At 43.8% G+C, this 72,089-nt stretch overlaps 1 protein-coding gene across 2 annotated transcripts; it reads left to right on the plus strand.

Moving 5' to 3' along the window:
* The first annotated feature begins 11,809 nt into the window (after positions 1-11,809).
* On the plus strand, positions 11,810-34,849 carry MSRB2 (methionine sulfoxide reductase B2). Of its 2 annotated transcripts, none has more exons than XM_037165503.2 (5): positions 11,810-11,959; positions 21,291-21,391; positions 25,956-26,032; positions 31,255-31,429; positions 34,097-34,849. In XM_037165503.2, the coding sequence occupies exons 1-5, from the start codon at positions 11,842-11,844 to the stop codon at positions 34,199-34,201; spliced, it is 576 nt and encodes a 191-aa protein (XP_037021398.1). In that variant the 5' UTR covers positions 11,810-11,841; the 3' UTR covers positions 34,202-34,849. The 2 variants fall into 2 exon arrangements, with proteins under 2 accessions (XP_037021398.1, XP_037021399.1); XM_037165504.2 differs by having other exon boundaries at positions 31,282-31,429.
* Positions 34,850-72,089: the final 37,240 nt, after the last annotated feature.

A 72,089-nucleotide genomic window follows, 5' to 3' on the forward strand; every position in this document is an offset into this window, starting at 1 on the left:
TATACATAAATCCCTCTCTTATGCCCCTTAAGTAAAATTCTAGTATATGTAAATTTACTAGTGTAGAAATTTTTTCCTTTATTTCCAAAAATTCAAGTTTGCATATAAGCAAACCTTGGGCACTCCTATTAAGGAGAATTTTTAAAAGAAGGAACTAGATATAAGGAAGAGAAAAAGAGAAAAAAATAAAAGAGCAGAAAGTTTTTAGTGCCACCATAGGAAAACAAATGAACAAATGAAAGTATAGCATTCCTTCCCCCAAACATGGAAGTTTGTATTTTTAAAAACTCCTGAGCTGACTTTAGTTCCTGGTCATAATGAAGTAATAAGTATCGGATTCACTCTCCCAACATAAAAATGACACGACTGGGCAGATACATGAAGCACTGTTTTCAGGCAGTAGACAGCAGCCAGTACAGGGCTGTGATCTTGGGGGAAAAGGACACAGCACATTCACTGTAGAATCTTCCTGGGGGCACTTTCCAAACTGTGGCATGGGAAAGTGGAGCCCAGACAGACAGCAGTGGTCTCACTGGGCTGAGAAAACAGAGAACGGGCTCAGGGTTGTTAAAGTGCATTAACAACCTAGAATTGGGGGAGAGAACACCGACAGAGGAGGAGCTCCAGAAACCTTGCATTCCCAGACGGTCCTCTGGAGTCTTTGCTGAAGACTAAGCTGTGTAGGTGCAAGATAAGACCCTGGTGAGCAGAGGACAGCCACTGGGGGGTCTAAGCCGGACAGAACCTCCAGAAGCCATGCAGAACTGGACAACGTTGGAGTTCCAACTAGCCAGAGTGGAGAGAGCTTGCTGAAGACCTCAGGGTCTAGAAAGGCCACATCTAAAGCAAGGCCCTCCCAACACCCGCCGTAACAAAGCCTAGAGCAAGTCTCGGCGGGTTCAAACTGATCCATCGGTAAATCAGTGGAATGCCGAAAGTAAACCCAACATCCTTTAAAGATAAACATCAAAAGTTAGCACTAAGTAACATTTCAAAGTATGTATATAGAGAGATTTTAAAAAATACTATATGTGATACAAAGCAGGAAAAAGTGAGCCATAACCAGGAGGAGAAATGTTAATAGGAACTGACATGTGTTGGAATTATTAGACAGGACTTTAAAGCATATTATAAATTTGTTCAAGGATTTAATGAAGAAATGAACTTAAAGAGTTAACAGATACAGAATTTCAGTCTAGAAAGAAAAACTGTAAAAAAGGAACCAACTGGAAGCTATAGATCTGAAAAATACAATATAAATTACGCTGTATTGGTTTAACATTGGATTGCACACGGCCCAAGAACCTGAAGACAAAGTAACAGAAACTTCAGAACAGAAGCACAGAGAGGGAGAAAGGAAAGGACTTTGTAAGTTAACATCAACAGAGCCTCAGTGCCCTGTGGGACCGCCTTTGGTAATCTATATACACATAATGAGTCACAGAGGAGGAGGAAAGAAAAAGAATGAGGCAGAAAGAAAACTGAAGATGATGACTATAATATTTCTGGTCTTGTAGAAAAATTTTAACCCACAGATTCATTCAAGAACCTCAACTAACTTCAAGTAGAAAAAAAAAAACAGTGATAACCACATCTAGGCACATCATAGTCACGATGCTGGAAACCAAGCCTTAAATTAGCAGGTGGGGGTGGCGGGAGGATCATATTACACGTAAGAGAATAGAAATGATGGTTGACTTTTCATAAGACACAGTACAAGCCAGAAGTCAATATGATGACATTTTTAATGTGCTGGTGTGTGCATGTGTGTTTCTGGGGAGAGGTGGAGTTGTCATCCTAGAATTCTATAACTAGTAGAAATATCTCTCTCAAAAATGAAGATGAAAAGGGAGATTTTTCCAAAACAAAAGTTGAGAGACCATTGCCAGAAGTTCTGCCTCTATAATAAATATTAAAGAATGCCCTTTATGCAGAAAGGAAATACTATCAGTTGGAAATTCATAGTGATGCAAAGGAATGAAGAATACCAGAAAAGGTAAATACAAAAAACTTTTTTGGTTTAATTTTTTTTTACTGTTACATTGACTGTTTAAAGAAAAATAAAGCACTATGTTGTGAGATGTACACAGGGGTAGGCGAAAGTAGATTTGTAGTTGTTTGTATGAAAAATAATACAAAATTAATAAATAATAATACAAGAATAAACTCACATACTCAGAACTGTATAGCTATGTTTGCCTGCCCCTGAGGTGTCTGTTTAAGATTTATAACAACAATAGCACAGTGACAGAGTGGTAACTGGAAGGATATAGTTTAATATTTTATATTGGAATTGGTATAGTAGACTGTGATAAATTGAGGCTATATGCGGTAATCACTAGAGCAACCATTAAAAAATAAATAAAACAAAGTGGTGCAACTTCAAAAGCCAGCAGTGGGGCCTCACAGACTGCCATTAAGGTGGCGAACAGTCCTCTAGATGAACCCGAGGTCGCCCAGCAGTTGGGCTGGAAGGAAAGATGATGAGCCAGGTGCAAATGTCCTCAATGAATGTGGGAGAGTGACCTGAAGGTTGACAGATGGCAGGATTGAGGAACAGATCACCGGTACTGTGGACATAAGTAACCCGAGCCTCAAAGTGGGCATTTGTTTATGGTAGAGAGAATTGCAGAGGGGACACGAAGAGCTTGTGTGCAAAGGAAGCCAGGGAGGAAGGAAATCCGGGCTCAGTGAGATCAGATTATGGGAGAGGATGGGTGAATAAAGGAGCCTTCATTCTCTGTTTGTTTCCTTTTGATTTAACTTTTGCATTACGTTCTTTTAAAAAATGCCATTCTGCCCAGGCTGTGCTAAGAGGAGTCCCATATATTCTTTTGCTGTTGTTTACAGGAGAACAAGAGGAGGACACGGCAGAGCTTCAAAGGGGCGGGAGACAGCCAGAGGGACAGCATTGAGACCCACGTGTGGACTCTCCCTCCCCTTTCCACAGCTCTTCTCTGCCAAAACACTTGGAGGGCTCTGGGCTTCACAACGTGGAGGCAAATTGTTCCATTAATTATTGCATCTCTTCTATTGTAACATGAACACCAGCAACAAAACCTCCACGTGCTTTGTTATGACCATCTATTAACTGTGGAATGGAAGATTTACAATGTACCCCACCTGTAGGGGGTCTCATGAAGCACAGTCATTACAAAGATTGTTATGCCATGTGTGATAACATAGAATTAAGATTGCATTTCTCCAGCTTTTAAAAACAATGTGTAGCCCTGACTAGCATGGATCAGTTGATTGGGCAGTCATACTGCAGAGCCAATGGTCACTGGTTTGATTCCTGGTTGGGGGCATATACCTGGCCTGAGAGTTCATTCCCCGGTCAGGTTGCCTACGAGAGGAAACCAATGGGTGTTCCTTGCATTGATGCTTGTCTCCCTCCTTTCCCCTTTCTCTAAAAGTAAGTGAATAAAATCTTTAAAAAAACAATGTGTAATGAACTCAACACACCACTTTACAATGACTAGTAAAATCTAATTTAAATACAAACTTTAATAATTTATAAAATTGAGAGAAATATCAAGGACTTACTAAGTTGTTTTTTACCCTAGTCAAAATAAATTAAAACCATTTCTTATTTTCTCATGACTTCTTGAAAGTCATAAAAACCAAGATATTACCTGTATCAAAAATGTTGTAAATTTATGACAGTTTACTCCAAATGTATGATCCTTTACTCTATCACTTTGGTAGTATTTCTAAAGGGGCATTATATGCAAGAGCTGCTCTCCCCTTCATGGGCTTTGTCATACTCTTTCCTTGTTTTTCTGCCGGAATTTAGACAGCTTCACTTTTTTTAACCTCACAATAGCATCACAATAATTTTTTCTGAGTGAGCACTTCCTTTTCAGTTCTGGAGTATAAACTGGGTTTTCATGACTTGCTGAAATGAAGGTAGTGTCAAAGGGGTCACAGTTTCCAATGTAGACTTGTCCCCGTAATGAACTCTGGAAACATCTTGCTTCAGATTGCCTTGGACCAGAAGCTAATCAAACAGGCAAAGGGGAGTCCAGTTATGTGATTATTTCCCAGATCCAATGTTTGGATGCTTTTGTTTTAAATGTGGCCAATTCCAAATGCCTCTGAGCTCATGAGCAAAATTAAAACAAATATACACATCGATGCAGAGCAGCAAATGCACATGCAGATGTAACACAACTCAATCAGACTCAGCTGCCTGCATGGCAAAGGGCCTAAAAGAAAGGCTTTGCACAAAGCTTTTGAGGTTGAGAACCCCAAGGCTGTGTAGAATAATTTGCTCTTACTTTCCTTTCCCCATGGTTCCATTTTTAAGTGTAGGGGATCACTTATTGTCTATAGCTCATTAATCATGGTAGCTTTTCATTATGAAAAGTGCAATCAAAAAATAATACACTGAGGACTTGGCAGAAAGGGTCTATGCCCATCCCTTAAATGTGCCAGCACACCCTGCATTCTGCCGACTATGATTACACTTGGCATTAATTGAAGATGCTGAGAGCTATAAACCTTCCTGAGTTTAGCCACCTGGAGCAGATTAAAATCTGGGTCCTGCTGGTGAGGAGGTCTGAGGGATTGGGAATACAAGGCTGTTTTAATCTTTTCCCAGTCAGGCTGTTCAGAAATATTCATACATCAAATGTTCATGGATCTCATACAATTTCCCTCTCAGGGGAGAATTCAATTACCAGTAACATGAAGTGGGATTAGCTTGTTGTGGCAAGCCATCTGGAGAGAGAAGATTCACCATCCCCTGTAAATATGTTCGGAGATTTGCCACCATGATTTTGAAGAAAGTGCTGAAGTTGCTCAAAGGCACAAATGATGTTTCCTTAGAAAGCCTTGTCCAGTTGTTCCAATGAAATTCAAATGCACCTGAAGGGAAATCTAGACCTCCTTCTGGGCAGAAATATTCCTTAGTCTGAGGAGAGTGGTATTTGGGTTTTAAGGACCGGCTTGAGTGCTTGTAAAGATGGAACAAAAAGCCAGTGGAAACTATCCTGAAACTGTATTGTACAGATAAACAGAAAGGCTCCTAAAAAGGCAAGTAATGGAGAGAGGGACTGAGAGGGAAATTACCATGTGTCAGAATCCAGCTCTCTGGATCATTCCTGAGTGTCAAATACTCCCACGAAGACCATAGGACAAATTTAGATTAGTCCCAGGAAGCAAAAGATGCAGAGGAGCACAGAAGGCAGAGAAAGCTTTAACATTTTAATGAAAAAAGATAAATTAGCATAGTCTGGGGAGAGAGAAAAAAATGGCCCAGGAGATCAAAGGTCAACCCACACTTCCCTGGGCCAACTGATGAACCTGAAATGATGGCAGACTTCAGAGAAGTAGTATGTCAGTCCTCTGGAGGGGGAAGTAAGCCTCAGTGGAAAAGTAAGTGCCAGCCATACCTATTTGGCCAGGAAATCTCTGTGATATGGGGAAAGAACCAATAAATTTATTTTATTAACTATATACCATCTTCACAATTAAAATTACTAATAAATAGACACATAGTATCTTCTTCAATTTGTAAGTAAATTATTACAAACAATAATTAAGCCATTAAAATTAAACGAAATTATTAACATATCAATTGACTTTGGAAAATATACAAAAGGCTTCTGAACTCATTGGTGAGGCTAACACAAGTTTGATATTAAGAAGGCAATGGCACCATGAGGAAGGAAAAATTGCTAAGTAAACTTAATTTTGAATATAATTGTGAACTCCTCAATAAAATATTGCATATTGTCTAAAAATATGTAAAAATATATATCATGACCATGTTGAGTTGATCTCAAGATTTCAACGATGGCTTAACATCAGTAGACAATCTATTCACATAAGACAATGAGAGACACTACATTAACATAGTAAAAGAGAAAAGTCCATCTCACTGGACACAGGAAAGCCAACAAACAGAATTCAGTACTCATTCATAACAAACTTTTAGTGAACTAGGAATTGTAGGGAACATTTACAGCCTAGTAAAGATTACTAAAAACCTACAGTGGACATCATGTGTACTGGAGAAATGTTAGAAGCATTTCCTTCAGAGTCAAGAACAGAACAGATGCCTATTATCACTACACCTATTTAATAATTTTTGGAGGTCCAAGCTAGCACAATAAGAAACTAAAGATAAAAAGATTGGAAAGAAGGAAAGATGAGGTAACAATAAGATTGTTTTCATCAAAAATTTGAGAAACTCTTCAAGACAAACTGTTGAATATAAGAGGAGAGTTCAGCAAGATTACTGGATAAAATATCAACGTACTAAAACAGCATCGAAACAGACATTGACCAAAATAACTAGAAATTAGAATATTTGAACATACAATAGCAACACAAGTTAAAGGCTTTTATGAATAAATTTAACAAGAGATAGGCAGCTCTTTTTTATTGATAACATAAAACTAAAACCTAAATAAACTGAATTCTGTTACTCTGTGTGTATGTGTGTGTAGAATCCTAATATTTTGTGGTTGGTATGTATGTATCTTAGTTTCCATGTACCTGAACCAGTCAACCTTATCATCAGTTAATTGGTAATTCCTCTTATTACATCCATTGTCTGAAATCCTTTCTCTTCCAGAATGAATAAAGGATTGTTTATTTTTATGTGTATACACACACGTGTGTATATAGCTATATTTAACTAAAAAAATTAATTATTTTGGTTGAAGGGAGTTTTCAATCTAAACATTGGACTCTAAGGTTATTGTTTTCACACTAAGTCACTTTCCCCCCAAACATATGTATTAAATAATTTTATATTTCTTTGTTTATAATAGATTAAATTTACCTTAGTTTAGATAATCCTTGTTTTATCTCCTTGGCCTAGTTTTTCGTTAGACCATTTTGATAACTACTGTTCCTTAATAAGGCATTTTCATGTGGGGCAAGGCCACTTCTCCAGTATTACCTTCATTACAAAAGAATACTTTTGGTCTCCAGTCACGGCACAAGCAAGAGGCAACCAATGAATGTATAAATGGGCAGAACAGCAAATCGATGTTTCATCTCTCTCTCTCTGCCCCTCTCCAAAACTAATAATTCATATATATTTTTCCCATTTACTTTAGTTCTTTGTCATATTTTTAAAGTGACCCATTGGGACTATAAATGATATTGCTTAAATTCATTAATTAACTTGAACATTATTTTAATCTTTACTACTTCAACTTTTTGGTCAACAGGAGAGGATATACTTCCATTTTTCACAAAAAGCCATAGGATTACAGACTTCAGAGAGTTTAGATATCATTCAAGTTTGAGGCTTCCCTGCCCTGCACACATGCCATTTTGCAGATGATCAACCCAAGGCCAGGACAGATGGTCAGACCCAGGTGCCCAAACCTGTACCTGGTTAGAGGAACAGCTGAAAACAAAACCCAGGGCCTATCTCATTATATACTTTTTCTATGACACCATTTATTCAAGTCTTCATTCACTGCCTTTTACAATTTAAAACTCCTGTTACAGATGTCAGATATATCCTAGTTGGCTTATTTCTAGGAATTTTTTAGATTGTAGTAGGAAAAAAATGATCATTGATATTGAACTTTGAGCATATGGTTTCTTCAGTGGAGAGAAAATGTTCAGAGCTTATTCCATTACATCATACTTTCCTGAATGTTTTTTTTTTCTCTCCAAGGAAAAAAGAAAAGGAAAAGCAAATTGGCTTTTGAACCAGTCTTATTTTCTGGGTCAGTCTATCTTACGTATTAAAAGATTTTATTATGAACAATTGTTTCTTGCTCACTTTTAGTCTTCAGGGAAGTATGTTAGATACACAAAGAGATAAAAATTATAGAATCTTTCCTTTTCTGGAGAGTCTTGATATCATATTCCAGACACCTGAAATAAAGCACAACCGAAAATTCAAATAATGGTGGTTTAAAGAAAATACGATTTGTCTTTTATGTGATGGGAATTCTGAAGGTAGGCTGTCCAGGGCTATTATGTTGGTTCTACAGTGTCATCAGGCACCCAGGCCCCTTCCAGACATCTACTGTTTTAGCGTCAGAGTGTGAGTCCCATTACTGCGCATCAGAAGATTGCTAGCACCCCAGCCATCATGACTCCCAGGCACAAAGAACAAGAAGAGCCCTGGCCAGGTAACTCCATTGGTTAGACAGTCTTCCTGAAGCAACAAGGCTGGAGCACATGCAAAAATCACTCTATGAATGCATAAATAAGTGGAACAAAAAACTGATGTCTCTCTTGCCCCCCTCCCTTCCTCTTTCTCTAAAAATCAATAAATTAAAATGTAATTTTTAAAAAAGAAAGAAAGGAAAGAAGAGCAAAGGGCTGGTGCTAATTGAGTCAAGTCCTCTCTAATTTTCCTGGAGACCTGGTGACAGCTGCTTCTATCACTGCCCAGACTGTGTGAAATGACCAGCACTACCTACAAGGGAGCTCTTTAGTGGCTGTTAACATTTTAGCTAGGCACGCTGCTATCCTCAATAAAATAAAATGTTTGCTTGTAAATAAAGAGAGGAAAAGAGATACTGGACAGGCAGCCAGCACTGCCTCCTCCACTCAGTGTATGAGGTGGAAGGTATAATATAAAACTGTGTTTTGTTCAGGCTGAGATGATACAGCTGATTAGAGATTAGTACATGATCTTGATGGTTAAGTTGGATTTAGACAAAGGGTGGTGGGCAGAGGGGACATTTCAAAACTGGGAAGATGAGGCAAGAGTTCTCATAGCAGGTTCAAGGAAGAACAGCAACAGGAAGGGGGGTTATCCCTCTGCATTTAGACCGTCCTAGGAGTGTGGGGTGCAGAGAAACGCAGGCAAGAGTTGGTGATCAGTTCTGCTGACCCATCACTGTCTTCCTAATTACTTCTTCATAACAATAACTAACATTTATTAAAACCAACTATGTCAACCTGAGGGTTTGCTAGGTTTTTAAATATATATCATCTCCTATCCTTGTAAAAGCTGAATTTTAGGGATAAGGAAACTGAAGCTGGGACAGATTGAATGCTTGACCAACGTCACGCATCTTTTAAATGGAAGATATCCTGAACTGGGTCTTAGAACAATGCCACATGTTAAATTCCTTTCTTAACTTGGTGATTGCGGAGTGAAGATGGCTAGGTTAAACTTCTGCTATTCCTTTATAGTTTCTAAATTTGAAACATTCGAGTACTTTGCAAACTCTTCCACTAACTAGCAGTGTGACCATGGACATACTATTTAACTTCCCTGGATCAGAATCAGTTTCTTTATTACTCAGACATCAAACCAGACAGACGTTACAAGGAAGTTAAAAAAAGAAAAGAAAAACACCAGCAACACTATCTGTCATGATCATAGAAGCAAAAACTCTAAGCAAAATTTTAATCCAGGAAATACAACAACATATAAAATGGATAATAAAGCAGATAAAGTAGGGTTTATGACAGGAATCCTAAATTGGTTTAACATTTGAAAATCAATCAATAAAATAAAGAGAGAAAACTATGATTATCTTAACTGCTGCAGGATAAAGCATTTTTCTTTCTTTATGTCAAATTTATTGGGGTGACATTGGCTAATAAAATTATATAGCTTTCAGGTACATGGTTATATAATATATCATCTGTATGTTATGGTGTATATTTACTACCCCAAATCAAGTCTCTTTCCATTACCATTTATCTCCCCTTTAGTAGAAAAAAGCATAAAAACTCAACATCTCTTCCTAATAAAAACCTCTCAGCAGACTACAAATAGATGGAAATCTCCTTGATCTGAAAGAGTATCTGTGAAAAAACCTAGTCAACATCACACCGAATGTGAAAGACTGATTGCTCTCCCTTTAAGATCAGGATGTTCATTCTTACCATTTCTACTCAACATTGTATAGTTTCTAGCCAATGTAATAATAATAATAAAAAAAGAAATCAATGGCATCTGTATTGGAAAGGAAAACAAAAACTCTCTCTTCACAGGTAACATGGTTTCTATGCAGAAAACCTCTATGCAGAGGGTCGAACATACAAATCTAGATACAAGAAATAAGCCATCACTTGATCATAGCCGAAAGGCCAAAAAGCAATCTATATACAAGAAATAAACCACCAAAAACTGAAATTACAAAAGATGTGTAAAACCTATAAACTGAAAACTGTAAAATGCTGCTGAGAAAAATTGAAGATGACCTAAATAAATTGAGAGGCACATTTTATAAACGAGTCAGAAGATTCAATATTGTGATATCAATCCTCCCCAAATTTATGGATAGAGCCAGTGCAATCCCAATCAAAATTGTAGAAGTTAAACTGGATATGAAGTTTATGTTCAAGTACAAAAGATCTAAAATAGCCAAAACAACCTTGAGAAGTAGCAGAAAAATTCAGCACTGACGCTAGCTGATTCCAAGTGTGGTCATCAGAACATTGTGGTACTGGTGGAATGATAGAGAAACAAATTTACAGAATGGAAAAGAACACCCAGAAATAGAAGACCCACACATGGTTGGAAAAGTGACTTTTGACAAATATTCAAAGGCAGTTTAGTGGGGGAAGGGGAATCTTTTAAACAAATAGTTCTGGAACAATTGGATGTTCATGCGCAAAAGCAAAAAAAAAAACAAGAATAAAAACAAAATAAACAAAACATTTTGGCTTATGCAAAATTAACTCCAAATTATCTAAATGTAAAACAAAGAAACCCTTTAAAACTTAGAATAAAACATAGGAAAAAATCTTGAGTCAGGCAAGAATTTCTTAAATACACCGAAAAGGATGTTCTATAAAAGAAAAAATACACTGTTCTTTATAAAAATGAAAAACAACTGCTCTTCTTAAGATGCTGTTAGGACATAGAAAAACCAAGCCACAGACTGGGAAAAAAGTCTTTGGAAGGTATGTATTTGATAAAGGACTTGTATCCAGAATATACAAAGAACTCAGTAAGAAACAGCCCACTAAGAGTGGACAAAGGATATGAACAGATGCTCCACCAAAGAAAATATATCCTCTGTAGAAAAGCACATGAAAAAGATGTCCACATCATATGTCAGTAGAGAAGACAAAATAAAACCACAATAAGATTCCACCACACACTATTAGAATGGCTACAATGAAAAAGTCTGGATATTCAAGTGCTGACAAGAATGTAGAGGAACTGGAACTCTCATACCAGCTGGTGGGAATGGAAAGGGAAGGGCCATTTTGGAAAACATTTTTGTGGTCACTTAAAATGTTATACCTACCTTATGACCTAGCCATTCCATTTCTAGGTTTACCCAACAGAAAAGATAACACATGTCCACACATAGATGTGTACAGGAATGTCCCCAGCAGCTTTATTTCCAATCAGGAAAAATTGGAAACTATACAAATACATGTTTATCAACAGGTGAGTAGGTAAATTGTGGCACATCCATACTACCCATACTGAGTAGTATTCCATCCACATCCATGGAATACTACTCAGCACTAACCAGGGATGAATTGTTACACTCAAAATAATTATGCTGAGCGACAGAAGTTAGACACAATTAAGTACACATTGTTTGATTTCATGTTTATTCAACTCAAGAAAATGTGAACTGATTTACAGTTCTCTTTACATATAATTTCAGAAATGCAAACCAACTGGGACAAACCAGTGTTTGGGCTAGGAAAGAGGACAGCGGGCCTGGGTGGCGTGGGACAGGGTGAGGGGCAGAGCAGAAATGAGGAAGGGGTAGGGCGGGGCAGGAGCGGGAGTGTGTGGGAGGAGGCACCGAGAACGAAGGCCTGGAGAGCGGCGGGGCGACAGCGAAGGGGCGGGAGCGCAGGCGCGGGGCGCAAGGGCTGGAAGGGGAGGGAGCGGGGTGGTGCCGAGGGGCGGGGACTGCGGACGTTAGAGTCATGGCGCTTCTGCTCCGCAGCCCCTGGGGTCTCCGCTTCCGAGAGGCATTTCTGCAGGCTGTTCGGAGCCGATCAGTTAGCGGTGTCCTCGGCGTCAGGGCCAAACACGGGGACGCAGGTAGGACGCTGGCCTCGTAGGCCTCGCAGGCCCCACAGCCCCCCCGCAGGCCTCGCCGCCGCCTCCCGTTTTTCAGTTCTTCCAGTTTCTGTGGCCGGGACTTGAGTGCCCGAATGCCGGTCTGAACCCGGCTCGGGCACTGGGTTGCAAACTTGGAGGGACAGAAGGGGAGTCATTGAGAATTGGAGGAGAGCTATAGATCCTCTCCCGGAACGTGCACACTTTTTTTTTCCTTTTGCATAAAATTCTGGGCTCAGGAGGCCTGACGCTTATCCTGGGACTTTAGCTGGAGACCCGCAGTAGGGGAGCAACAACCGGACACCCGCGGGCTCTCCCCGGGAGGCCCTTCATCTTTTTCGTCTTTTACACTGTCCCGCTCCCGCACCCTTCGGGGAGTCGCTTCTCGAAGCAGGCAGTTCAGATCTGGAGCTCCTGTGGACTGGCTTCCTGCCCCGCTCTACTGCTGTGATGTTTCAGGACCCAGGGAAACACAGGCTAACCCTTTAAACTGATCCTTGCTTGTCAGTCGCAGAGACCGACAACGGGAAAGTGTGTACGTTTTCTGCAAAATGCCCCTGGCATCTCTGGTGGATTGGGTCACCTTTACATTTCATTCTTTAGTATGTAATCCCCTGTATTTCAGATCTATTTCAGGGTAATTTAGTGGCCCGTGTGGGTTGGCTTCCAGACCATCTCTGAATCCAGTTCTGTTCTGTGTTCTTTGAAGACATTTTAAAGATACCTAATGCTGCTGAAAATGTACCCAGTCACTTGGAACTTTTTATTCCTGGAAGTTTTCAAAATGTAGTGTTAAATAGAAGCACCAGCATTATGGAGTGATAGCTGATCCAACATGACTTCTGGTCATGGCCTTCAGAACCCCTTGGTGTCTCTAATCAGCCAATCCGGTGATATTTGTTGCCTGTCTACTGTGTGCCAAGCACTACTTTGCTAAGAACGTCGCAATTGTTAGCTGAAGTTCTCTTTCCCCTTTTATAGGGTAGTGGTTTCAGCAGAAACGTGTCCTTTACAAACATACTTGTTGCTCTGAAACAGCCTAGTGAATTGTCCTTGAATCTGAAGTTTTTCAGCAATATTAAATTTTGGCCAGACACCAGTACATAACTAGAGTGGTGTAACTTATCAGATACCTCCTCCTGGATGTAGATCCTAAGGAAGTAATTCAAAGGAACAAAGCTTATGTGCAAAGATGTTTTTAAGAGCACTACGTTTAAGAACCAGAGCCTGACTATTGTCCAATGTCCATCAGTTAAGGAATGCTTGCAGAAACCATGAAAGTTCAATTCAACAAACTATTAGTCATTCATTAAAAATGATTAAAAGGTAATTAAAGGCTTTGGTGTGGACAGTGTTACTTAATGGCTGTGTTTTGGGCACATCTTGAACTTGGTAAGTTTAAACCTGTTTTTTTTCTCTTCTATAAAATAAGGATAATGACAATAGTCTTGTACAGAATAAATGGAAAAAATAATTTAAAGTACTTTATCACAATGGTTGGCACTTAGTAAGCACACAATAAATGTTAGTTACACTTTACACTTCACATGTAAAGAAATGGAAAAGATGAAAATGGAGTCCACATTTAACCCATGTGGTGTGGACTTCAGAAGTTGGAGAAAAAAATTAGAAGATGTTGAAAGTGACAGAGGACTGTTCTCCAGCAGTGAGACTTGTGATATACAAGGACAAGACCCCTATAATTTTGTCATCTACACAGACAAAGAGCAAATTGAAAAGGAAAGTGAGAAGTATTTGGGAAAAACAATCTGTTTCAGGAAAACATTCTTTGTAGAGATGTCTGCTTGGACTTTATCTGAGCTAAAGTTTAAAACAGTCCAGTCACTGTGGTGGGAGAGGAGGTTAATTCTACAGTTAAGAGTAGGCGGGGAATCTTTTTACACCAGTTCCTATAGGTTCTTTTATTTTCAACAAGTAGTTACTGAAATGGCTTGTGTGGGACAATTGCAGCATAGCCATTGTGGCCAGAAAGGTGAGCAAAGCCAGGAGGGGGGGTGACCATATGAGTAAGAGTGTGTTTTATAAATATGAGCAAATAAAGGCCTACCTTATGGAACACATGACCGACAAGAAATGGAGCCTGTGCAAATCACAGCATAAAGAGAGAAAGGAACCCAAATGAATCTGAGTTTATCAAAGCATAGTTCAAGGTAGAGCTGTGTAGCCATCAAATGCAATAGCGGCAGCAGCCCAGACTTGATTGTGAAGATAGCAAGAGAATGTAGAGGGAATCTGAAAGACCTGAGGTCAAAGGACCCATACAAGGTGCAGGTGATATGGATTGAGGACAGAAAACATCTGCATGCACACACACACACAGTAGCGTGAGGAGACCAACCTGAATCCTGCTCTCCAGCCACTGGTGGCCAAAAGAAAGACTTAACTCATTCCCTTGCTCTATGTTGTATGTACATGCACCTAAATTGCTGTTTGGTAAAACTGCAAAGAATTTACTGATAATGCAACTTTAGTCATTTTCTAAAGCACAGTGGATTACTCTGCTTAGGCTGCCATGACAAAATACCTTAGACTGGGTGGCTGAGAAAACAGAAATATATTTCCTCACAATTCTAGAGGCTGCAAGTCCAAGATCAGTGTTGGGCAGGGTTCACACCCTGCTCCCTTCCCGCCGCCAGGCCCGTCTCTCCTTGCAGATGGCTTTTTCTTTGTGCTTTCACTTCCTTGGCGTGTCTTCCAGGGACACCAATCAGATTGGGTTAGGGCCCATCCTCATGATGTGATTTTTAACTTAATCACCTCTTTAAAAGTCCTATCTCCAAATATGATTACATTATTAGGCACTGAGAATTAGGACTTCAACATATGAATGGGCTGGGTGGGTGTGCACAGTTCAGCTCACAATACCCAGTTTAAACATCTTCAAGTGATGCAGATCATGTATATCCTGACCTGAGAGTACCAACTGACCATTTGTCATTTGGCTATCAAGGCAGACTCTGTCTCCCCTTGACACAGTCACCTAGGCCGGCAAATTGGCAACAAAATGTTTGTAATTGGTGCTTGAATTGGTGCTTCATCAACTAGTTTTAACACTGATACCCACCCATGAAACCTTTCGCACACAATAATAGTGTAAAAGGATAGGTAAGGGTTAGAAGAGCCATGACAAATGTAGTTTCTTGTATTTAGATGAAGGAGGAATTATTTTGTTTAACCATTTAAACGTGAATTTTTAACTAAAAACCATTGCAGCAGAGGGAGAAGGTGGGTGCCTGAAAACAGGTGGTCAGAAAGCCAGGCAGAGGGAGCCGGGATGCATGCCTCAGGCTCAGAGCTAAAGCATGGGCGTCCCACAGAACGCAGCCCCTCATGAACTCCCCTCTCTACCGTCCGCTGTTATATTGTGCTGCATGTTGAAAGACACTAAGGGCAATACTTTCAGGAGACAATAGGTTTTGGTTCTTTTTCTCTAATTCTATCCCATTTCCTTCCCAAAAGGAGATAGATGGGAAGATAATGGCAGCTTTATGAACTATAAATCCCAACCTTAACACCAAAAGTTGATCCTCCTCTTAGCTAGCCATAGAAATAATGCAGAAATGTAAGATCTTTGCCAAAGCCAAGAATGACATGGCAGGACAGATATCTGAAGGGTAAGGAGAGCTTTTACCATTGTGCTCCATTGCTCCTTTTGTTGCTAGTTGCCAGTAATAGCCAGGATTCAGATTTCACAAGTTTCCCTCAAGGATGGAGTTTAGGTTCTGTGAGGAGGAATCAAGGACAGTTCATTCTAACTAGAAAAACCTGTTTTTACTTATTGATACAGGGTGCAGCCAAGGGGGGTGCTGTGAGAGCTTGGAAAAGATGGGCCCTGGGACATGAGGGGATAACTGCCCAGGTGAGGAGAGGGCCTCGCGGTTTGGGGCAGAGGGAGGACCCCTGCAGCCATGTAGGGGAGAGCCACGCGGTTTCAGCAGAGTGAGGATCCCCTCTTGGCGAGGTGGAGAGGAGAGCCATGCTGTTTTGGAAGAGTGCAGACCCCTGCAGCCAGGTGAAGAAAGCCTCACACTTTTGGTCAGAGTCCTGACCCCTGCAGCTTTGATAGAAGAGGCCCACGCAGCTTTGGGGTGCCCCCTTTGGCCGAGTGGCCTGGGAAGCAGGAGAGACTTTGACTGGAACTGGGTACAAAGGACTCTTGCCAGTGGACCATGAGAGGGTACCACAGTACTTTGGATTAACTGGAGATCCTGCCTGCACGGTGATACAGCTGACGGTGCCAGTGGCCTGAAAAAGGGACGTGTGCTCTTTTCCTGATTTATGGTACCCGGAGCTGGGACAGTGGGAGAAGGGAGCGCTGTGTGGGTGCAGGTGTATACTCTAAAGGACTTTGATATTTTAGTGGAGGCGTTAGGCCTGAATAGCATTAAATAAACATTTTGTTTTCTTTTCACAAATCTCTAGCATTGAGAGATGTCTTTCCAATTGGCAGCGGACAGAAGAGCCCAGTAGATATTAGTATTTTGTCCTTGGGAGGGGCCCCTGTTCTTTAGCAGTTTTTGGCATCCCTAGGTGGGCCAAATATTGCCCCCCATTGGACCTCTTGTTCGGTAACATTACCTTCTGAATTTTCACCTTTTGGAGTGCCCTTTGTGTGACCACTCCTGGCTTAGATCATAATCTGACACATTGACACTGGCCAGCTCTTAGCATTTTGGCCTTGATTGAGGGCTTACAAAATGTACTTATACCTGTACACCCACCAGTCTTTTAGGCTGTCTAAAGTGGAATGTCTTCCACTTCCCTTAGGGTTAAGCAAATAGTTCACACCCATTAAAACTAGCTCTGATCCTAATTACTCTTAAAACAGTAATTTGATCCTAATTACTCTTAAAACAAAGTCAACAGCAACAAAAACAACACCTGATAACCAAGCCTAAAATGATTTTTTAAATGTTTCCATCATTCTTTTGGCAGTTTATCTTGCATTGTTTTGTAAACCTCCTTTATTGTTATCTTGAACAGTTACCCAAAGCTTATATGGTCAGTAAATTTTTCTCTGTTTAACTGGTTTCCATATTTGGTGTACTTTAGGTCAAGCATAGCTCCGCAGCTCTCCCCACTTCTCTCCTAAATCATCAATTTATCCTTTCCACTGGATCAGTCCCATCAACACATTAGGGTACTATGATTTCTGACATGTTAAAAAATGCTTTTGACCTCACTTTCCTTCCTAGCCACCCCCAGAACTCCTCAAGAGACTGATGCAGAGGTACTCCTGTCTCTCCCTCCTCCTTTTCTCTTTTTAAATTTATTCCGATCAGATTCACCCCCACTGTACCTAAACTGCTCTTTTTTAGGTCTGTCAGTCATCTCTTGATTTTTCAACACAGTAGATTATTCCATTTTCTTTAAAATACTTAGCTCCAGGACGGCATATTCTCTTGGTTTCCTTCCTGTTTCTCTCTGCGGCTCCCCGTAGCATCAGCCTGTATGTTTAGAGTGCCTCAAAGTCAAGCTCTTTGGCCTCTGTTTGTCTATACTCACCGAGTTGGGGATTGTCCAGTTTCATGGTTTTAAATACATCTTAATTCTGAGGAGTCCCAAATTTACATCTCTCCTGGGGCCTCTCCCTGAACTCTAAGTCCGTATTTCCAACTGCCTACCCATCCTCTCTATTTGCATATCTAATTGACATTCTTAAACTTACATACGACACCAAATTTCCAAACCTACTCCTGTCCTCTTTCCCATTGTCCAGTACCTGACCAGAGCCTTGGAATGGTGACCGTTGACCCTTTTCCTTCTCTCATGCTCCACAGCTGATCCATCAGCACACCCTCTGGCTCTGCCCCCAGGACGTGTCTAGTGTGTGACTGCTTCTAAGCGCCTCTGCTGCATCCACCCTGCCCCCATTTCTTCCATCTCTTCCATCTCTCAGCCAGATTATTTGTTTCTTTCATGTTTTCCTGGCTTTAGCCTTTGCCCAGCTTCATGTATTCATGTGTGTACATACCCTCACTTTCTAATCACCTTTGTGATTTTTTTAAAAAATCACCTAAAGATCTATATTCTTTACTTATTTAGTTAATTTTACTTCTACTCCCTAAGGCAGTGATTCTTTGTGTGTTTTCTTTACTCCTGTATTCATAACATTTAGAATATTATCTGGCACACAGTAGGTGCTCTGTAAATATTTGTTGACTGACTGAACAAAAAAATGAATATTTATTAAATGCCAAAGCACTGTAATATATAATAGTGATACATTGAACAAAGACAATTATTTCAGACTTCCAGCTTCTAGACTAATGAGACATCCAGACAAACTACCCTGCAGTCATTGTGATTAAATGGCCTATCAAGGAAATACTGCAGGGCGTATACTGCAGGCAATACTGCAGAGGAAGATCTGGCAGCTCAGATCTGAGGAAGGGGGATGGTGGTCAGGGAAGGTCTCTTGGAGAATATAACATGTAGACTGAGAACAGAGGTTGGAGACCTCCAGGTTCTGGTCCAGAATATAGGGATCTTGGAAGTCTTCACTCCATCTTAACAAGTAAAAAGCTGAGCAAAACAGGACATGTTCTGGGGAACTCAGAGGTTTGCAGTTCAGAAGGACTGGGGCATAGTGGAAGGGAGGAGTTGAAAGTGGTAACCAGAGTCAAATCACACAGGTCTTTGCAAGTCACATTGAGGAGTTTGGAATTTTACTCGAGTGTATCATGTTGTATTGAATAGTTTGGGGCAGTGAGAAAAAGGAATTGATCAGGATCTGCAAGGACTTGCGGAAGAGGAGACTTTTGTAATAATCTATGCGGGAGGTAATGGTGGCCTGACGCAGGGTGGTAGCAGAGAAATGAGAATGAACAGATCTGAGTCATTTAGGAAGTAGAACCAACAGGACTTGGTGCAAGGAAAATGGAAGAATCATGGGCAATGGCCTGGCTCTCTGGTTTGAAACATGGGATGGATGAGCCCATCCATCCCATGTGAGGAGAAACATGTGAGGAAAGGAGCAGATTTGGGTTCAGGTGGGGCAGGCACAAGAAGGCCTTTTGTGCATGTAGTTTGAGATGGGACATCCTAGTGGAGATATCGAGGTGTCGATTGTAAGGATGGGCAAATGTAGGTTCAAAGTTGTTCACATGGAAAAAGACATGCAGGCTATGATTATTACAGTAGCTTTATTAACTCAAAAAATCGTCATTCACAACTGACTTTGCCAAAAAGTGGTCAAAGTAAGCCTACTTTTGCCCACCCCTGTATATTGATCTACAATTCAGAGAGATATAGCATGGAAAGAAAAGTAGATTTGGGAGTCTCATCATATAGATGGTACTTGAAGCTACCAAATGGATAAAACCCCAAGGAGCACATGTGGAGTGATGGTAGAAGAAAGCCTGGGACAGATAGATTCCTCTGAAGCACACCACGATTCCAGGGTGGCTAGAGGAAGGGAAATTGAAGAGACTGATAGGGAGTAACTGGATGCTGCAGAGAATTTGGTGTCGTGGAAGCCAAGGGAACAAAATATACCCCCGAAAAGAGAATATCGAGTGTTAATACTGCCGAGAAGTAAATAAGGATGAAAGGATGAACTGTCCCTAGGTTTTTTACTAAGAAGTCCTCAGTGAGCCCTCTGAGAACAGATTCAGTGCATTGCAGGGGTGGAGGGTGGGGGTGAGGTTGTGTCCTCAGTGTGTCACACCCTGTGACACACTGTGTCTGTGTTGCTGATGCTAACTTCGCTTACTTGGATAAGGTGGTGATTTCTACATTTTTCCATTGTGAAGGAATATTTTCTTCCTTGTAATTAATAATCTTTGACATCATATTTTGAAAATGTTTGAATATTCCATTCTTCAACAGCTTTCACCCAAATGGTTTAGAATCCCCTGATGGTTCTTGATTGAATCAGTTATTATTTTATTGATTGCAAAAATGCTGATTTAAAAAATTTTTATCATTCCTTCTCTATTTATTACTTGGCATTCTGCCTGATAACTCTGAAAGCTACTGAGCAGTAAAAATTGTCACATAAATACATTTTGCTTTGCTCACCAAGAGATGAGTTCCTGAAAAATTGCGTGTAATTGAGCTATATTTCCATAGTAAAATAAATTCCTGTAGCTTTATAAAAACCATTTAAGAAAGGGCAACGTTCAGTATATATGACAGGCAAAAACCCTTTAATAAAATGTAAACAACTATAAGGGATCAACAGTATGTAATACCAAAATAACATACTGTACATTATTATGACCTGATGAGGAAAATATATGTATTTTCTTGCTGAAAGAGTGTTTAGGAATCTTTTGTAACCAAAATGAATTTCCAATATGAGGTTCTGACATGTTTGATTCTTGATAGTGAGATCACAGGTGTTTGACATTCCGTCTTCAATGCAATGGCCAGGTTACTCACCCTTCGGACCTCTGCTTTCTCACTGAGGTGGACAAATTACAAGATCCCATCAAATTATTAATGTTGGATGATTAAAACATTTATTATATATATTGGCTTCCTGTCCCCCTTTGGCTAAGAGAGTAGAGTGGACCCTTGAACAACAAGGGGCTTGGGGTGCAGTTGAAAATCTGCATATAACTACTAGTTGGCCCTCTGCACATGCAGATTCACAGCTTCGAATACATTGTCTGGTGCTAGTTATTTTGTTTACATTCATTGGAATAGAAGTAGTAAGATAGAGGCCAGAGAAAGTAGGAGAAAGGAAACAAATTGTGAATAAAAACTATGAAGCATTAGAATAGGTTCTGGTGGGTCTCGGTTTCCCTTTCAGGAGTATATGCTATAGGGGTCTCTTCTTTTTTTCCCCCGCACAAGAAGGGTTTTTAATAAAGACTTTCCTTGACAAACAAAATCAGAGATATCTTTATAAACCCGCAAGGGAGAGGAGTTTAATAACCCACTAGCTCAACCTTCTTTTCTTTCCAATCACTCAACTACTCCCAGCTGTATCCTGACAGGAACTAGTGCTTTGAACATAGTAATGGAAGAAGGATCAATTTCTCCCCTTAGGTACCTGAGGAGAATTTATTCTGCATTGTTTCATATTTCAGCTGCCTCTTTAGCTTCTGTGCCCCACGGGGACTAGGAAACTGGCTCTCTGCTTATTACTCATTTCTTATTAAACTAATGACTCAATTAAAGCATTTTATACTGGAGCTTTCTGGTTTCTGTGACGAATGAAGGAGTGGGAGAGAGGGGAGGGAATGACTTATTCTGCTGGGTAACGGTGTACTTTAGGAGAAAGGCTGAGGATCAAAAGGTCATTGTGCCTTTTTGTTTTAATTTTAAAAATCTTATTTAACAGGGTCCATTACAAAACATGAGCCATCTCACGCCAAGAGTGAGTGGCGAAAGAAGCTGACTCCAGAGCAATTCTATGTCACCAGAGAAAAAGGAACTGAACCGGTAAGCTAAACTGACTTACAGTCTTCTGACTAGAGGCATAGAGAGTGGGATTGGGCTAGATCTAGTTACAAAGCCTAACTGATCATCCTCCTCTCAGACCACTGACATCCACCCAGCTGTAGAAACCAGAAACCTTCCCCTGGACATGCCACTCTCTGCCCTCCATCAGCTCACCATCTATTGTGCCTCCTAAAAGTTACCTCCCAATCACTCCTCACCACGGCTCCTGCTGCCATGCTGGTCCAGGTTCCCACCATCTCTCTGATTGCACTGCAGTGGCCTCCAGTCTTCTACTCACGGCCACTCGTGCTCCTCATCTGGCCGCTCTCCACACGGCCTCCGAAGAGTTCTTTCCAAAACGCAGATCCGACCACATCACTCCCCTGCTTAAAATCTTTCAGTGGCTTTCCACTGCTTTCAAGGCAAAGAGAAAAGTGTTTAAATAGCTAATAAGGCCCTAACAGCCCTGGCCTCTACCTCCCACCTCCATTCTCAAATCCTGCCATTTTACCTCCTAATCTCTGAACTTTGGCCACACTGTCCTTTCATCTCTCAAACACCGGGGCTCCCTTCTCCCCTAGGGCCCTTGTACCCTGTGCTCTCCTTTCCCATCACCGTCTCTCCACCCCCGCTAATTCAGTCAAACCTATATTTCAGCTCTCAGCCCAAACCTCACTTCCTCAGGGAAGCCTTTCCTCGTCTCCAGAGTGGGTTTGCGTTACGGGTCCTTTTCCTTCATTGCACTTGCCATTACTGGTACATCCCTAGCACATAACATGGCATCTGGTACTCAGAAAATAAATTACCTGAATGTTAAAGACTAAGAGGCGGAAACATTATTTAGACTACATTGAAGAATCTCACCGTATTCACTTCCTGAGAGAACAGTCCTAAGTAGTTCCTCATTATAATGTCACTTTTACAGCACTGCATTTCTTAACAAGTGGCCTGTCTTAGACCCTAATTGGCCACTGGAATATAGCTATTGAACTTGGCTATTAGATGCTTTAATTTGTGAAGCAGACCCCACAGAGTGGACTACAGCACAGTGGTTTTGCAAAGTTGTAGAGTATTTATAAGTTTACTTTAGCAGTTTCTACACAGTTCAAGTAGCTGTCCATGCGCATGTGGCCTTATAATCATGGCCTTGCCCTCTACTTCTGTGCTGAAGTCATAAGACAGGCCAGCAAATTCTAATAGATTTTTGTGAAAGACTGGTATTTGCAGACTTCCTGTGGGTGGAATTTTAATAAAGCCTTTACCGGGACAGAGACTATATTTGCTGTTATTGCATGTGGCATAAGGGAGCCATACGTGATACTCGGTACATTTGTGTGCATTCCCAGACTATTCTAGGCCAGACCTGTTCTCAGGCAAAGCTTGGTGTATGTACAGGGCCTGGAGATGAGCTGCCTGACGTTTAGAAGAAAACTGTGGGATTCTCAAACAGATGGTGCGTTATACTCTCTGCTTTTGGCCATTTTACAAAATGAGCCTCATCTGTTTTAACTAGTGCTATAAATCCCTTTCACTTGATCCATTTCCACATTTAACTTTTTAAAATATTGCAGAACTATAAGCCTTTGCTATCTTCATAAGGCCAAGGAAAAAGAAGTAAAACATCTAAGCTTTTTGATAGGTGACTCCAAATTAAGATTGAGTTCCATGTGTTTTTATTGGGCAGCAGTGATGTGCTGGCCCTCCGCCAGGCATGATGAAGGGGTTTATATCCTGGTTGAGCAGTAACTGAAAGTCAGATATCGGGAGAAGGCAGGCTTTACGCTGGCCATCCTCTGTCTGCTCCTCAGATCTGCCTGCCTCTTGCTTTACCCCACTTGCAGCTCTTGGAAGAGTAGTCATCTCCCTTACCCTCTGATTACTGATTGACTTTGACCATTGGGAGATGCCAGAGAGATCAGATGGCAGGATAGAGAATTGGGGTCCAGGGTCCTGTCTAGAGCTCTGTCCTTCCAGTGCAGATTGAAGCTGTAGCAGGCAGCCCTCACCTACAGTTGCAGTGTCACGGGTTCTGGTAACTGCCCCTTCCTTTGGCCAAGAGGCCTAGCAGCGGACTTGTGTTCTGTGGTCACTGGTCCAGGGGTGCTTCACCCTCCCTTGTTGGTTTCCACTGGCCCTGTCCACACTTTTTTTTTCTTGGAGAGAGGGAAGGGAGGGAGAGAGAGAGAGAAACATCAGTGTGTGGTTGCCTCTTATGTGCCCCCTACTGGGGACCTGGCTTGCAACTCAGGCATGTGCCCTGGCTGGGAATCAAACTAGAAACCCTTTGGTTATCAGGCCAGTACTCAATCCACTGAGCCATACTAGCCAGGGCTTCCCACCTTTGTAAATGGTTCTGTATTAAATTATCTGCAAATTATCCCTTTTCAGGGTGTCATCTGTTTCTAGCGGGTTTGTTGTATTAACAAGATCACAGAAGGGAGAATTCCCATTGGTCCAGACTGTCTTAGTCATTTCCGACTGCTGTAACAGAATACTATAGACTGCAGGGCGTAGACAGCAAACATTTATTCTCACTGTTCTGCAGGCTAGAAAGTCCAAGGCGCCAGCAATTTCATGACTGCAGAGAGCTTTATTCCTGGTTTGCAGATGGCTACCTTCTTTCTGTGTCCTCATGTACTGGAGGAAGAGAACAGCTTCTCTCTCATGACTCTTCTTATAAGGGTGCCAGTCCCATTCATCAAGGCCTTACCCTCATGACCTTGTCACCTTCCAAAGGTCCCACCTCTAAGTACCATCACACGGTACTCAGGCTTCAACAAACCCTCAGTCCGTAGCAGACATTGAAAACCCCGCGGGTATCTTCAGTGTCATTCCGTCTCTCACCTGTTCTCCTCCCCATACACTCGTTTCAGTTCTGTCTTCTAAATAATTCTTTAACTCTCCCTCTTCTTTTTGTTACCAGTGCTCTTGCTACAGCTCAATCCAGGCCTGTATTAGTGGCTTTTTGGTGGTTCTTTGCCTCCAGTGTTTTCTTGCCCCTGCTCTAGCCCATTCTTCACATGGATGCCGTGTGCACACCCAGTTTAAGTTTCCACTGGACACATACCAGGTTTTCAAGTAAACACTAGTGTGAACAATTGAGGTGGAAGCTGGGTTTAGCCCTAAATAAGAGCTAGGATATATAAAGTTGTGGAGGGAAGAAGGAGACATCAGGAAATCAGGCAAAGAGGTAGCTCACAGATGTCATTTCATCAAATATGTCAGTTAGCACTTCCTTTTCATTTCAATATTTTAAAGTTGTAATACCAGTTCCTTATTACTTTCTCTGTCCAGCTGCCCCCTACAATGACAAAATTATATTTTCAATCTTATCAGGCTGTCTGGATCCTGTGACTGGGCTTTTCTAGATTAACTTCAGAACTGGGAGCCTTTGGGCATATGTATGTCATCAGCCCAGGTGGGAGGGATGTGAAACTGCCTTCTCCTGATAGATGCTCATTCCCAATGTTGGGAACGAGCATTCCAGGGGACAGGCCAAAAAATGACCCGCTCACTACTGTTCAGATCTCTCCAGCTAAGTTTAAGTTCTTTAAAGAGGGAAACATCCAAGGTGCCCGGATTGTAGGCTCAGGAGGTTATTGACATTGTCCATTATTTAGCTCACTGGAAATGTGCCGTTAATACCACCACAGGGGACTCGAATGTTTGACCTGTGAATTTGTTGAGTTGGGAAATCTAGAGTGGCTGGAAGAGTCCAGCATATTTCCTGATCAGCTCTGTGACTCGGTGAGCCATTCTGTACTTCTGCTTCTCTTCCATCCCATAAAATGGGACAGTGGGTCGTAGTTGGCTAGTGCAAGGGTTTCTTTTTCTTTAATTTTCTTTGACACAAAAAAAGAATTGGACAAAAATGGTCTTTTTTTTTAGCCAGTGACATACAATTTGCAAAATAACATTTAAAAAAATTGACTCAGCTTACTCATTGCCTCAAGTTTCCTTGTGTTCCTCTCAGAAGACCTTTACACCTGCAGACTCCGGAGCCCCAATTAATGTAGTCATTCCATCTATGCCGTCACTTAGGCACTGGGAGAATCTACCTCATTATTTAACATTTATTAAGTATGCAGTGTCCTCAACACTGTGTGAAGCATAGTAAAGGCACAACCCTGATCTCACTGAGCTCTACTTCGTATATATTCATATTCCATCTTTAATTGGAGATTTCAAAGTGTTTTTGACAGGGGACTAGATTGCCGTTGCATTGACTCTGTTGAAGTGGAGAGAAATCTTACACAATCCAGGGGACTGTTCTCTCCCCTTTTCATAGACTTTGGTGCTTCTGGATGAAAGGTGCTATGTAAATATAGGACATTATTAATGTCGTAATTTGGATATTTGGCACAATAAAGGATGGGCTATAAATAAGTCTGCAGGCTGCTTCATTGGGTGTGTGGTAATTTTCTCTCTGGTGATATTTGCACTTTGTCAAATTAGTACGAAAGTTCCTCTGTATGGATATTCCACCTTGGATTCAAATCTCCTGTTATCATCTCCTGTTAGAGTTATGAGAAACCTGAACATGATGCATCTAATTGACTTTCAGCCTTTCAGTGGGATCTACCTGAATAACAGGGAATCGGGAATGTATCACTGCGTGTGCTGTGACAGCCCACTCTTCAGGTGAGATAAAGGATAGAGAAATTCTGAAGGAGAACAGACCTCAGGTTTGCCTCATTTGATGCCTTGGATAAAAACATACCCATATTGTTTTTAATTGCCCTTCTCATCTGACATGGTTGCTATAAGGAGAGCTATTTATGTAAGATGCTTGCTTGTTTTAATTATTTCTAATATTTACAGTTAGCAAGACTTCTTAGCCTATATTCTTTCTTTTTGTGTCCCCAAGAAAAAGCAAAATAATAAAACTTGGTGGGTACCTTAAAGAAAAGCTATTAGAATTTTTTCCCTGGGAAAGTATTTAAAGAAATCTGAACCATAATAGTATTTGCTTGGCCATGTGATTAAAACTGTATCTCTCTCAGGGAAAATGGATTTATAATTCAATTTAGGAAATGTAGAATTTTATGAGGACAGATTCCCAGAATGCTCGACGGAAGTGAATACTATGCCCTCTTCTATGTAGCTGAAAGTAAATTTAATTGTCCCTTGATTTCAAAGCCTCTTTTAAGTCAATCAGGATCTGAAATCTCTCAACAAAGGCCTTTTTGTTTAGACATGCGGGGAAACAGTCTAAAAAAAAGTAGATTCAGTGGAGAAGAAAGGAAAACATCTTTGAAGTCTTGTTTTTCAGAACTTCAAAGATGTTGTTTTTTTCTTTCGCATCAACCCTAAATTGGTTTAGAATAAAATAGAAATCAAGGCAGTTCTGGGAGTCTTCCATGAGGCAGTGCTTCATTATGTCCTTCGGGCTTTGGGCAGACTGGGCTTTCCTGCGAATGTGGACTGAGTTTGGAAAGCCAGATCCCGCCTTCAAGGTTGAGGAACAATTAGAACTGATTTTTCTTCATGCTCATGGAAGGGCAGGCCTTTGCCCAGATTCATTCATTCTGTCAGTGGCCAGTGAGGAGACATCTAAGATGACAGTCAGCCAAGAGTGGCCTGGGGACAACTAAGAGACAAAGGTTAATTTTGACACAGTAAAATGTGGGATGCATGTTTTTGAGACAGTTGTGCCATGACTTTTGGTTCTATTAAAGAGAAGTAGGATCTAGAGATGGCCAACCTGCTTTAAGCCAGAGGACCATGTTGTAACAATATCAAGGACTGCCTTATTACAGTATGGTAACCAGGCAGATGTTCTGTTTCTGTCTTTGGACTGTGAAGACAAACGATTAGAAGCCATCCTTGTAAGAGCATTCTCCTACATTTTATTTTTTGGGTTTTTTTCCTTCAAAGGTGTTCCAGTTTATGCAATAGTAAAGTTGAGACCTTCTTCCTACCCAGGCACAGGATAGGAAGGCACAGATTCACAGAACGTGGGAGCAAGGAGGACCCCAGAGGCCAGGGCAGAGGACTCTGGTAGAACTCTCTGCGATGATGGAATGTTCTCTGTCTGCTCTGTGCACTGGAGACCACTAATCTCATGTGGCTATACAGCACTTTGAATGTGGCTAATGCCACTGAAAAACTGAATATTTTATCTTATTTAATTTTAATTAATTTAACTTATAAGGCTATGTGTGGCCCGGCTACTGTTGTAGCACAGTGGTAGTCCAAATGAAGGAAGTTGACTGAGCAGCCCCAGGTCCCTAAGGTGGTGAAGCAGCCAGACCAACAGGAGAGCTAGCTGATTCTCCAAAGCCTGTGCACCAAGTGGCCAGTTTACTGAACTGCCAGTTCACCAACCTTATTTGTTTCTTTTCAGTCACTTAGTTTTAGTTGAATAGTTTTCATTTTCTTTTTTAAAGAATTTTTGAGTTTCTGTTCTATTTTGCTGCTGGTGGTGCAGTGAAGACTAAGAGAAATAAGAATATATTCGTGAGAATCATTTAGGTCCCAGAATATTCTCTTTTTGAAGATATTTGTTATAGTGTAACAGTGGTTAAGGCTGCCTAGAAGTACACCCTTGCTCCATGGCCCTGTGGTCTTTGGCAAATTTCTTAATCTTTCCGTGCCTCAGTTGGGTCACCTGTGAAATGAGCATGACAGTAGTACTGAATTTATAAGGTCATTGACAGGACTAACCTAGTTACGAGTTAACACAATATAAGAACGTCAGAGAAATGCTTGGCAGAGGCCACGCACTCAATACTAGCAGTGTTACCAATGATAATCTTTCTCGGAGCTAAATATATGAATGTATCTTCGATAATGAGGATTTCTTGAGAATATATTCTAATTAATGAAAACTTATACATGAAGGCTATATTACTGAGCATACTTGTCATTCAAGAGGCTAGTCTTGGGAATATATTTTTGTTTTGCCTCTCATTTCCTCCCTCACTGTGTCCCCAGTTTCCAGGCTTAATTATAGGGGGCAGGGATAGAGAAAAATAAACGTTTCTTCAAACGCTTCTATGAAGTCAAAAGGAGGTGAAAAGCCAGTCAACCAAAACTACATCGCTGAAGAGTCGAGTGGATGTGGGACCACTGCCTCTTGGCGGATGGGCTCACAGCTGCCCACAGAGTTGGCTTCACGTGGAACCGCTGTGGTGTGTGTTCAGGGAGAGCTCCTGACTCTCCAAATCAGAGACCTTTAAGTCAGGGTTTCCAGGGTCTAGGACGCTCAGGATGTTATTGATTCCCTGAGGGCTCCAGACTGTCACTTTGTGACTTTGCCCCCTTCTTCCTCTCTCCACCTTCCTTCTCCCTCCCTTCAGATACCGATTCTGGAAGTGTTTATGAAAATCTGGGTCATGTATTTCCTGGTCATAAATCTTAGAAAAAAACAAAGAGTCTGATATTAGTTCCCTTTTTGTGTAACATCTAATGTCCTACATGTTACTGGTAACTAACATTGTTTAAGACCCTTTTTTGAGCTGCGATTCCTTCAATGAACAGAAATTCTTCTAAGATACTAGGGTTGCAAGTTATCACCAGGGGCCATCAGTTAGGGGGGCTGTAGAATTTCCAGAAATAAATCATAAACCAAGAGTATATGAGAATAGATGATCCAGAATGGTTGTAGTTTTTCAAGGATGGGCCTTATAATCCGTTAATCATTTCAATATGTATGTTAACATTTCTAATTGGCCTTAATATTTAGGTTCCCAGTCTTGAATGATGTATGATGGCCTTCTCATATTACTTGGCAAAATCTCCAGTTTCTGTTAATTGCATCAATAAAGGTTTATTGTTTCCCATAAAATGTTTTAAATGACTTTTTATAAATCTTAGATTCATTCATTAAGAAATTTTATTATATTCATAATTCTCCATTGAAACTCCTTTAATGATCTAGTTTATACACAATGCTGAGGGTGGACAGGATATGATTAGATGACACTTAGATGTTTGTTCCTGGGCCAAAGTGGCACAGATGAATGTTTCCGAACCCTTGGAAAATGATTGCAAAAAAATCCCACCTGAATATGCAGACACGTAATTGGATCCACAGCTATTCATATTTCATGGATATCTGTTTTTAATAATAATGATATTAAAAATAATAGCTACTTATTTATGTACCAAGTGTCTGACACTATGCTATACAGAAAGTATCTCAATTAATCCTCTCAGCAACCCTGTGAGTCAATGATGCCATTACTAATCTATTTATTAGGACGCTGAAGATTTAAAGTTAAATAACTTTCCAAGGTCACATAGAAGTAATGGGCAGAGCCTGGATTCACACCCAAGTCTTTCAGAAGTCAAAGCCTTTACTCCTCAAAGTCCTACCTGTGGTTCTCAAACCTGGTCTGAGTATCCTGAGAGTTCTGGGACCTTGAAGGGCATCTGTGAGGTCCTCTCTTTTTTAACTACATATTTGCAAGGCCCCCTCTCCTTCCGTGGGAACTACACTGCAGCAAAGTGAACGCAGAAGCACATATGAAGACTCAGTGGTCCTTACTTCAGTAGACGTTAAAGGGATTTGCAACCCTGTAAAACAGTGTGACTCTTCTCACTGTGTGCTTCATTTTGGAAAATATAACCATCTGTCAAAGGGTCATTAATTTTTTGTCTTTTTTATTTTTCTTAAAAATGTTATTTATATTATATAATGAATTTATTGTTTTTTTAAATAAGTGACTCAGAAGAAATATTAAAAATAGTATGTATATATTTTTACATTCTCAGTTTTAATTTATAATTTGTAAAATACTGATATACACAACTCATGTAAACACAAACTCTCAGCAATCCTCAATACTTCTTTAGTGTTAAAGGATCCGGAAACCAAAATGTTGGGAGAATCACTGCATTGCATTAGATGTTTCTACTAAGGTTTGTGCTCTAAACTGAGCTTCTTTCCCTGTTCATGATTATTTGCCAGGTTTTTTTCGCTACACTCAGCTTTTTTTGCAAGGTTTGTAGTTCATTTCTTCTCATTTTTCCTTAGAGCCATCTCACTGCCATTTAAAATGGAAAAATCTTATTTCCTAGTGCCATTTAAGAGAACCTTCTTTTAAAGCACTTAGTGGGTCTTTGGTGGGCAGATTGCTTGTTGCCCTCCTCCTCCTCTGGCCCTCCCAGCCTTCAGCGTCACTGGTCCCTGTGAGCCTTCCCCGGGAAGCTTCACTGCAGTGATCCACTCAGAGTGACCAGGCATTTTCATTTATAATAATAATAACTGTAGTGAACATTCATTTATAAGCATTTACCTTGTGCTCCACAGAGTAGCACTTCAAATTCTCAAAGCATATTCATAAGGTAGGTATTATCCCCATTTTACAGATGAGAAAACTGAGGCTTAGTTAGAGAGGTGAAGCAGCTCGCCCAATTTCACATTGCTAAGAACTGGCAGGGGCAGCTCTTGGATTCCTGCAGGCAGTCAGGCATCTTTGTTTAGATAAAGCCAAGTTTTTGTTGCTGAAAGTGGCTGTTTCATCAGATCTCACACTTCTCTGACACTTCATGCTCATGATGCCCTCCTTCAACCGCTGTTATTTTATTGTAATGGCCCCCCTTTTTCTACATTTAGGACACATGGATCCAATCTGTGTTTCTTAATATGCAATACAGTTCATAAAACTTCTAGTGTTTTTAAGTCCTCATTGAACTTTGAGAGGGAAGCCTTTAGGAACAAAGGAACAAGAAATCCTTTCATTGCAATGGGACGATGTTTTTTAATAGTGAAGGTGCAGTAGGCAAAATTTCTGTAGCATTGATTGTCACATAGCTGGCCCTGGGATGTGGCAGAGGAGGGAGGGAATCAGATCTGCTCGGTAGAAAAATTGGTTGGGACTTAACTGCTATTTCTGTGTTAATAACGGTCTTAGCAGCTGTGGCTTTGGGAATGTCTTCCTTAGTTCTGAGAAGAAGTACTGCTCTGGCACCGGATGGCCCTCGTTTTCTGAGGCCCATGGAACATCCGGCTCTGATGAAAGTAACACAGGAATCCTGAGACGTGCGGACACCTCGTTAGGATCAGTTCGCACAGAGGTTGTCTGCAAGCAAGTGAGTTTCTTTGTTTTATCTGTTTGGTTTTCCCTGATGCTCCCCCAAGTGCCACAAAGAGCCCTCTTGTCCTTATCACATCTAGTTGTCACTGAAACCCATTGGGTTTCTACTCATGCTGCTTCGATCTCTCCCCCATCATTCTGGGTGGGTTAGAGAAAGAACCTTCCTGAGCCACTGAGTAGCCTCGCCTGCTTCTAGCCTTCCAGAGCTGGAGGCTGAGTGAGAATATGAAAGAAAGAGTTGGCCCTTCACATCCTTTTTTATTTATTGGGGTGACATTGGTTCACAAAATCATACACGTTTCAATTGTATGACTCAATGAAACATCATCTGCACACTGTATCATAACCCATCGCCCAAAGCAAAGTCTCTTTCCATCCCCATTTATCCCCCCTTTGCCCACTTTCACCTCTTCTACCCTCATTTCCCTCTGGCTATCACCACGCTATTCTCTGTAGTTTTTAAATACATATTTGTTTCAGGTGCACAGCATAGTGGTTAGACAATTCTGTAGCTTATGAAGTGATCTCCCTGATAATTGTAATACCCACCTGTACTTTACATTCCTGTGACTGTTTTGTAACTTTTTAATCCCTTCACCTTTAAAAAAATTTATTGTTGAAACTATTACAGATGCTTTCCATTCCCGTCCCTTTGCCCACTTCCACCCAGCCCCTAACCCCCCCTTCGTGTAGCCTTTACACTATTGTCTTTGTCCATGGGCTAAGCATATGTATTCTTTAGCTAATAATCTCTTTACCTTCTTATATCCGGTTCCTTCCATCCACACCCCTCTGACATTTGTCAGTCTATTCCATGTACCCATGTCTTCATTTCTATTTTGTTGTCAGTTTCTTTGTTTTTTAAATTAGATTCCACATATAAATGAGATCATATAGTATTTATCTTTCTCTGACTGGCTTGTTTCACTTAGCATAATAATCTCCAGGTCCATCCATGCTGCCAGAAAAAACAAGATTTTTTCTTTTTTATGGTCAAGTAATATTCCATTGTGTAAATGTTCCACACATTTTTATATGCTCATTTACTGATGAGCACTTAGGCTGTTTCCAGATCTTGACAATTATAAATAACACTGCAGTAAACATAGGGATGCATATATGAGGTCTGTCCAGAAGGTATCCAGCCATAAAATATGAAAAATAGAGACATTTATTGAAGAAGATACAAGAATCATTGTACACAGGACAATCGTGCCTCAGTCCCCTTTAAAGTAGGCACCTTTGGACTTCGTACAGTTCTCCCAATCACTGTCAGCTGCACCTGAATCTCATTGATGGTCTGAAATCTCTTCCCTTCCAAAGATGATTTAAGTTTTGGGGAAAGCAAGAAGTCACAGGGCAGTGAATCTGGGCTGTATGGGGCCTGAGACACCTGGGTGATTTGATGGTTTCGCAAAAAGACTGTGCATGAGACATGATGCATGAGTGGGTACATTGTCGTGAAGAAGCTGCCAATCACCAGTTGCCCATGTCTGTGGCCTTCTAAATCACATGAATAGTTTCTGCGGAGGAATGTTCAAGCTTAACGTAAAATGTGATGCAGATTCGTTGCTCTACTCACTTATTTTGCATGCTAGAACCACACAGTACACATGCTCATTCCGTGTCGTTTACTGCCCCCACTGACTAATACAATGAAGCTGTCACTGTTCACTCATGAACGTTTCAGTCCACTCACCTTGGATGCCAGATTACAGCAGTGTGTGCAAACTATTCTTGTTATATTAACAATGGCTGGATTTTTTCCGGACGGACCATTTTTTTTTTTTAATTAGTGTTCAGGGTTTCTTCGGATATATTACCAGAAGTGGGATTGCTAGGTCGAAAAGCAGTTTCATCTTTACTTTTTTAAGGTATCTCCATACTGCTTTCCACAGTGGCTGTACCAGTCTGCACTCCCACCAACAGTGCACAAGGGTTCCCTTTCCTCCACATCCTCACCAACGCTTGTTTGTGACTTTATTGATGATAGCCATTCTGGCAGGTGTGAAGTGATATCTCATGGCCCTTCACATTCTTTTGAACAGGGACAGGCAGCAAAGGCCTAGTGTGGTTGGCATCTCTTCATCTTCCTCCCCAGTCCGCAGTGTGTCAGTGACAATCTGAGTGACACTGCAGGTGACAGCAGCATACTGTTCCCTCTGTGAGCTAGGTAGAAGAGAGCGCTTAAATCTGGACAACAGATTTATGTTGATATCCTGTGTGTTCAAACGTTCTGGTTTTGCAAAACACCAAGGCAAGCAGATAAACACGTAATCTTATCTTCAATTAAAAATAATACACTGGCTACAGCAACATTATTGAGTAATTACCCAGGAACTGTGAAAATGCTTTCTATGCATTATATCAGTTCATCGTCATGCAATTCCATTAAATAGCTACAATTATTATTATCCCTATTTTATGGATGAGTTAACCAAGGCCTAAGCTCAATAACATGCTCACATTCTTGCTGATAAAACAGAGAGCTATTTACTACTGCTGAGTTCTACGTTCTTTCATTTCTTAAACAAATTCCATAGACTTTTTCCCCACGTCAATATCAAACACTGGGTGGCCACATGGGGTTTGTCTGTCTACTTTTACAATGTAAAGAGCTTTTCCTCATTGGAGAAATGACAGAGGCCTCTCTTCTTTGCAGTGTGAAGCTCACCTTGGCCATGTGTTTCCTGATGGACCTGGGCCCACTGGTCAGAGGTTCTGCATCAACAGTGTGGCGCTGAAATTCAAACCAGGGAAACCCTGACTCCCTCTGAGAGTCCCGTTCCCTTGCCACTCCTTGGTTTTCACCCTCAATTTTCAAAATTCACCTGACTGACTTGTTCATTTAATCCCAAACTGGACTAAATTTGCTGCTGGCACAAAGCAAGTCACAGCTTCTCTAATAATGTATTCATCTGGAATGAACTTGACCCTGACTCTGGCTCTGACTGTGGAATCTCACAATGTGGCAGAGGGACAGCCATTTCCAGCCAATTGGCTCCTGTAGGCTCTGCCTGGGACCTGAGGGCATGACTCTTTGGGGAATATCAGGAGGCTGATAAGCAAAAAAATGTCTACAAAACTACCCTGAAGTTTCCATTGCAGTTAAGTCCTCATGGGCTTATATAGATGCAAAAGAAGAAGGGAAATAGGGGATTGATCAGCAGTCCAGCAATGAAAGAAGCGCCGAGGGGTAGGATTGTGGAAGAGCTCTGCTTTGGGAGGCACATGTGGTGGGGGATGGGATGCATGACTCTTTCTCAAAATTTAGAACGTCTGGAACATTCTAGGTCCAACCTTGTGGCCCCCAAATAAGTTCCGGTGGGAGTGTGTTAGGTTGTAGCAACAGTGAGTAAAAATGCCTACAAAGTTAGACTTCAAAGTGTTCAAATAAAATGTTTACTAAAATTTATGTTTGCTTTTTATCTAAGTCTGTGAATTTGTTCTTTTATAAAAAAAGACTAAATCAAATGCCAAAAAATAAATAGATCACATGGTTGGTTGTAGGCATTTGTTTATTGCTAATACCAATGGCAACTGAAGTGTTCTATAAACTGAGACTCTTGAATAATTTGCTATTGAAAGTGTTTGAATAATTTTATTTGGGATTTATGGGCAGAAAGAAAACTTAATTATTCCATTTTTCTCTTGATTCACTTGTAATACATGATTTACTTCTTCTTTTAGTGACTGCCTTGGAAATCACAACGTGCATTCTTAACTTTTTATGGCCATATGAAAATTATTACTTTCCTATTTACTTCTCCAAGAATTCTAATGTTAGAACACTTTAAATTCCAGTACCACCTTCCTATGTTTCATGTTACCATTGTCATGTGTTTAATTTTGCACACACACGTAACCCCACACACTGTCACTGTGTGTGCCAACATCATGTGCAGTTACCTGAACATTTGCAACTTTCTGTTGCTCTTCATTTCTTCCTGAAATTCCATGTTTTCCTGTGCGATTATTTTTCTTCTGCCTGAAGGACTCCTTTTACTGTTTCTTTTAGTTCATGATTCTTAGTGGTAAATCTCAGTTTTCGTTGTTGAGAAATGTATTTATTCTCCTTTAATTTTTAAAGCTTTATTAAGGAAAAATTTATATACAAAAAAATACACATATTTAGTAAATTTTTGCGGGTTTGGTCTCCTTTCATTTTTGAGGAGTTGTTTTCCTTGGATATTGAATTCCAATCTGGAGAAATTTTATTTTGGTATTTTAAAGTTTTGGGTGTTTTAAAGTTCCATTGTCTTGTGGCTTCTGTTGTTCCTTCTGAGAAATCATTGGTGTTATTGTTGATCCATTGGAAGTAATGTGTTTCCCTCCCTCCCCAGCTGTTCTTTATTTCTGTTTTTATTTGGTTTTCAGCAGTTTGTGATGTACCTTGGTGTGGTTATCTTTGTATTTCTTGCACGTAAGACTCATAGACTCTGTGAATCTTAGGTTGATATTTTCATTAGTTATGGAAAATTCTGTTATTATCTCTTCTCTATTGCTTTTTCCCTACTCTCCTTTCCTTCTGCAGCTTGACACAAATTTTAGACCATTTATTATTGCATTCCGTATATCTCTTAGGCTTTTTTTCTGTATTTTCTTATTCTTTCACATTTTTGTACTTCAGTTTGGAAATTTTCTGTCAATGTGCTCTCTAATTTACCAGTTTCTTCCTTTTGCATGTCTAGTCTGCTCTTAGACACATCCTTTGAGTTCTTAATTTTAATTGTTGTATTTCTTTTAGTCCTAAAAATAACCATTTGATTCTCTTTTGTAGATTCCAGTTCTCTGCTGAAGTTTACCATAGGTGTATTTTTCCTTCACATTTTTTTTCCTTAAACATATTAAGCATAGTTTGAAAAGGCTTTGCCAACTAAACTTTGCTGTCTGGATCAACTATGGGTATATTTTGTCATTTGATTTTAATCATGTATTCTTGCCATTTGGAAAGTGTAGGAGTTTTTAAATTGAATTTCAATATTATGTCTTTTTAAAATATTACACTCCCATCCCTGGCCTGTGTGGCTCAGTTGGTTGGAGCATTGTCCTGTAAACCACAAGGTTGTGGGTTCAATTCCCAGTGAGGGCACATACTTAGGTTGCATGTTCGGTCCCTGGTTGGGGTATGTGCTAAAGGTAACACTTGATTGATGTTGCTCTCTCACATCCACATTCCTCTCCCTGTCTCTCTCCCTCTCTTCCCTGCTCTCTGAAATCAATGAGCATGTCCTCAGGTGAGGATAAAAAATGCATATATTGCACTCTTCTCTGATATTACCTTCCTCTAGAGAGGGTACGCTTTTCTCTGTGATGAGTAGATGGAGTGGTGGCCACTGTTTTAATTCAATTGGACAAGAATTTAATTCAATTCAATGTGTTAAATTGCATATCCAGAAGCTGGTTGTACACCTGATAAAGCTCAGTGTACCTCTGTTTTACCCCTGACCTTCCAGACTGAAGGTCAACTGAGAGCCTGTGTATTCTGTGAGGCCCTTCATCCTAAAGCAGCTTGAACTTTTCATCTCTGCTCACAAAACTGATGAAAAGCAATGCTCTGCATTTCAGAGGCTTTCCACTTAGGGTTTTAGCCACCTAACCCACGCAGGCCCCACCCACAGTCAGCAAACGTGCTAAGAGGAGAACTAGCCGTTTTCCTGGGGGCTCCAAGCCTGCTTAACGCTCTGCTCATCTCTGTGTCCCCTGGGAGATGCCCTTTGTGGGCACAAAGTCCAGACTCTTGTCAGAATTCATGACTGGTTAATGATCCCAGGATAGGAGTGGCCTCTGGGGTTCTTCTCTCCCTGGAGTTGTGCTGGGCAGAACAATTGTTCCCCAAAGATACCCAAATCCGAGTCCTCAGACCTGTAAAAGGATCTCTGCAGATGTGAATACGTTAAGGACCTTGACACAGGGAGACACAGATTATCCTGGATTATCTGGGTAGGTCTGTTCTAATCACATGAATCCTTAAAGTGGAGAACTGTCTGGGCTGAGGATGGAGAAAGCTGTGCTGGTGGAAGGATGATCAGAGAGATGCTATACTGCTGCCTTTGACGGTGGAGAAAGAGAGCCACAAACCAAGGGATGTCAGAAAAGGCAAAAATGTGGATTCTCTGCTAGGGCCTCCAGAAATCTATTTGATCCCACTGAGACTCTGTTCTCACAGTTGTGTGAGATGAATGTTTTTAAGATGCTGCATGTGGTTATTTGATATAACAGCAATAGAAAACGAATATAGGAATCTTTACTGCAGAAGATTTCTGCTGCCTACAAAGAGATACTTTTCATATTTTATCTAGTTCTGGTAGCGTTTCTGGATGAGAGTGCTGGTATACTGTTAACTATACATCGCTCCTGAGTAATAGCCTACAATTTTTAGTTGTCAGTTTTAACTTTGCCTTCACAAATATCCATGTGAGGGAGGCAAAGACAGTATGTTTATTTCTATTGTATATTTGAAACAGAAGTTCAGGAAGCTTAAATAAATTACCCAAATCAGATAATGGGTAAGAAGCCAAGTCAGGATTGCAACACAGGTCCCGAGACCCCGTGTCCAGTCCTCTTCTCATTATTCCACCTCCTACGGTCCATGATCAGAATCGAGGACTCTTCTTTTTCAAATTACTTACATATAGCAATATGTACTTATTTTAAGTGTACTGAATGTTAATAAATTGCTGAATGTTAATAATTTTATGCAATCATATAACCTCTACCACAGTTTTTCTAATCATTTCCTCCATGTGTTTCAGGCTTGATATGCTTAATACAAACATTAATTTTCTTGGCAAGAACCTTGCCCTTAACCTTGTTAGTTTACCCAGCACACTAGGGTTAGGCATGCTGGGTAACATTGTAGACGCTTCTGGTTTTGCCATTATAACATTGGTGGGGCATTCCCTTGATGTCTACGATATCTCTTTTCTTGTGCATTCACATGTATGTGGCCAAGGGAATGGCTCCATGCTTCCTAATAGGCCTAGAGAACTTGTAACAGGTTCTCCTCTTTCTCTTTGTTTCTACCCTTTTGGTGAATGATTGGAATATGGTGGTTCTGGCTGATACCCTAATAGCCTTGTTGGATTCATCCTGTGGTACTGGATAAATCAAGATGTTTTGTGCTGGAGGCTGACTATGAATACAAATTACTGTGTTCTGGCTTCCAAACTTCAGTGGGTTTTAAAGTATATTCACTGTATTATAGCCAGTTGAGATCTTGTTACAAAAACATAAATCACCATTTACAGCAGGATATCACCATATTATAAAAAATATAAATCCTTATTAAAGACTACATACTCCGTTTGCTAGCTATTATGCTGTTGGTTAAAAAAAATTCCTGGTGCCCATTTCATTTTGCCAGTCTCTTGGATTCCACTACTTCATTCTTTATCCCTCTATAATAATTTGAGGAAATGTATTTATTCTAGAAGGGAAGGAATTCCAGGAAGAATAGTTGTATATTTATCTGGTGGCCATTTTTCTTTGACATTAAATGTTGATTTCCACTTTTGTGCCATTTTTTTTCCTTTCTAGGAGGCAAACTCTAGGAGGCAAACTGGCTCTGCTTCCTCCCTTCTCTGCATCTCACCCACTTGAAACAAATTGAAGGCACCCTAATTGTCAGAAATCACATACTTCAGACTCTTGGGATCTCATAGAATCTCAAATACAGTTCCCTGGACTAAGAGGTTAGAAAAAAGAAAATTCAGAAAGCACTAACTAATCAGAAAGCTTCCTTTGCCCCATCCTGGGTCCACCTCTGTAGCACTCTTCCCCAAGGATTTCCTGGTTACAGGAGTGTTTGCCACAGCTTTCACTCTGATTACATTTTCATTTAAGGACTTTTCCCCAAAAGAGAAACACTTACTGCTGCCTCAGTCTACCCAACTTTCTGGAGGCCTCTGTTGTGTGAACCATGACTGACCGTGTGCCGCTCTCACACTGCAGTGCCGAGTAACACAGGTGGGAGAACAGCAGGAGTGTGATAGACCATCGTTTTTACCTCTGCAGGTATGGTTTTCTCCGGCCACAGAAGAGAATCGTAATCATTTTGATGGAGTAATGACTTTGAGATTAACCTCCTATTCAGGAACTTCATGCCTACCTCTTCATCATCAAATTAGTACACATATACACAGTGTAAAAAGCATGTATGTGTGTATATATGTATGTATGTATGTATGTATGTATATACTAAGAACATGAAGCCAGTGACTGGTTTGAATAACTACAGAGAGATATGGCTAAAGAAATGATCACTGAATTATGTGTTGGTGCTTGGTTACACATCTACTCTTTGTTAACAAAAAACCTGAAACACCTCGTAAGTGACTGTTTTAACTTATATCTTAAGATCTGTGAGGAATATCAAAATGTGAGCGCATTTTGAGCAGAGGATATGAATAGATGTTTCTTCAACATGATATTTTGTGGCTCACAAACCCATGAAAAAAAGGTGAACACACAGATTATCAGGAAAATGCACCCAAAACCACAATGAGAAAGCAACTCACGCATGTCAGAATGACCCCATCAGTAAATCAGTGAGTCAGCAATGAGTCAGGGAACAACAAATGTTGGCGATTATGTGCAGAAAAGGGAACCCTCGTGCACTGTTGGTGGGACTGATTGTAAACTAACGAAGCCACTATGGAAAAGATTAAAAATAGAAATGCTATATGACCCAGCAATCCCACATCTGGGTATTAACCTAAAGAAATTCAAACCACAAATTTGCGAATATATATGCCCCAGTATGTTCGCTGCAGCGTTATTTGCAATAGCCAAGATATGGAAACCACCTAGGTGTCCATCAATACATAAACAGATAAAATGCAGTGATATATGGGGTGGGCAAAAGTAGGTTTGCAGGGGTTCATGGAAAACAATACGATAATTAATAATAATATAAGGATAAACTCTGTTTTCCCCATTCTGTATACAGTGGAATATTACTTAGCCATTTAAAAGAATGAAATCTTGCCCCAGCCAGTGTGGTGCAGTTGGTTGGATCATCGTCCCATACACCAAAAGTTTGCGGGTCTGGCCCCCAGTCTGGGAGCCGACAGGAGGCCACGGACTGGTGTTTCTCTGCTACATGGATATTTCTCTTCCCCACCTCGCCCCCCACACACCCTTCCTTTTTCTCTGACAGCAATGAAACAGTGCCCTGAGGGGAGGGTTGAAAAAAGAAAAAAAGAATGAAATCTTGCCATTTGCAACACCATGGATAGACCTGGAGGTATTATGCTGAGGGAAATAAGTCAGAGAGAGACAACCACCATATGATTTCATTTCCTTGTGGAATCTAAAAAACGAAAGTAAATGAACAAATAAAACAGAAACAAAGAACAAATTGATGGTTGCCAGATGGGAGAGGGTTTAAGGGGATGAGTGAAAGAGGGTGAAGGGATTAATAAGTACAAATTTGCAGTTACAGAACAGTCATGGAGATGTAAAGTAGAGAATGTGGAATATAGCCAATAATACTGGAATACCCATGTATGGTGTCAGATGGGTACTGGATTTATCAGGGTGATCATAAGTTCTATAAATGTCTAATCACTATGCTGTACACCTGAAACTAATGTAATATTGTATGTCAACTGTAATTAGTAAGTAAATTAATTTTAAATTATTTTAAAGTTAATGAAACCTTAATAATATTATCACATAATATTAAATGTCAATGTTGAACAGCACAAATGGAATATTAAATCAATATCAACTGCGATGCTGCAGTGCAGTTCAGATACCAACTCCCAGTCAGCACCCAGTCCCCAGGTCTGGGGCACAGCCCCCAGTAACGCTGCCCTCATGTCAGGCCAGCTGCAAGTTTGGGAGACCCTAGGCTACCCGCACTTCTGACCAACCGGCTTCAAATTCAAGCACGCTCCTACCACTCCCCTCAGGTGCAATAATTCAGTGGAATGACTCACGGAACTCAGGACAATGCAGTGCTTATTATCACAGTTCTATTCTAAAGGACACAAGTCAAGACCAGTCAGTGAAGAGACACGTCGGCTGAGGTTCCAAAGCAGAGTGTCTGAGCTCTCTCCCTGTGACTCGGGATGCGTCGCCCTCCCTGCACACCGGTGTGTCACCACCCAGCGGGCTCACCCACGCCTCAGCGCAGCTTCCTCACATAGACGTGACTGACTGGGTCACTGGCCAGGGGACTGCAGTCCATCTCCATTTCCCCTTCCTTACCCAGCGGTCTGGCAGTCGGGCTGCGATTGTGTGGCTCACAGCACCTGAACCCCGGGTCTGAGTCAGGGATGGAAGGGAGGAAACCCGTCTAGAGCCTGTAGGAGACCATTTCCACCGCGTCTGTGATATTCGTAGTCTTTGGACCCTAAGCTACATTCTTCGAAGTAGTCCACACACTTGCTTTCTACATCTGTCCAATTTCCTCTTCTCATACTCTCTTATCTTTCTTTCATATTAAAAACATGCAAATTGAGCCCCGCCCCTGCCATCCAGTCTAGTTCTGGGGAGCAGAGCTGGGAGGCTGGCCTCCAGGGCAGGCCCAGTGAGCGGCTTCAGCTCATTTCATCTGAATTTGCACCTCACAAGGCTGCCCCCCCCCCCCCCCGTCCCCCCACCGCCTGTGTCAGGGAGGAAGGTTTTTGTCAAGTTATCCAAGGTGAGGTCCTGGAGTCCCAGAGCATGGATGCCCTTCATCTGACCCTTTTTCTCCTTCCCTGAGAGTTATGAACAAAAGAATAATTCCTCCTACATCGAGGTGCTGATTGATCATGGGGGAGGGGTGGTAAGAGATGAGAGTGGAGGGAATGTTCTTAGTAATCGGAGTATTTGGCTGATTGGTAACTGTTTACAGCTTATTTCTTTCCAGTACATACCCCTTGAAATAATTTTCCTTGTAAATGTTAAAAGCCATATTAAAAAACCAACCTTGATTACTCTTCTTTGTACTTCAATCAGCAGCACATCAGCCTCTGAATAAACTGTAATTCCTCCACCATGCCCATCAAGAACATTTAGGCCACATTTAAAACAAATATATTGGTAGGGGTCTCGAGAACAATTGGCAATTAAAATCATCTATTTTCTACACTTTACAACATAAACATGGCTGCTTGATTGATTTCGCAGTCTGAGGAACAGCTTCTCTCAGGGCGCCGTCTTCACCAGCCCTGCAGCACTTGGAAGCACAAGATGTCTCACGTGTTGGAAGGCAGCTCTCAGGGCTGGTGCATCTATTAACATTAGCACTGAACTTGATACCTTGCCCTAAGGACATGACCCCGAGAATAACCAGTACTCCCCTTGAGTCTCCATTGCTTGGGACCAATGTCTTCATAAATAGCTGCCTGGCCAGGGCAAGTGCTGGCAGAAGACTTGCTGCACCTGTGCTCTCCCTGGCACCCAACCACTGCCCACAAGGCTGTGAAAAACAAGGAAGTTTTATTCTTGTTTTCCTAAAGATACTATTCTTTCAGGATTATTCCCAGAGCAACAGACTCCCAGAACCATAAAATACCAGTGATGGAAAGAAGAGAATGAGAAGGCATTGGATCCAACCCCTGGGGATTTTCCAGGTGAACAAACGGAATCTCAAAGAGACTCAACTAGCTAGTGCTGGCCACAACCATACCCACTGAATCCCTAGGTCAGTCCCTCCACTAGATGGTCTTCACGAGCAGAAATTATGTGAAATGGTTTCTCTTTTGCAAAAACAAGGTGATCACTTTGCACAGCAGTTCAGGTATGATCCCGATTTCGGGCAGAAGAGTGGACTAGAGGAGTCTCTGAGAGCTGCTGAAACTGTGGGGACCTCCCTGTGAGTGAGTGGCTGTCCTGCACCACCTCACCCCCGCATAATGTCCCCAGCAGAACACTGAGGACTGGGGTGGGGACCACAGCAGGGCTGGGGCGGCTCTGAGGTGGGAGGGGCACCTGTCTGCTCCGCGGGCTCTCACTGTCAGACGCCCAGAGGCAGCTCTGCTGACGTTTTACATCCCAGACGCTTCTTTTACTGCACTGTTATTCCCAGGGATACCCCAAAGGGTGTGAGCACAGGGGATGGAAGTGATAAAGGGCACAGGGATCTGGACAGGGTATCAACACTTACATGAGTCAGCAATATGAGGGATGATAGAGAAGAACTATCCCCAGCAGAGTCAAGCCTACCACCCCTGGGCCTGGCTTTGAGTCAGGAATGGAAGGGAGGGTCCCTCGTTAGAGGCCCTGGGTGGCCGTTTCCCCCTTGTCTAGGACTTGTGTCTCTCCACCCCCGGATCCTAGGCTCAACTGTCATTCTAGGGTTGGAACAGTGATGGCAGAGGCGAGGCCCTCAGGCAATCCAAAGGCAGGGACACTGGGAAGAAGAGCTGAGGTATGGTTACTGCACAAACCCCTGCAAAATGCCGTCAGTGGCTGGTGAAACCTAAACTAAAGCTGGAAGTTTGGCGGCACTCCCAGTGCCCGAGGTAATGTTTCAGATATTGTTTTGCCTTGGATAGCAAGCAACTGGGGACCCCCGGGACCCCCCCAGTGAGCAGTCTACCCTTAACAAATAGGTTGATAGCTTATGACAGTGAATAATTGGTGATGAAAATGACAGTAAAAAATAAAGCAATAAATAGTAAAAAAAAGAAATTCTGTGAAAAAAGCCAGGTGGTGAAAGACAAATACCATATGATCTTACCTATAAGTGGAACCTACTCAACAAAACAAACAAGCAAGCAAGATAGAACCAGAGACACTGAAATGAAGAACAAACTGACAGTGACCAGAGGGTGGGGGGAGGGGATACTGTCAGGGGAAGGAAGGGTCATCTAGGAACACGTGTAAAGGACACATGGACAAAGCCAAAGTGGGGTAGGATTGAGGGTGGAAGGTGGGATGGCTGGGGTTAAGGGATTGGCGGGGGGAATGGAGACAATTGTACTCGAACAATAAAAAAGAAAGAGAGAAAAAAACTTCATTAAACCTCCCTGCCCCAAGAAAGAAATTCTGTGACTTTACTGTGCCTTTAAGCATTTTTTTCACTTACCATATTTTTTTTAATGTAAGAGTGTTTTGGCAAGAATGATGATATTTTTTAATCATAGGGGTTTTATGAATTTTTAAAAATATTGTTTCCAAATTGGGGCATATTTTCCTGATTCATTTAGATCAGTATGCTTATTCCATTTGCTTAACAATGTTTTCCATGAATTTAAAATTTTCTGCCCTAGCTGGTGTGGCTCAGTGGATTGAGCACGGGCCTGTGAACCAAAGGGTTCCTGGTTCGATTCCCAGTCAGGGCATGTGCCTGGGTTATGGGCCAGGTTCCCAGTAGGGGGCACACGAAGGCAACCACACATTGATGTTTCTCTCCTTCTCATCCTACCTTCCCCTTTAAAACTAAATAAATTAAAATAAAATAAAATTTTCTCATTAGTTCTAATAAATCTCTGAAAGAATATGGTTCCAAAAATTAATCTTTCAAGTTAGTATTGTTAATGTTTGTGCACTCTATGGTGATTGGTATTGTAATGTGTTTTCAAGTAACTTTGTCCACTTTCTCACTTATTTTGCCTTTTTAACCTGATTCAGGCTAATTTTCAATCAGCAGTTCCTGCTTTGCCGCTGTCCGTGAGAGCCAGCTCTCTGTGTCCTGTACCTGGGTGTGGGCGAGGTGCGTGGTGACGCCCACAGAGCGGGGCACTCGGGCTCACCTGGGGCCGTCAGGGCAGAGGACCCTCCTGTGCCTGCTCACACTCACCCATGGGCACGGAGCGTTTGTTTTGTAGAGAGACAGGCAGGCCTCAGTTCTCCTGGCCCCTGGGTGGGGTTTGAACCATCCCAGTAAGGAACCCTTTTCATGTAAGTCTCTATGTGGTTATGGAAAAAGATCGGAGGCCAGAAGCAGCTGAGCTCCTCAGAAGACAGTTTAGAATGGGCTCAGGTTTGGGGGAGAAGTCAGGAGGTGGTACAGCGAATGTGGCAGCCATTCTCCCAGACTCTTCAGGTGCCTTGGCACTGTCCTGTCCCCTCCAAAGACCATGGCAGCAGTGTGGGTGCATGCGTCTGTGTGTGTGTGTGTGTGTGTGTGTCCCACTGTTGCGTCACTGCAGCCAGGGACCAGCACCAGCCAGCTGCACAGCCTGCAGGAGAGCAAGGTAGCAGCCAGCTGTGGTGGCTGCAGCTCATTGCTGCCTGGTGGCCGCATTTGAGGTCCCCTTCAGAGACCCTTCAAAATGAGCGTGACACATCAGCATAGCCATGTCCCTTTTAAAGAATCTCTAGGGAACCTCAAACTATTTGAGGCAATAAGAAATTGATAATGTGCTTTGAATGTTAAAAAACCTCAATGACCACCTGTTTTAATTTTTATTTTTTGTTGCATCTCACTAACTAGCATGGGATTAGGAAGTTTTATTCTTGTTTCTGTCATTTGGAAGTTCTTACCAAACCATACAGTAGGAGCACAAGTGGTCTGAAGTGAAAGGCAATGTTAGTTTGAAGTTTGAGGAGGACCAACTTCCAAACGTTCTTTACTCAGGGTTTTAAAAGCCCATGGATAATAATGGGCAGAGTCCGAAAGCCTTTGGCTGACTTTATTTTTATTGTTCACAGTAGCACAGGTGTCCCCGCACTTTCCTCCTTTCACCCCCTCCGCCCAGCCCTCGGCACCCACTTCCCTCAGGCCATCCCCACACCGCTGTCTATGTCCATGGGCCATGTACACATGTCCTTTGGCTACTCCCTTCCCCTTCTTACACCCAGTCTCCCCCTCCTACAGCTGTCGGTCTGTTCCTTGCATCTATGCCTAGGATTCTGTTTTGCTCATTATTTTGTTCATTAGACTCCACATATAAGTGAGATCATATGGTATTTGTCTTTCTCTGGCTGGCTAATTATTTCACTTAACAGTCTCCGAGTCCATCCATGCTGTCACAAAAGATGAGTTCCTCCTTTTTTACTGCTGCCTAGTGTTCCACTGTGTAAATGTACCACAGCTTTTCTATCTGCTCCTCTACATTGGGCATTTGGGCTGTTTCCAGATCTCGGCTATAGTAAAGAACTCTGCGGTGAACATGGGGGTGCTCATATTCAGCCTTCAGGGTCCCTGGCCCAGCCTGCAGAGCAGGCGAGCTCCAGCAAGGACGATAAGGGAGAAACAAGTATTTCTTCCCTGGTTCAGATGGTTACTAAGAACACACCACCTGGCCGGAACTGTGCTGAATGTTTGACTGACATCATCTCGTTTAGCCCCTGCAACAATCCTGTGAATTGTCGAAGTGGCAAAGTTGGGATTCAAACCTGGATCTTTCTGAATCCCAAATCTATGGTTTTAGCACTATACAGTAACTGTCATAATTCCCCCCTGGAAGCTAGAGAGAGCGTATCAGAAAGAGCACGCGGGCGTGGGGCAGGGTGTCCGCCCTGCACGCTGCCCTGTGCTGTGTGCAGCCCCGGCCGGTACAAGCGCGTCCCTGTGCCACGCGCAGCTCTGCTGTGGCTCCGGAGCTGTGGGCCTCTGCGCGCCGGCCCTCGTCGGGGGTCGGGCTCCAGGAGCGGGGCAGGGCTGCCTGCCGGTGGGCTCACGCCGGCCTTCGCACAAACCTGCGCATCGCTCTGATGTGCTCTCTGCCCCCACCAAGTTATGAGTGTGGAGCCCACATCCTGAGGGACCTTCCAGTGACGACGATGGTGGAGAAAGTCCTACCGCAGAAAACAGGGCAGAGCCGGCCCTGCGGAGGCAAGAAGCCTGTTTCCGTGGGGGCCGGATTTGCCCCGTCCCACTGATCAGTGGGGCGGGACCCCCTCTGTGACTGTGCCCGGGCACAGGATTTCTAGTGCCTCTGAAAGATAAAACCCTAATACGGAGCAGCAAGAGGGAGTTTGGGACGTCAAAACCCACCAGCTCAGAGAAACGCACGGAGGGGCCCGACAGAGCTCAGCTCTGTCCCAGCCGACACGGAGACCTCGGCAGCTCCAGTCACAGGGACCCTGGCGTCGCAGAGCGGGGCCAGAGTTGGTTTGTCCCCGGGCGGCATCAGGAAGGGCTCGCTCCTCCCTGGCCCTCGTCTGTGCCCGCCGACCGCGCCGCGGCGCACGTCCCAGGAAAGCGAGGTCCACGGTCCGCTTCACTCGGAACCTCCAGAAAGCCTTTTACTGCTGTCAGATGTTCACAGTGACGCGCGGCTGTCAAGGACAGGGTGTGATTTTCCTTTTGTAAAAAAGAATTCGGAAAACAAATAAACAACCATATGGACATCCTTTCTTTATGTTCCAGCCACACTGGCGCCATTTGCATCCCTGAATGTGCCGGGTGCTCCTTCTCACTGTGAAACCCACAGGACCCTGCGGGGAACCCCCTCCGTCCCTCTTACCAGACTGAGCCCACCGTCTCTCTGAGGCCTCAGCTTCCTGTCGCTGCCTTGGGGACACCTGTGAGCCCCTAAACCAGGTCAGATCCTCCTGTTACACACCCTGGACTCGAGTCACTTACTACACTTGCAATTCATAAATCAATGTTATAAACCAACATTCTTTTTCTCTTGAAGATGGGCTGCAGTTACCCCAACACTTAGCTGCAGTCCCGTCCATGTCCTCGCTCCCGCCAACTACCCACCATGGAGGAGTCAGAGCAGGGGGCCCTGGAGTCATGTCCAGAGTCAGGGCTGGTGCCCTTGGTGGGGGGGGATGAGCCCAGAGGGGCCGCCCGAGTCTGTCGTGGTCACTGCTGTTTCCCCAGGATGTACCTAGTGCCTGCATCCCATAAGCTGCTCAGTAAACACTCCTTGCTTTACTGAATGCACGTTGGATGTTCGGCAGCCTGGGTCATGGGCTGCACAAAGTACTTCCAGGGGTCGTAGTTAGATGACCTCTGTCCTGTGTGTCAGAGTACCCCGATATTCCCAGTGGCACTTACCCTCCCCAGAATGGATGACAGTGGACTTGGACACCCCATTGCAAGTATCAGTCAACACAAATTCTTCTATTCAAATAAAAACATCTTAATAAAGAAATCAGAATCGTTTCAAGGGGTTCGTATTTTTGAACCAACTTTTACATAGTTTTTAGCAGCTAGTCTCTTAGACATGTGCTCTGAGCAAACCTGGCAGTGAAGGTGGCAGTCGTTTTTCTCTTGTCTAAAGAAAGGGGTCTGCCACCCTCCTGTCCTTTTCCCACACATTTTACAAAGTTCACTACGGACCCTAAACTCCTCTTTTGGAAGTGGCAGGGGAGAGTCCGTCTTAATTCCATTTTTTCCCCACAGCTAACCCTCAAGGGCTGGGTGGACAAACTGACCACCAGAGGGAGGGGGCAAAAGTATCTCACCCAGGGCTCTAAGTTCCTTTCTCACGTGGATTCTAGGTTCATGTGAGGTTCTAGATTCATGTGTAAATGTCTTTTCCCCTTATTATGAAAGCGATAGATATTCAGTTTCGAGAATTTAGAAGATATAGATATGCAAAAAGGAGAAAATTTAAATGACCATAATCCCAATTCCATAACCACTATGAATATTTTGAGGTCATTTCCCCCCCATGAAAATACTTACTTCTTATTTTATAAAAATGAAAGCACAGTTCACAGGAGGGGGGGCAGTGAAAACCATTTTAGTACAGAAAGTGCAGAGTAACTGAGTTATCTAACAAACACACCCCACGCCGTCCACCAGCAGCACCGCCAGGTGTGACCCTCGGGTAACTGTGTGTGTGTGCACTTGCACACCTGCGAGTGTCTGTGAGAAGGAAGTGCCCCAGGCAGGGCGGCGTCCCTTCGCTGCTCTCTGCGGTGCCCTTCCCCGTCCGCGTCTTCCAAGGGTAATCGGAGCCTGAACCCTCACTCAGGCCACAGCTGTGTATGCACAGTGTTGCCCTAGCCCGTGGTTTCTGCGGGTTCAGTTACCTGTGCTCTGAAAATACTATGTAGAAACTACGTACAAAATTCCAGAAATAAACAATTTATAAATTTTAAATTGCGCTCACTTTTGAGTATTGTGATGAAATCTTGAGCCGTCCACTTTTTCTCGCCTGGGAGGTGACTCCCCTCTTTGGCCAGCATCCCGACACCTGGTAGTGACTTAGTATATACACCTTGGTTATCAAAGAGACTACATTCCATAACTTTTTATAGTATACTGTTATAATTGTTCTATTTTATTATTCTTGTGTTAAACTCTTTCTGTGCCTAATCGATCAATTAAACTTTCTCATAGGTATGCACATATAGAAAAAAACAGCCTGTACATATGTATATGTAAGTATATGTGTCTAGTATATGTGTTTACATAACTCACATAAAAGGTAATTACTGTGCGTAATGATCTGAAACCTATTACTTCCACTCTACAGTTTTTAGATGTCTCCATGTTGGGATAGTTAGCGGTAACTGATTTATTTAAACAGCTGTATGTAGCCTGTTGTACAAATGTCACATTTAATTTATTCCTCTATTGTTAAATTTTAAGTTGTAGCTAATATTTTACTGTTACAACCATTGCTGCAAGGAAACCCCTGTACACGTTGTCCTGTGCGTGTCCTCACGGTTTCTGGGGATGTGTGTTTAGAACCGGAAGTGCCAGGGTGAAGGGTATAAATGCTTCACGATGCCAAGTTGACTTCCAACGTGGTTTTGCCAATGTGTGCTCCCTCCAGCAGTTTATAAAAGCCCCCACTTCCACGTTGGGCTACCTCATAAGCTAGAATTGTGTTTCGCTCTATTTTTCTTTGCACTTTCCATGACCGCATGTGAATTTAAGCCAACCACTGTTTTGTAACTGCTTTCTGCACTTAATGCATTTGAACACCTTCCGACATGCATAAACATCCTCCCCTGTAATTTGAGGCTATTTTGTGTGGCTGTGCCACTGTTTACGTAACGAGAGCCCTGACACCGGAACTGACACTCACGTTTCCAAGGCGTGGCTATTGTTATTAAGGGCACGTGGGAGCTGTTGCCACAGAGTGGTGAACAAGGACTTTAGATTCAGACAAAACTTGGCTCTCAGCCTGGGGCCCTCCACTTGCCACTGTGCAGCTGCAGGACAGTCCTCAGGTATGACGACCACTCTGACCCTCCAGGACCTCATGGTGCAGCCTGAGGTCAGCCCCTGCAGCCAGCTACCCGTGGAATCCTGGTTCTGCTGCTCACTAGCTGTGTGGCCTCAGGGGAGTTCCGTAAGTTCTCCACGCCTCCATCTCCTGCTGTGTAGCACTGGAGATGATCGAACAGGGCCTGCGCAGAGGGTTGTTAGAGGGAGAAGGCAAGGTAGCGGGTGGTTTTAGCACAGGCTGGCATATAATAGTAGGTAGCATTCATTATATGCCTATAATTCGAGTCTCACTGAACTAAAATAGAATGTTTGTACCAAAAAGGATCATCAGCGTCAAGTCCAATCTGCCCGGATGGAGGAAGTGCAGTTCAGGAGAATGGGTGACTGGCCCCGGTCACACAGCCGGTCGCTGCCAGTCCATCTGTGGAAACAGAATGAGAACAGCCCTCTGTGGGCTTCCTCTGGCACTTGAAGCCACGTCGTGACAAGAAAAGCTGGGATGCCCAAAACCCGTAAACCACACGTTCAATCCCTTCGGCACGCGCGTTCCCTGGGGTCCACCTGCCACCGTTCTAAGCGGGTGGCCTTGCAGTGTGTGCTGGCTCGCCAGTCGCTCCTGAGGCAGATTTGCGGCAGGCATGACAAGGTAGGTTTCAAGCCCTTGGCCGCCGAACCTGGATGCCAGCCCGGGAGAGGTGCAAAGCCCGGTGCGTCCTGCTCCCGGCTGGGAAACAGGAGAGCCGGTCCCGACTGTGGCCAGTAAGAAACCATAAGCTCTGTCTGTCAGGAAAGTCTCAGAGGGGCCTAGGGTGGGCTCGGCTAAGATGTGCAGGTGGCTCCGCAGCATGTAACCTTCGTGACCCCAGACATCGGTTGCTGTTCCTCGGATCTGTTACCTCACCTGGCTCAGCCCGGGCCACACCTGACACCAAGCACAGACAGCTGGGAGGCGGGTCCCCCGGCGGGGCTCTGCCACCAGCCAGGAACAAGGGCTTTTCTTCCACCCTGTACTTACTGTTCTACTTCAGGACAATTCCTGGGTTTCTGCCACCAAAATGGACAACACGGATGTTTCCAAAAGGCAATAAATACAGTTTTCCTCTGAGAGTAAATCACTTGGGTACCCAGGAGGTTCTCCAGACACAGAGATACGACCAATGCACTTGCTTTCTGCAGAGCCTTTTCGCCCCACATCCGTGTGCTGGGGTGTCTGGGAAAGCGTCATAGATGCCTGTAACCACCAGACAGCTTCGCCACGGTCAGCGCTCTTCTGTGTGGTTTCGGTAATGAGAGGTCCTGGATCTCACATCTGATAAATTGAAAAATGTGTCTCCCTTTCAAGACCCTTCTAGAAGAAAATGGAATTTATAGTCTATTTGATTTATAGATTCTATTATATATGTGTATACATACATATATATGTGTGTGTGTATATATATATGTGTTTATGTATGTAAGTATGTATATAAATTATTTAATTAAAAATCTCTCTTAGCCCCTTCCTTTTTCACAGGTCTTTCCCTTTTGGAATTGAGATCAGCTTTATAATTCAGAGTTGATCACTAAAAATACATTAAAAACCAAAAAATGCTTACTATGAGCACTTCGAGTTTTCAGACCTTTCTAAGGTAGCCCAGCTGAGAGGCCTGTCTGAGAGGAAGGAAGCAGCAGAGTTGGGGGGACTGAAGGCTGAGGGAGGACGGCACGTCCTGCTGGGGCAGAGAGGCTGGCCCTGGCCAGGGGGGGGGAGGGGACCGCGCGACCCCTTGTCTCGCGGGGACAGGAAGCTGAGACCATTGCCTCAAAATCTTTCCTGTAGAGATTAGGGCAGAGTCTTGGGGAACAGTGCAAACCACTCTGCCTTATGGTTGGTGAGGGGGAAAAGAAAGAAGCTTCCAGACTCGTGTGAACAGGCGTTCTTCACTACAACAAAAGTTAGTTGGTACTAAAAGCCTCCCCACGGGAGTCCATGAACCGCTGGCTGATGGGGGCGGAAGTCGGTGCCGTCACTCTGGAATAGTCCTGGGCAGTGTGATGAAACACACTGGCCGCAGCGCTCTGCTCCTGCCCCCAAGGAGGGGTGGGGTCTCCGGCTCCCCTCAGGGAGTCGAGGGGCTGGTGGAACCCGGCGGAGGTGACGCTGCCTGACTTCCGAGGCTCATCACGCCAGCCTGGTAGATTCGCCCTGGGTGCTGGCTCTGGGGGAGCCGCTGCCACCCAAGACATCGCAGCCCCTGTGAGTGCCACGCCAGAGAGGCCTCACTGAGGGTCCTGACAGGTGCGGCCTTGCCGGGCCTTGCAGCTGTCCCTGCTGAGGCACCAGATGTGTGTGTGCGTGAAGTCATCTGGGCCCCTCCGGACCACGTGGTGGCCAAACCTCAACGACCTAGTCAATGCCACAGGGAGAGACGAACCACCCTGCCGAGACTACCTGAATTTGTGGCCCAGGAAACAAATACAAAGTGATCGTTGTTTCAAACCACTGGATTTGGGGGTAGTTTGATAAGCAGCCATGTATCAGCAGAACAAGCAACATTCCCTGAAGCTGAGCATACCCCACCTGAGACCTGCCAGTTCCATTCCCGTAAACACACAACCTGATATGTGTCTATTTGCCCAAAAGAAATATACGAGGAAAGTCATGGCAGCTCCACATTCCTAACAGCCCCAAACTGGAAACCACTCCAAAAAGTCAGGTGAAAACTATCCACCTGCTAGATTGAGCTGGATGGGACCAGAAGGGAGAGGAGAGAAGGGTGGCAGAGAAGCCGGGTAGGCAGTTTGGGACCCAACAAGAGGAGTTCCCCGTGAGTTGGCCGCATGGTATTGAGGATGGCACCCGCTGTCACGGCCAAATACCCACTGGAAGGGGCAGCCCCGGGGCTGACCACCCCTGCCAGCTCCGGTCTCCCCCTGTGAGCCAGGCCCACTCGGTGCTGACATTGCAGGTGCACAGCGTGCCGGCTTGTGGCTGACGGTAAGGGGGAAAGCCAGGAGGGAGGGAGGGGGAAGGGAACAAGGGGGTCTCTCGTGTAAGAAACAGGTATGTAAGCCCTCACTGGTGTGGCTCAGTCGGTGGGAGTGTCGTCCTGTCCACCAAAAGGTGGCGGGTTTGGTCCCTGGTCAGGGCACATTCCTGGGTTGCAGGTTTGCTCCCAGTAGGGTGCACAGCAGAGGCAACCGATTGACTGATGTTTCTCTCCCTCTCTTTCTCCCTCCCTTCCTCTCTCTCTAAAAATAAGTAAAATCTTTATAAAAAAAGAAACAGTATGTAAACAAGTAATTGTAATACAACGTGGAAAGTGCTGGGTTCCAGGTTTGCACACTGCTTTTGTGTTGGTCACTCGATTTTACACACCTGTCCTCTGTTTCTCTAAGGAAGGAAATTCCTCCAGGGCAGGGACTGTGTGTTTATTGATTCCACGGCATCCAGCACAGGGTCTTGTGTGTGGAAAATACTTCAAACCTATTTTAAAAACCTGAATAGCTGAGTTAAGCCAAAGCTCATTGGGTTTATGGAATCACAGGAGAGATGACCTTGACCTGAAGTGAGCGCTCCTCTCTCTGTCTGCAGTCAGAGTACAGGCGATATGCTTGGGGCTGAGGATAGGAGAGCTTGTGAGATGCTACCTGCATCCAAGAACAAATGTCCCTTCCCTAGTGTCCTAAGACCAGGCCATCACGATAAGCTCCAGGCACAAGGGTCCCATCTAAAGATGCAGCATCATAAAATGGGGGTCAGAAACCAGCTCTGGTCAAGGCGGACAAGCCCACCCCCCAGGTAGAAGGAACACTGGGAGGTGCAGGGTGTCTCACCAGACTTGCTCAGTCCTCCAGGGGCCACGCCACACAGCTGAGCTGGGAAGGCCTTTCAGTCTCCCGCCAAGTGAAGGCAGGTAAACTTCTCTGACCCATGTCCCACAGAGCAGCTGCAGTTTAGAAGCTGTGTGTGGTTTAGAAAGTGTATCTGTGCACACACCGCACACGCATGCGCACACACAGTTCATAGAATGCCAGTTGTGCATTAACTTCGTTGACTTTTTAAAAAAATTAATGCTCACCTGAGGACATGTTTGCATTAATTTTTAGAGAGAGAGGAAGGGAGGGAGAAGGAGGAAGACAGAGAGAGAGAGAGAGAGAGATTGCTTGGCTGCCCCCATACACACTTCAACTGGGGATCAAACCTGCAACCTAGGTGTGTGCCCTGACCAGGAATTGAACCTGCAACCTTTCAGTGCATGGAACAACGTCCCAACCCAATGAGTCGTGTGGTCAGGGCTTCATTCGCTTTTTGATTAAATGTATTTTGTGAACTGATTAGAACTAATATTGTGTGGGTGTGGGTGGGGAATGGATGTCTTGGAACTCTAAAAGGCTCAGCAACATTGCTCTAGTGTATAGTGGGCCAAGAGGCTGAGGCATATTAAGTGGGCTTTTTGTTGTAAGCTAAGGCACAATGGGGGGGGGGGTTGGGGGACTGGCAGCTAGAAAATTAATATGAATAATGTCCCACATCCCTCGTTTTACACGGAGAGTAGATTTTAATCAATTTCATCTATCCTCAGTTAAGTTGACCTAAAGTCCTCAGCCAATTCCCCCAGCCTTGGCATACAGCCGAAAGTTTGGATTGAGAGACAGTTTCATTGCATTTTCCATTTTCCAAACAAGAGTGATGTTTTAAGAATGACAAAGTATAGCTGGGGGAATGAGTAATTCTGCAAAAGTCCACCAGAGGGAGCCAAATGACTGCTTTAGAACTGCTCACTCTCGGTCTGGGTTTTTTCTCCGTTGAGCTCCCCTCTGGGGAGCTCTGCCTCGTTTTTCCCTCCTTTGCTCCTCCCCACAAGACTTTTTCTTTTAAATTCAGAAGTCATCATAACACCAGAAATAAATATTCTGGATTTTCTTACTGAACAACCCAGAGACTTTAAATAAATACCACTGTAGCATCAATGTAAAGATTCTCCACTCTTTTCATAGAGAATAGAATCATTTCTTAAAAATCTTGTTTTAGGAAAAAATAACATTGTGGATGTATGATGAGGAATAAATCCAATCAAGCATATTGGTGAGCTGGGGGTGGGGTGGGGTATGGAAGGATGCTTTGCAATGGTAAACAGTTTACCCAAAAGTGAATTATCTTCTTACACTGCCACATGGGTTAGCTCTACATTAGGAATCTCCTAGACAAACACGTTTCCTGCTCCTCTCTACCTTCAGAGTTACGAGACCGGCCCTGGACAGCAGCGTTCTCCCGCTGGCACTGACTGTGGCTGGACATTCTGCAGGCCAAGAGAGCTGGGAGAAGCTGTGCTTGAATTTCAGCCAAGCCCTTAATGCCCTCCCTTGCCTTTCCAACCCACAGCAGGGCCAGTAGGTCCCTCTACTGAGATCCTGCCCATTTTGTTTGTATTATATTATAGCTCCAATTCCATTATGTAATTTTTAAATCTGATTCCTTACTAAACTGTCAGCTCCTTGAAAAAAGGATTTTCTCCTAATTTTCTACGCAGCCCCAGAACCCAGCAAAATGCATACTAAGAGTTACTCAGCATTTATGAAATAAATAATAGCCTTATAAAAAAGGTGCAAAGTAATAAGAACTAAGAGCACACATTTACTCTTGGCCTCATCTAAGCAGCAGTAGGGATGCCCTGCCTGCGGCCTAGGGTCGGCCCAGGATGGCTATGAATGTGGCCCAACACAAAACCATAAATTCACTTAAAATATGAGATTATTTTGTTGTCATTAGAGTTTGTGCATTTAATGTGTGGCCCAAGGCAACTCTTCTTCTTCCACTGTGGCCCAGAGATGCCAATAGTCTGGACACATCTGCAAAATGGTATTAACACTTAATCCTCAGAAACGCCCAATAAAATAAGTAATAGGTACGACCATTATCTACATTTTCAATCTGGGAACACTGAGGTGATTGAGGAGGAGGACTAAGCAGCCTTCCCAGGGTCCTGAGCGGCGGGGACTGAGACCTGGGTTTGAGCCCTGGTGCAGGGATGTGAGGGCGGGCACACGCAGCTGCTGGTCCCTAAAGCAGCACACTCGGGAATTAGCGGGACGGCTTCGCAGACCTGCCCCTGCTCATGACTGGGCCAAGGCAGCCGGCTGCTTCACCCCCGAGAAAACCTTGGCTAGGGTGACATGCGACTCACCTCAGGTATTGGGTATGGCAAAAGGCTAAGCCACAGGAGCAAGACATCCCCGACCCCAAAGACAGTGGCTTAAAGATAAGAAAGCCATTTATTTCTGACTCATAATGTTCTGGCGTGAACGTTCTGAGCCCGAGAGCAGCTCTGCTCCATGTGGTCATCCAGGGACCTGGGCTCTTCCATTCTGGGCCCTGCCGTTGCCAAGAGCATTGTCCTCTTTGTGGCTGGGGCCGGACCACACTATGTCCCCGTGACAACCAGAAAGAAAGTAGAAGCAAGCATGCAGGTTTCACACTTGCATCATTTAAAAATTTTTTAAGAACATGTTTATTGCTTTTAGAGAGAGAGGAGGAAAGAGAGAGAGAGAAACATTGATGTAAGAAACACAGATTGATTGCCTCCCATACATACCCTGACTGGGAATCGAACCCCCAACATTTTGTTGTACAGGACGACACTCCAACCAAGTAAACTGCCCTGGCCAGGGCCACTGTGCCTTGGCAGAGAACTTGGTCTCAGAGCCACAAGGAACTCCCAGGAAATCAGTTCTCGCTGGACGGCTGTGCACGCAGTCACACGCCCATTGCCACAGAAAAAGCGAAGGGAGATTTTGGTGGAAGGTGAGTTGTCTCCGCCACCCTCTGGACTCAAGCCTCTGCCAGTCAACGCTCTATTAATCACTTTCTTAATGATACACATCAGTTATCTGCTCATTAAATTAGGGAATGGCACCAGTATAGAAAAGAGAGAAATATTATATTGAATGATAGATGAGGATTTTCTAAAAATTCATAACCTTAGGCAATGGTTTCTTAGATATGATACCAAAAACACAAGCAAGAAAAGGAAAAATAAACTGAACATTATCAAAATTAAAAACTATATGTGTCCAAGGACCCCTGACAAAGTGAAGAGAAAAACCTATACAATGGGAGAAAATCTTTGCCAATCATGTATCTGATAAAGGACTTGAATCTAGGATGTATAAAGAGATATTGCAGCTTGATTATAAAAAAATGAATAACTCAAGTTTTTTTTTTAATTGGCGAACTACCTGAATAGCTATTTTTCATAGAATACATACAAATGGCCAATAAGCACATAAAAAGTTCTCAACATTATTAGCCACCAGAGAAGTGTGCATCAAAGCCAAAATAAGACCTCTCTCTACACCATGAGGACAGCTGTCACCAAAAAGACAGGTCATAACCAGGGCAGGGAGCAACTGGCACTCACACGCCGCTAGTGGGCGTGGGAGAGGGCACTGCCGCTCCGGCAAACAGTCTGGTATTTCCTCAACTGATTAAACTCAGAGTTCCCACATTCTACTCCTAGGCATTACCCAAGGGAAATGAAAACTTATGGCCACATAAAAATGTGTACACAAATGTTCATAGCAGTATTACTCATAATGGGAAAAATGTGAAAACAACCCAAATGTCAATCAACAGATGTGACATAGCTGCATAATGGAATATTATTTGGGGAAGAAAAAGAATAAAGTTCTGATATCTCTACTATATGAATGAGCCTTGGAAACAATGAGGTATGTGAAAGAAACCAGTTGCATAGGACCACATATTGCACAATTCTAATTATACAGAATGTCCAGAATGGAGACATCTACAGGAGCAGAAAGCAGATTCACAGCTGCCCAGAGCTGGGGTGACAGCTGATGGGTGTGGGGTTGCTTTGGGAGAGAATGAGAGTGTTCTAAAGTTGATTATGGTAATGGGCATAGTGTGCAGTGAGTACACCAAATATACCAAAAGCCATTGAATTGCACATTTTAAATAAGTGACTATATATGGAATGTAAATTAACCCTCAGTGAAGCTATTAAAAGTTACGAGCAGCCAGAACAAAGGAGTCCCACTAACAGGATGAATGTGTCAGAACTCCAGGTAACAATCCAGCTTGTAGACTTTGAAGAACTGCCACCCAGTGCAGGGTTGGGGCGGCAGGGCTTGACAGAGATGCCAAGGGAGGGGTGTGGATGTCAGCACCTCCTAAGCTCATTAGCAGCAAACAGCAGGACGGGGCTGCCAGACCTGTGAAACGTGCAGAGCGAAGGGTGTCCTCTCCCTGTTGAACCCCCGGGGATTGTCACGAGCGTTCAGTGCTCTGCAAACCAGAGCCGACTCATCAATGTGTGTAGCTCTAAACTCACTGCTGGGAAAGGAAATAGGAAAAATGGAAATCTTAAAGGCAGTTGTTGCTAAGGCTTCCATGTGAGAGGAGTCTTCTGGACTCAGGTGGCCAGCCTCACTGGTGTGGCTCAGGTCCCTGCTGGGGCCCCCGCCAGGGTCTGAGTGAGGGCGTGAAGTCCCCTCAGTGCGGGGCTGTTGGTGGTGGCGGGTGGGGCGGGGGGCGGTCAGCCCTGCAGCCCTGTTGCTGCCTCCCTGTGGACACCAGTGAACAAGAAAGTGGGGCAGCTGGGAATCAACTGGGTTTGAAAAGAGGAAAATAAAAATCATAGCAGGTAAGATATTTTTTAAATGTCTCCCAATTATGCTTTCTTATCAGTCAGCCAGTCTCACGTCCTAAAATGTCAGCTGTACTTTTCTTCATCCCACCCCTCACGAAAACTGATGCGAGCAGAGTGGAAAGTCTGAGTCACAGGAAGGACTGGTCCTTGCTCCGGCCAGGTCATGAGTTTGCCTTTGAGCTCCCTGATGGAAAGAAAGCAGAATGACTTAAATAATTCTCATTTTCAGGAAGGAGAAAACATACGACATTTTCAAGATGTAGAAGATTTACTGATACAACAGCTAGCCAAATTTGCTGACTTAAATCTTTGTTTCAGAGGGTAAAATCTAGGTAGGGGGAAACCATTTCTTTTATAAAGTAGAAAAAGCACTGTACTTTATATTTACATGCATTGCTCAGAGGCTGCTGACCTTTTTATTATTTCTACCCACATATGTCAGAAATCAGTTTAAACAGCGTAACCGCTGCTGAATCTCAGCCACACTCCAAACCCAGCCCCCAGCACTTGTTGATGTACCTCTTACATTGCAGCACTAGGGTGAATGAGAGAAACCAGAGAATGAAAAGGGTATTTGTCTTCTAGAAACTTCACTGAAAGCTCATGATACACACAGGAAATCATGTAAAATTTGAAACAGTACACATTTGGATGCTGGAGTGGGTGGCAGGCAGGCTCCTTAGCTTGTTGTGTGGGTGTTCCAGAGGGAGGGGTCAGCGAGAGCCACAGTCGTAAAGGAAGGAGATCAGCATCAAGGTCTGGAAACGCACTTCCGAGAGCTCTGACCAGCCTCTTCCGTGAAGAGGGCAGGGGGCTCGCACCCAGCAAGAAAGGCTGGGCCTGTGCCAACCAGGCCAGGGAGCAGAAGCGCCATGCCACAGGCCTCATTAAGGGACAGCCACCCCCCACAGCAGATGTGACCCCACCCAAGCAAGGGAGTCTGGGAACAAAGGAGACCTAAATCCTTCGGTCAGCCCCAGCCCCCACCCCTCTCAGCATTGCCATGACCTCAGAGGGGCCAGGTGGCACCGAGGGCAAGTCTGCCATGCACTGCTGGGAACCGGGGTTTTTAATCTGCACAATTGCAAATGTAAGGACTTCTTGCCTCCATTCGCCAGGCTGGCAGGGAGAAGGCATGGACGGCCATGCATAGTGGCATTACTAGCAAACGCTGAGAAAGTAAGGCCCAAGAGCAACCTTCAGAATGACAGGCATTTGTGAGAAAAGGCCTGGATGTGCCCAGCTCTTTCCGGACCTCCCTGCTTGGGCATGGCTGTGGGAGTGTAACGGCCAAGGGCCCGGGCTGGATGTCTCTATTCTTCATCTCTACATTCATGTAATTATAATCACACCTACTTTGCAAAGATTAGGACAATGTGTATAAAGTGTTTATGGCACATACAAATTTCATTGCTGATTTTTAGTACGTCCAGTCCCTTCATCTGGTATTTCTACTCCCTCCACCCTCCTGGCAACATTGAGAATATATGTCTTTCAAAATACATGGGAAGAAGGGATGAACTGTACCACTGGTGAATCAGTATATCAGCAATAAGTCAGTAGGTGGCCTGACCACACCTGGAAAGTTGACACATACTTCAATAAACCCAGGACGTCACTTCCAGGATTACAATGAAGTCACATCATTCATGAAGCCACTCACCCTCCTGTGCATGCTACCTCACCACGAGGAAGCAGGAGGGGGCCACTTCATGCTTCCCCACTCAGCCTCCCATACTTTCCCACTTCCACCCGGGGACTCCTCCCTTTGCAGCCCCGTGGCACAACTATCAGCCACTTGTTACAAAGGGTCTACAGGAGGCTGAATGATGGCCCTCTGAATGTGCCCGCACCCTAAAATCCAGAACATGTGACTGTGCTAGGTTCTGTGGCAAAGGGGACCTAAGGTTGCTGATGGAATTAAGTTAATCTGATGATTTTAAGAAAGGTTATCTTGGATGATATTGGTGATCCATAAGGTCACAACATTCTTAGAAATAGAAGCAGGAGGCAGAAGAAGGTGGAAGGAGGTGTCACGAAGGAAGACAGGCAGAGAGATGTAGTACTGCTGACTGGGAGGGTGGAGGAAGAGGCCATAAGTGAAGAAATGCAGGCAGCCTCCAGAAGGTGGAAAGGTAAGGAAGCAGATTCTCCCTAGAGCCTCCAGAAAGGAAGGAGCCCTGCTGACACCTTGATTTTAGTCCAGGAGGACCCGTGCCTGTCTTTCAGTCTCTGGGCCGTGAGACAATAAACTGGTATTGTTTTAAGCCTGAAGTTTGTTGTCCTTTGCTATGGCAGCCACAGAAAACGAATACAGGGTCTTTCTGCTCATTATCTGGTGACATTATTATGCCTCTCGAGACATATCTCTCACAGAGGTGGCACGCATGATGCCTCATGTACCCTGATGGAGCAGACCGAGCCCCTATGCCCTGCAAACATGGGTACAATTCATCATCATCACACATCAAACCCTCAACGACAGCCTGAGCTCGGGAGGCAGCGGGACCGAGGAGCGAGTGGACCCGGCGGCTATGGGGATGTCCAGGAGTTGTCCAGAGCACCCGCACTCTGCCTCGTCAGCCCTTCTGTGCTGCCCAGCCTCTTAGTCACCACAGACCTGTGGCCCGAAGGCTTAAGAGACTATGCATGTGTTAATTTTTTAGCCAATTTTCTTATTTTTATTCATCAGAGCTTGTGATTTGCCATGAGAATTCTGGCTTGAAGTAGCCAGAGTTCTCATAATGAGGTCATAGAATTCCAGGCAAAAATGAAACCAGGAAGCTTTAGCGATCCCTCTCAGTCCAATCTTCAGTAAATGCTTGACTTCTCTAAGCTTTTATTTAATTTTTAAAATGCTTAGTGAAGCCCCATTACCACCTCTATGGCTTCAAAAAGGCCCTGGATAGAGAAACACTAAAAAATATTTTACTTTTATGATCCTTTCAGACCCAGAACTTTATTCCTCAGTACCTAACTCCTTTCACCTGAGTGTTGTTTCTGAGCACCTGTCAGCTCTGCGAGTGGTGCACGCTTTTCACGGTGTCGGTAGATTCACTCCAAGGTCAGCTTGGAGTCTGATCTGTTCCGTGATGGTGACATTCACTGTAAGCCTTGGAGACCCCCTAGTCTGATACAGAAGTTTGCCCCAGTCTGTCCCTGGGAAGGAAGGGCTGGAAGCAAATTCCCTGGAATCTCTTTTCATGAACCATAGGCTTCCACTCCCAAAAGGGTTAAAGTACACAGCTCCTGCTCCCAGGAGTGTGAACTGTTAGAACCGATGTGAAATAAAGTTTGGTATTACCCACTGAGGTTAAAAACATGCATATCTTTTGACCCAGAAATTCCCAGAAAAAACATGCAATATCTTTTGACCTAGAAATTCTAGGTTCATACTCAAAGAAATGTCTTCACAGGTACACTAAGAGACCCACATGAAATTGTTCAATATAGCATTATTCATAGCAGCCCAAATGGGAAACATCTGTGAGAGAAAGTTTTAAAATGGTGTGTTTATACAATGTAATGAATGAATGTTGCTGCATGCAACAGCATGGATATGTCTCATATTCATAGTGTTGAATAAAAGAAAGTGGGCACAAAGGAATGTTCTACGATTCCATTTGCATAATATCCCGAAAGCAGATAAAATCACAGGGCTTAAGGATTCAGACTTAGTAGACAACATTCTAAAGAAAAGGAAGGAAAGAGTCACCACAGGAGTTTAGGAGTCACTGCTCCCGGGGGCAGGAGGAGGAGGGCGGGGGCCTGAGAGGGCCTGCTGGGCCCTGGCTCCGATTCTTCACGGCGGTGGCGCTTGTGTCACGGCACATCCTTGTGTCGGGTACTGACACATTTTCCTGTCTGTGTGCTGTAGTTCACACTTTCTAAAAGAAAGTTTAACATTTTTATTCTTAACTATTTCCCTAAAAACAAATTTCTCATATTCAAAGTGCTCTTATTTTTTATTTTCCATTATAATACATGTTTATGAGCCTAAAAGAACATTGGGAGAAAATCAGAAAAGTGGGGGAAACATCATCCCTAAGTTTTTCTCCCAGAGAAAAATACTATTCTTTGCACCTACTGCCTCTGCCATCATCTAGGGCCTCGGAGGCCTCTGCTGGACCCTCTAGCAGATAACAAGAGGAGAAAAAGCCAGTGAGTGCTTTAGGAACCAGTGCTGGAATCAATGTACATCACTTTTGCCTACACTCATGGGTCAGGCCTAAGTGACATAGTCCCACACAGCTGCTCTATCCAAAAGGAAAAGCAAACAGTTTTGGTGATCTCATTGCATACCTGGGGTGCTTGTGAGTATATAGATGTCAGTGCATATACTTGTGATAAACTTATAGATATATATTCAGCAGATTTGGGTATATTGTATGATATGATATATGTATGATATGTTTGATATATGTATGATATACACATCATATCATACAATATATTGTATTATATATAAATATGTATAAATATATATATATAAATATTATATCTATATATTCCAGACTAGATGGCAAAATCTATGGGGCCTATGGATGTAAAATTTTAACAGATATTTTTGTAGGCATTAAAGCTGAAGCACTGGCCCAGAGATGGCTCTGATGGTGTCAGCACAGGGTAGTACCTCTTTTCTTACCTTACATAACAGTTTGGGTACCCAGAATATTCCTGCAAATCTTTCAGAAGCTGCAATAACTGAAGTATAAGGGCTCCTGGGATGGTTTCTCCTCAACACATAGAGTCCAACATCCCAACAAGAGTGGGGGGTAACATGGCATTTGCCAGGCTCTTTCTCAGCAATTTCACTCTTACTTGGAGGCCATTGCAGAGCTACACTTAGTGACACAAATATGAGCCAGCTCACACAATTCAAATCTATTTACCTTGGAGACACTGTTAACATCACTCTGCAGGACATCACTTTATGAGGACATGTGGAAGAAATTTCTTCCAGTGTTCAGTGCATACTTAGTTGTTTTTCTGTGAGAAATCAGTTTACTTATATTTTATACTCTGAATCATGATGTGTATTGTGTTTGCCCTTTGAGTTGGCTGCTGGGAATTGGAGCAAAGACTTTCAGACCATCTCCAGCAAGTGCACAGAACTTAATTCCAGTTACATCTTATTTTGTTACGTTTAACCGAAATATCCTCATTTACTTTTTTTCTTATCTTGGTAAGTGTATAGATTTGCACATGCTACTTGATACCTATTTTGAATGAGCAGGTTGTGGGAATGAGTTTGAGTTAGCATATTATTATGAAAAGTGAACAGAAATAGTGGTCCTTGATCTTCGGACTGTGTTATAACCCAAGCGAAATGTCCCCCACAAATGTCATGCATGAAGCCTAATCACATGTTTAACCAAGTGCCAACAGAGTCTCCTCAGAGGCCTCAGAATAGACTCATTGAAAGCAGATGTACCTTTTCAAGATCACTCTGTCCCAGTCCTCATCTTTTTTTCCTGAGATAGAATCACCCTGTTCTGGAATAGTACAGAAGCTAAATACATTAAGAAGCAGAGTTTTTGGTGAATAGCCCTTGGCTCTAATAAATCTTGCTCTGTCCAAACTTTCCCAAAATAATGTTTAAACCAAATGGTGGGAAGAAATCTGGGAAGAATTTGAGTACTTTTAAGACATCATAAGAGAACTAGTTAGTAAAATTTGCCCACATTGACTTTAATAAGTAAGTTATGGTGGAGATTGCGAGAAAGGTACCCAAATATCCATTCAACTAACTAAAATTTATTGAGAAACTTTAAAAAATATTTTATTTATCTATTTTAGAGAGAGGTGAAGAAAGGGAGAAAGACAGGGGAAGAAACATCAATGTGAGAGAGAAATATTAGTCTGTTGCCTCTTCCACGTGCCTCGACCTGGGGCTGAGCCCGACTGACCAGAAATCCAACTGGTGGCTTTTCTTTTTAGGAGATGAGGCCACACCCACTGAGCTACACTGGTCAGGGCTATTGAGCAACTCTTTATGTTCCAGGTACTGTGTTAGTGGCTTTCACAAGTCATTCCCATTTCACACACACACACACACACACACACACACACACACACACACACACACACGAAATAAGTACAAACGCTGGGTGGGAGGTATTAAGAGGGTGTGATCGCACTCCTTTTAGCAGCCTCCGATAATGGCCATTGATTTGATGGAGGTTGCCTCCAGAGCCATGGCTTTTACCTTCAGCACCAAGGCCAGCGCACCTGGCTTGTCTAGGGTCCTGGAACCTTACCCCTCCAAACTTTCACGCCTGTAACTGCAATAAAGAAATGTCCTGTGTCGATGAAACTCACCTTCCTAATTCTTAAAATGTACTTATAAATTGCTTTTCATGACGTGGTCTCTGGTACCAGCAAGAAGCGTTTTTGACACCGAGGGATAAAAATGGTCAGTTTATTGCAGACATGCTCTCTTATACAGATGCGCGCGTGCACACACACACACACACACACACACACACACACACACACACACACACCGTGCCAGATGGGCTGTATGTTGGTTGAGTTTTGTTCTTGTCACTCCCAGCGGCTCTTTGCGCGAAGAAGCTATTAGGAAGAGTATTCCTCGCTCCCGTCCCAACCAGCAGAGACTGCCATGCCGGACGCGTTAGGAAAGGGAGGCGGGGCAGGTGCTCAAGTGCTCAAGCCTCAGGTTTTCTAGCTCTCATCCTTTAAGAGCTTTTTAATCCCTGGGTTCTGTGTATAGGTCTTGATTTAACGGCTAGTAGACAAACGATATCAATCTACCAAATACATTTCCGTTCCCAATTAAAATAATAAGTATTAGGGGGGAAAAACGGATGAGGAAATTGAGTCAGCGAGTTAAGCTGCTTGCCCAAGATAAAACGGTGAGTTAGTGTAGTGACAAAGGCAAACCCCAAAACCCAAATTTCCAGCCTTCCTGTCTGCTGGTCTTTCCTCAGCGAGATGCAGTACTTATAGTTGCCAACGGTCTCTAGGATCCACAATTCTGTTCTCCTCCCCTCTGGCTCAATTATCTGAAAACCAAAAAAGAAGGAAATCGAAAATGAGATGGAGGTCGGCAGGGGCGTGAGGCAGCGGATTGCTGCCGCTTCCTTGCTTCCTTTTTTAGAAGCTAAAATCGACTCTGCTCTTCCTGGGTGACAGCCCCTTGCCTGCGGGCGCGGCTCCTGGCCTCGGCAGGGTTCCGCGCAATCTGGGCGACTCCAGCTGCCCCTTCTCCCGGAATCGCCAGCCGCGGAGCGCAGCGCCAACCTGGGGCGGAAGGAGGGATGCCCGAGTGGATGCTGCTGCCGGCGCTGCCCTGGGCCCGCTGCCCTGGGCGCTGCTTCCTCTCGCTCAGTCAGATCGCTGCTCGTCCCAGGGCGCAGCGAGCCGCGGGGAGGCCGATGGGCAGCCAGGGAGCCGCCCGGCGGTGCCCGAGTCCCAGAGCCTGGAATGTGCACAGCAAGGAGCAGTGGCTTCCCCCAGCCGGCTCCCTGCAAGGTTAGCATTAGCGCCAGGGAGAAGCGCGGGTCTCCCCCAACCCCTCCCCGCCAAGCCCACCCGGGCCAGCTTCCATCTGATTAGAATGTTTGTTCCATCTGATTAGAATGACAGTAGCTCCGAAGTCATTCATTATGAGAAGAATTTTAGGCTTAAAAGAAAAAAGGGTCCCACTGTAATTGTGAATTGTAATAAATGCAAACTTCTGGTGCCTTCCACTGCAGCATGTAAGACAGTAAAAAATGTGTCTCGTCCAAACGCACCCCTCCCCAAGCCCATTGTGAAGTCAATCTCTAACAAAGGGGACGTGTGAATATTCAACACGGAGTCTTTCAGTTGTATTTTCCGGAATCCCGGAGTCGCACCCCTCCCTTTTTTAAATCAGCGAATACCTGTTTAAGTTTTAAAAGCACATGGAAATCGCCCGCGAGCGACCATATAATTTGATTTGCCAGGCAATCTGCAGAGCGATCGCACATCATTTATAATGTTCATTGAGCATTTTGCCTAATTGTGTCTGTCTCTGAAAGGGCAGCGCACCCCCTCCCGACAGCGAGCAGCACAAGTGGCGACATTCCCATGGAGCGGCCGCGCCGCAGCTTGTCGCATTCAGCTCGGGAGGCCGGGCCGCGCGCTTCCCGGCCAGGCGAGCGGGCGCGCCTGACACTAATAGCTCGCGGCTCAGGTACGCGCGGGCGCCGCATTTGACTCCATTCAATTCACAACCGGCCGAGCTTGCAGGTGTCGCCTTTTGAAACCGCCATTCAGGAGGCCGCTGTTCACTTCTCGCTGCGCGGCGGGTTTTGTAGACGCGCAAGAATGGGGTTGATTATTCCGTGCCCACATGCCGCCCCCACACGCCCCACCCCCGGCGAACCCTAGGCTTCCCTCCGCCAAAGGAGGCGTTTAATTAGGTCTGGGACCGCGGAGAGCCGGCGTGGCCGACAAAGCCCGGCTCCCCAGGTAACCTCGGTTCCCTGCGGCCCCGGGGAGGTAGCGAGAGGCGCCAGAGCGCTGGCCTCGGGCCCCGCGTTTCCTCAGCTCCGCCCTCCGCGCGCCCCCCTGCCGGCTGCCCAACGTGGCCGCGGCTCATCAGCGGAGTTTGAGCGACCTCAGCCAGCGGCGCACGCAGTCCCAGGGCACGGCCAGCTCTGGGATGCGGTGTCCCTTTTTCCTCTCTCTTCCTCCATCTCCAGACTAGCCGGGCAGATGCAACTGTGGGTGGCAAAAGACAGTGGCCGAGGCTGTCTGGTTTGTGGATGTTCTGTCCCTTACCAAACATCTTGCCATTCCCGTGTTTCAGGGACACGCTGGACGATGTTTAGGGGAAACACTGAGGACACCTTTTCTCTTTATCCGCCTCTCCGTTTTAGGACCCCGTGCGCTGAGCTCGCGGCCAAACGTGGGCCTTGGAGATGGCCAGTGATTGTCCCTTCGTGGCAGTAATGCTGGCGCCCGCTTTGACCCAGAGCTCGTCCATCTGCTGATAGCACCGGCTCGGTCTCATTCACGGGGCCACCTGCGCCACAGGTACAGCTTCCCTCCCCAAACCTCTCGTCTCTCAAGGGCGGTGAGCGCGGAGCTGGAGCCTCCCTGGAACAGGATCGCGCTTCAGCACGCGGGGCCTTCGGTTCTGAGCAGCCCAAGCCCTCAGGGTAGAGGAGGGGGCGCGGCGCGGCGCTGTCCCGGTCGGTGCCAGCATTCTGCTCTCGGGAGCCCAGGGGGCGTCGGGTATGAGGAGGAGGGAGGGGTCCCTCCCGCCTTATCATTTGATTTCCGCGAGCATCTGAGGAAGCCAGCACCCATTCGTTCTGCTCTCTGTGAGCTGGCGGGGGCGCGCGCAGGCGGCGGGGGGAGGGGAGGGCCGGGTGGTCTCACTCCCCCTACCCCGCCCCGCGGGTCCCGCCGGGCACAAGTGTTAGGATTCCCACGGACCGGCGTGCTCCGCGGCTGGAGGCCCGGGCACCCGGGGCCCGGGAGACGTGGCGGACACAGAGGGGTTTGTAGACACGGTGACCCTCACGCTCCGGATCTGAAAGGGCCTGAAAAGAGCTGTTTACGGTGCATTACCAGTCAAGGGCTCAGGTACCAGCGCCTTGTGCCGGGAAAGCCCGGCGGCCGCCCGTGCTGCAGGTGTCAACTATACATTCGCCCTGGGACTGCGGGGGGAGGGGGGCGGAACCGCGGGGTCTGGGGAAGGGACAGGGGAGGGGAAGGCCCGCCGCCGCTGCCACTCGCACGGTTTCGCTTTCTGCTTGCTTGGAGAGCAGCCAGCCTGGGGTGCGGTCCCGGGTCCTACGGTGGGTGGCAGAGAAAGTAGCGGAGGGACAGCGGTGGAGGGAGCTGCAGTGTGTTATTTATGGGCTTCATTTGATGGAGAAGGAAGTCCGGAGAGGCTCTGGGCCACTGCACAGCGCGACCCAGTTTCAAGGGTGAGGGCAGAAGGGTCACTGGAAGCTAGAACTTCCTGATGGAGGCCAGTGCCTTTGGGACAGGGGTGGGGGTGGGCGGGGAGTGGCATTTTGCCCACGCGTTGGGCTGCTTAGGCTCCCAGGGGCTTGCCTGGATTTCACTTGAACTTCCCTCCCTAGGTCCATTCTCTCCTTGTCAATCTTCTGTACAAAGACTGACCTCAGCCTGTGTGCAAGTTTAACAAGTGTTCTTGGTTAAAGCACTGGTCCTCTCCTCACTGGTGGGGGTTACTCCCTGCCCAGAAAAAAATGGAGGAAGGTGCCATACCCTCAATGGGTCACTTCCATGGGCCCCTATACCCCTGAAGGCCTGGCAAGCCTTTCCAGTTTACTTCTATAAAGTAAAACTTCAAAATGCTTTTTCCCTTGGGAGTGGGGAGTGGAGATTGTTACTGGAGTTTACTTCCCAGGTTGGCCCCTCAAAAACCTTCCAAAAGACTGAAAAAGAAAAATAGCACAACAAGGCACTGCATGACAATAAGACAGTTTTTTAAAAGGTGGTGTTTAATGATGCTCAGGGCCAACCTAAAAGAGGTGGAGGCAGACAGAAACTCCACATGTGTCTGGAAGACACATGGAAGAGTCGGGAAGGTTTCAGGGGCTGTCTGCCTCGTTTCCTTACCTAGTGTTACCTGGGAACTTACTTTCCTTCTTGCACCATCATTACTTTTATATGTGTCATCTATTATTAGAATTAGATTTTGACTGAGAGGTTTTCTTAAAGTAACAGGGAAGTTGGGGGAAATGGTGAATAGGATGAAGAAGATGGGTATTTGTCTAAAAAGAATAGTTTGAAAGGAGAATGAAAGGGAGAGAATAGATTCCGTACAAGGTGAAAGAAAGCTATTTCCATCTTTTTAAAAAAAACAGTAAAAAAGACAGAATCACCACTGCTCTATCATCACAAGTAAGTAAGCTGACCAAAACAGGGGTCTCTATTTCCTTTTATTCAGTCTTCAGCACACTGCATTCTGGCCCACACTCTCACACTGAAATTCTCCAGTCATTTTCACAGTTAACTCCCATGTCTCCAAATTTAAGGACAGTTTCCAGGACTTATCTTGCCTAAACCTGCAGTAAATAGGCCCAACTTTCATCCTGACACCAAGAGCAGAATCTTTGATATCATATGTTTCTCTCTCTTCTCCAAGCCTCATGTTTAGTATGTCATCAAGTCCTAGCAATTCTTTCTCCAAAATCTCTCTCCAGTCTGCCCAGCCACTACCCAGTTCAGGCCTTTATAATCTCTCAGCTGTTCTCCTGTTGCAGCCTTTTGATTGGTCTCCCTGCCTGTAATCTTGCTTTGCTCCAATCCACTCCCCACACTGCTGCCTCAGTAGCCTTCCTGAATGGCAAACTGGATCATGCTACCCTGTTACTAAAACCCTTCAATAGTTCTTCATTTCATGATTAATCATTTATAACTTATAAGCATGTGCTATGGTAGTGCTACTGTACTAATCAATTATATACATTATAAAAATGTACAAGACATACACATTTTTAAGGAATGAGATAAAATGTAGATGATAGCTCTCATATTTTTTTCTCATATCCCAATGGCTCTTATCTATTCTGGAAATGTCTCATCTATATTATGCCAAACTCATTAACACAGCTCATAAGGTCTTTCTTAATCTAGACCCTTCCTACACTTCCAGTCTAATCATTTCTCTTCACCTCACCCTTCATAATAAAGTCTTTTTTTATTTCTTGAAATGCCATAATAATTATTCTATTTGTTCATTTCATGTTTATTTCAATCTCTACTCTCCATTACTGTCTGTGAATTTCATGCAACTTGTCCTACGAGCAGCCACAATGTGGGTACTATCTATGGTAGAAACTTTTCAGGTTAATTCTTTTTTTTCCTTCAGTTTAAAAAAATTAATGTATAATTGACATACAATATCTTATTAGTTTTGAGTGCATATCATAGTGATTTGATATTTTTATACACAAAATAATCCCTACAATAAGTCTAATTACAACCTATCACCATACAAACTTATTACAATGTTACCGGCTACATTCCCTATGCTGTACATTACATTCCCACAACTTATGTATTTTATAACTGGAAGTTTGTACCTCTTATATCCCTTTACCTCCTTCACGCCCCAACCCTTCCCTTCTCTGATAAACACCAGTTTGTGTCCTGTATCTATCTAGGAGTCTGTTTCTGTTTTGTTCATTTGTTTTGTTTTTTAGGTTCCACATATAAGTAAAATCATGTGGCACTTGTCTTTTTTTTCTGACATTTCACTTAACATAATATTCCTTAGGTCTACCCACCTTGTTGCGAATGGCAAGGTTTCCTTCTTTTTATGGCTGAGTAATATTCCATTGTATCTTCTTCATCCATTCATCTATTGATGGACAATTAAGTTGTATCATTCTCGGCTATTATAAGTAACAATGTAATTAACATAGGGGTGCATATATGTCTTCAAATTAATGTTTTTGTTTTCTTAAAATAAATCCCAGAAGTGGAATTTCTGGATCATAGGGAAGTTCTACTTTTAATTTTTTTTACTTTTAATTTTTAAAGAAACCTCCATACTATTTTCCATAGTGGCCACACCATTTTATATCCCCATCAACAGTATATGAGAGTTCCCTTTTCTTCATATTCTCATTAATACTTGTTATTTTTTGTCTTTTAATAATAGCCAGATTTGAATGTAAGGCCTGAAACCACAAAACTAGAAGAAAACATAAGCAGTAAGATCTTTGACATCAGTCTTAGCAACAGTTTTTTGGACCAAGCTCCTCAGGCCAGAGCAATAAAATCAAAAATAAATTAATGGGATTGTATGAAACTAAAAAGCTTTTGCATGGCAAAGGAAACCAACAACAAAATGAAAAGGCAATCTACTTAATGGGAGGAGATATTTTCAAATCATGTAACTGATAATGGGTTAATATCCAAAATACATAAAAAACTTCCAGAACTTAATGTCAAAAAAGCAAAAAGAAGACAATTAAAAATGGGCAGAGGACTCGAACAGG

Source organism: Artibeus jamaicensis, unplaced genomic scaffold (genome assembly GCF_021234435.1).
Source record: "Artibeus jamaicensis isolate MK-2021 breed Jamaican fruit bat unplaced genomic scaffold, CSHL_Jam_final contig_867, whole genome shotgun sequence".
In the NCBI taxonomy this organism is placed as follows: domain Eukaryota; kingdom Metazoa; phylum Chordata; class Mammalia; order Chiroptera; family Phyllostomidae; genus Artibeus; species Artibeus jamaicensis.

What these genes read in the sequence shown, in the direction of transcription:
- MSRB2 (XM_037165503.2), top strand. Translation starts at nt 11,842, where the DNA reads ATGGCGCTTCTGCTCCGCAGCCCCTGGGGTCTCCGCTTCCGAGAGGCA. An exon ending in GAGAAAAAGGAACTGAACCG is followed by an intron (nt 21,392 to 25,955) that starts GTAAGCTAAACT and finishes ATTGACTTTCAG; the next exon opens with CCTTTCAGTGGGATCTACCT. An exon ending in TGTGACAGCCCACTCTTCAG is followed by an intron (nt 26,033 to 31,254) that starts GTGAGATAAAGG and finishes CGGTCTTAGCAG; the next exon opens with CTGTGGCTTTGGGAATGTCT.